Below are 69,068 nucleotides of genomic sequence, written 5' to 3' on the forward strand. Positions count from 1 at the left end.
TCTCCAGCAGCTCATGTGTTGCAATAAAAAACCTTCAGCAGCATCACAGGCTCAGACAATGGCAGAAAACTGAAATTCTACATCAAGTATACAAAGCAGTGAAGAAAGTGCACTAGAAAGAATGAGGGGGAGTGAACAAATGAGTTTCACATCATGAGCGGTTTAACAGAGGATAGTTTCCAGGAGAAGACCAGCCAGTATACAGTTTAATGGGGGGATGGGGAATGATGGAAGTGAAAGAAATTGATTCTGTGCTAAATTGTTGGCCAGACAGAAGTTGATTCAACAGGAACTCAGACAAGGGGCTCTGCTCAGGTAACCCGAGGAGTTGTGCAGGTGAGTAACCGGTAACTTCCTGATTGGGTGGGAGAGAAGGTTGGCTCTCACCGCACTCCCAGACAATATTCTTGTCTCAGTTAGAAATGCTCATTAAGGGATCTTCTTCTGAAGCCCATCACCCCTACTGGGGCAGAGGCCACCAACAGCAGTTTGCCAGAGTCTTCTGCCCTGGGACAGTCTTTGAAGTTGTTTCCAGGTGTAGTCCAACTTTGAAGATCCTTTCTCTCCCAGAATTAAGGTACTTGGAGCTTCTGCAGGTGTTTCTGTTGCACTGGGATTTTACAAGCTGGGGTTGCTAGCCCAATTTCCAACCCACCACCTTTTGCAGCTGTGTTGGGGACCGTCCATAGTGGGGTAAAGTGAGGTCTTGCTGTGTAAAAAATTGGATCAGGGGCTGACTGCAATTTGAGAGCACTTGGTCGACTGTTCTCGTGTTCCCATAGAAGCTACCCGACAAATGATGGCCAAATTGGTTAGTCCTGGGCTCAGAGGTCCACGACTGTGCAACAGTGCCCGAACGTCAATGTCCTGTGATCAGTGAGCCCTGAGTTGTATACCCAGAAGTCGGCGAAATCCGGAGTTGAAACCAGACCTCAAAGTCCAAGGATTGGTAAGTCTGGTTGTGGAGGTCCAAAGGTCGAAGGCCGAAACTGTGGGGTCTGGAGATTGAAGCTCGATATCTGCGATTCTGTGAGTCCGTACAAAGGACTGTAGTCCGAAGTGTGGAGGCAGCTTTAAGTTCTAGTCTTCCAGGGCATCGGCAAAAGGGCAAACTCATGGCGGCTCAGCTTGATGGACATGGTTAATTATTCCTGTTTCAGCCGCTATATCGGACAATCACAACTGCATCCAAGGTCTGTACAGTTAATAATGGATTTTTAATGCGACTGCACAATTTATCGCTGTGTAAAACAGACGAAAATAACGCTGGCTGCGGCCACAATATCCTCGCTGGGAGGACTCCTCATTGGAAGCATGGCTGTTGCTCGGGGCTACAAGTCCATTAAAATAAACGAGGCTTTCGAATGCTTTCGAATTCCAGTACCAACTGTATAGTTGACAAACGTACAGTTTCCGGTAAATAAAATTGACAATCTCAGAGCTAGGGTGCTGTATCAAAGGGACATTAGGACCATGTGCGTCCTCTGCTTCAAAGAGTCCTGGTTAGCACAGTCCGGTCCGTACTGGACACAGCAATTCAGATTAACGGGTTCACTGTACATAGTCAAGATAGAGCTGTCAAGTCTCGCTAAACAGAGGTGGAGGTGTATGCTTTATGATCAGCTCCTCATGGTGTACTATTGTGTGGGTAACGTCCCAATCCTGCTCAGCAGAGCTGGAATATCTTGCAATCAAGTGCCGGCCAGTTTACCTGCCGCGGCGGATCTCAGCGGTCATTTTGGTCACGTTGTACATTCCACCTCAGGACAATGTCAAACGGGGTCCAGATGTTCTGAACGATGTGATCAACATGCACGAAACAGCAGAACCTCAAGCCTTCCCCAATATCTTGGGGGAGTTTGAGCAGGCCAGATTGGAAAAGTCACTAAATAATTATCATCAACAAATTACTTGTAGTACCAGAGGGAACAACACTCTGGACCACTGCTACACGAAGATCAAGAGAGCTTACCGTGCTATTCCACACCCAACTTCGGGAAGTCTGATCACCTGGCTGTACCTCTACTCCCTGAGTGCAGGCTGAAACTGAAGACTACAGCACCAGTAGTGAGGACCAAGAATCAGACAAGGGAAGCACAGGAGCGCTGACACGACTGCTTTGAATCGGTGGACTGGACTGCATTCAGGGATTCATCTTCGAATCTGGATGAGTATGCCGCCAGTTAGAAACATAGAAAATATGTGCAGGAGTAGGCCATTCGTCCCTTCGAGCCTGCACCGCCATTCAGTATGTTCATGGCTGATCATCCAACTCAGAACCCTGTACCTGCCTTCTCAACAGACCCCCGATCACTTTAGCCACAAGGGCCATATCTAACTCCCTCTTAAATATAGTCAATGAACTGGCCTCAACTGTTTCCTATGGCAGAGAATTCCACAGATTCACCACTCTCTGTGTGAAGAGGTTTTTCCTAATCTTGGTCCTAAAAGGCTTCCCTTTTATCCTCAAACTGTGACCCCGCGTTCTGGACTTCCCCAACATCGGGAACAATCTTCCTGCAACTTGCCTGTCCAATCCCTTTAGGATTGTATACGTTTCAATAAGATCCTCCCTCAATCTTCTAAATTCCAATGAGTATAAGCCTAGTTCATCCAGTCTTTCATCATATGAAAGTCCTGCCATCCCAGGAATCAATCTGGTGAACCTTCTTTTTATTCCCTCTATGGCAAGAATGTCTTTCCTCAGATTAGGGGACCAAAACTGCACACAATACTCCAGGTGTGATCTCACCAAGACCTTGTACAACTGCAGTAGTACCTCCCTGCTCCTGTACTCGAATCCCCTTGCTATAAATGCCAGCATACCATTCATCTTTTTCACCGCCTGCTGTACCTGCATGCCCACTTTCAATGACTGGTGTATAATGACACCCAGGTCTCGTTGCACCTCCCCTTTTCCTAATCGGCAACCATTCAGATAATAATCTGTTCTCCTGTTTTTGCCATCAAAGTGGATAACCTCACATTTATCCACATTAAATTGCATCTGCCATGATTTTGCCCACTCACCCAACCTATCCAAGTCACCCTGCATCCTCTTAGCATCCTCCTCACAGCTAACATTGTCGCCCAGCTTCGTGTCATCCGCAAACTTGGAGATGCTGCATTTAATTCCCTCATCTAAATCATTAATATGTATTGTAAACAACTGGGGTCCCAGCTCTGAGCCTTGCGGTACCCCACTAGTCACTGCCTGCCATTCTGAAAAGGTCCCGTTTATTCCCACTCTTTGCTTCCTGTCTGCCAACCAATTCTCCACCCACACCAATACCTTACCCCCAATACCGTGTGCTTTAAGTTTGCACACTAATCTCCTGTGTGGGACCTTGTCAAAAGCCTTTTGAAAATCCAAATATACCACATCCACTGGTTCTTCCCTATCCACTCTACTAGTTACATCCTCAAAAAATTCTATGAGATTCGTCAGACAGGATTTTCCTTTCACAAATTCATGCTGACTTTGTCCGATGATTTCACTGCTTTCCAAATGTGGTGTTATCACATCTTTGATAACTGACTCTAGCATTTTCCCCACCACCGATGTTGGGCTAACCGGTCTATAATTCCTCGGTTTCTCTCTCCCTCCTTTTTGTTAAAAAGCGGGGTTACATTAGCTACCCTCTAATCCTCAGGAACTAGTCCAGAATCTAAAGAATTTTGAAAAATTCATCACTAATGCATCCACTATTTCTTGGGCTACTTGCTTAAGCACTCTGGGATGCAGACCACCTGGCCCTGGGGGTTTAACTGCCTTTAATCCCTTCAATTTACCTAACACCACTTCCCTACTAACATATATTTCCCTCAGTTCCTCCATCTCACTGGACCCTCTGTCCCCTACTATTTCCAGAAGATTATTTATGTCCTCCTTAGTGAAGACAGAACCAAAGTAGTTATTCAACTGGTCTGCCATGTCCATGTTCCCCATAATCAATTTAATGCTGACTTCATTAAAACCTGTGTGGATGAGTGTGCCTATTAAAATTTGCTGTACATTTCCAAACCAAAAGCAATGGATGAACCAGGAGGCATGTCGTCTGCTGAGGGCTACATCTGTGGTATCTGAGTCTTGCAACCCAGATCTGTACAAGAAATCCAGGTATGACTTGTGGAGATTTATTTCGCAAGCAAAGAAACAATTCCGAGCAAGGTTGTAGGCAATATCGGATGCACGTCAGCTCTGGCCGGGTTCGCAGGACATTACTTCTTACAAAGCGAAATCCAATAGTATGAATGGCACTGATGCTTCACTACCAGATGAGCTCAACGCCTTCTATGCCCGCGTTGAAAGGGAGAATATAACCACAGTTGTGAAGATCCATGATGCACCTGGTGACTCTGTGATCTCCGTCTTGGAGGCCGATGTCAGGCTGGCTCTCAGGAGCGAGAGCCCTCACAAGGCAGCGGGTCCCATTGCACTCCCTGTTCATGCTCTGAAAACCTGTGCCAACCAACTGGCAGGTACATTTTCAACCTCTCATTGCTGTGGTGCAAAGTTTCCACCTACTTCAAAAGGGCAATAATTATACCAGTGTCCAAGAAGAGTAGTGTGAGCTGCCTTAATGACTACCATCTCAAATGTCAGTCTGTCTCAAGCCTTGTGCTTATGCCGGTTTCTGTGGCTTGAAGCGATTGAGAGTACGGAGAGAGACTCCTCCTCTCCGCCCCCCACCGGATGAGATGCCAGTCTATCGTGAGGTTAACCCCCAGCATTTTCTGGTACCCATTTTTCAGCTGGGTGGACTGGAGTAGTGTGTGGTTAAGTGCCTTGCTCAAAGACACAACACGCTGCCTTGGCCGAGACTCGAACCCACGACCTTCAGATCTTGAGCACTCACATCTACAGTGATGAAATGCTTTGAGAGGTTGGTCATGGCTAGATTCAACTCCTGCCTCAGCAAGGACCTGGGCCCACTGCAATTTGCCTATCGCCAGAATAAGTCTACAGAAGACACAATCTCAATGGCTCCTCACATGGCCTTGGATCACCTGGACAATACAAATATCTATGTCAGGATGCTGTTCATTGACTGTAGCTCTGCGTTTAACACCATCATTCCTACAGCCCTGATCAATCAGCTGCGGAACCTGAGCCTCTGTATCTCCCCCTGCATTTGGATCATTGACTTCCAAACTGGAGGACCACAATATGTGCTGATTGGTAATAATATCTCCACCTCGCTGATGATCAAGGCTGGCACAGAACAGGGATGTGTGCTCAACCCACAACTCTACTTTCTCTGTGTGGCTGGGTATAGCTCAAATGCCATCTATAAATTTGCTGATGATAGAACCATTGCTGGCAGAATCTCAGGTGGTGACGAGAGGGCGAACAGGAACGAGATATTCCAGCTGGTTGAGTGGAGTCACAGCAACAACCTTGCACTCACCGTCAGTAATACCAAAGAACTGATTGTGGATTTCAGAACGGGTAGGACGAGGGAACATGAACCAATCCTTATAGAGGGATCAGAAGTGGAGAGAGTGAGCAATTTTACGTTCCTGGCTGTCAAGATCCCTGAAGATCTAATCTGGTCTAACCAGAAGAACAGCTATCTTTCATTAGGAGTTTGAGGAGATTTGGTTTGTCACCTAAAACAGTGGAAAACTTCTATAGATGTACCATGGAGAGCATTCTGACAAGCGGCATCACTGTCTGGTTTGGGGAAGGTGCGGGGGGTGCGACTGCACAGGTTCAAAAGAAGCTACATAAACTTGTAAGATTAGTCAGCTCCATCTTGGGTACTAGCCTCCATGGTATTCAAAACACCTTCAAGGAGCGGTGCCTCAGAAAGGACCCCCAACACTCAGGACATGCCCTCTTCTCCTTGTTACCATCAGGAAGGAGGTACAGAATCCTGAAGGCACACACTCAGCGATTCACGAACAATTTCTTCCCCTCTGCCATCCGGTTCCTAAATGGACATTGAACATTACCTCAGTTTTTAATCTTTGCATTTGCAATATTTTAATTTAACTGTTTAATACAGATATATACTCTCTGTTACAGATGTTTTTTTTTTCTATATTGTCATGTATTGCATTGTACTGCTGCCGCTAAGGTACAAATTTTATGACGTATGCCGGTGACCTGGACCTCTGTACCTCCCTCTGCAATTGGATCCTCGACTTCCCAGCTGGAAGATCACAGTCTGTGCGGATCGGTGACAATATCTCCTCCTCACTGAGGATCAACACTGATGCAACTCAGGGATGTGTGCTTAGCCCACTGCTCTACTGTTCTATACCAATGACAGTGTGACTAGGCATAGCTCAAACAGCAATTATAAATTTGCTGATGATACAACCATTGTTTGTAGAATCTCAGATGGAGTCGAGAAGGCGTACAGGAGCAAGATATACCACAACTAGTGGAGTGGTGTCGCAACAACCTTGCACTCAACGTCACTCAGTCAGGTGAAAAAGCTGATTGTGGACTTCAGGAGGGGTAAGACGAAGGAACACATACAAATCCTCATGGAGGCATCAGAAGTGGAGAGAGTGAGCAATTTCAAGTTCCTGGGTGTCAAGATCTCTGAGGACCTAGCCGGTGCCAACATATCGATGCCGCTATAAGGAAGGCAAGACAGCGGCTATACTTCATTAGGGGTTTGAAGAGATTTCGTATGTCAACAAATACACTCAAATACTTCTATAGATGTACCATGGAGAGCATTCTGACAGGCTGCATCACTCTCTGGTATGTGGGGTGGCTACTGCACAGGACCAAAAGAAGCTGCAGAGGGTCGTAAATATAGTCGGCTTCATCTTGGGTACTAGCCTACAGAATACCTAGGCCATCTTCAAGGAGCGTTGTCTCAGAAAGGCAGCGTCCATTATCGAGGACGGCCAGCACCCGGGACATGCCCTTTTCTCACTGTTACCATCAGGCAGGAGGCACAGACTCAGAGATTCAGAAACAGCTTCTTCCCCTCTGTTATCCGATTGCTAAATGGACATTGACCCCGTGAATACTACCTCACTTTTTTAATATAATTGCTTTGCACGATTTTTCATCGATTCAATATACATATACTGCAATTGTATTACTTATTCACTCACTTATTAGTTCTTGTTCTTCTATATTATGTATTGCATTGAACTGCTGCTGCTAAGCTAATACAAGCTGCTTTGATTCTGATTCCTTCCTCGGTTTAGCGATCTGTCGATGTACGAGTGGGCCACAAGTACCTCACTTCGACTTTCTTTTGGGCAGTCGGCGGGCAGTAAATGTTGGCCCTGCGACCGTTGCCCACATTCCAGCCGAGTTACAGCATTGTGTTTCTGCTCTTCCTGCAGTACCGGTTTCCAGCAGCAGGTGGCGGTCCTGCACCGTGAAACTTTAATGAGAAAATCTGCAGATGCTGGAAATAGTTAATCTCTCCCTCTCCCAGTGTAGAGTACAGTAGATTCGATTCAACTTTATTGTCATTGTGCCGAGCACAGATACAAAGCCAATGAAATGCATTTAACATCTGTCTAGAAATGCAAAGAATAGTGTTATTTACAAAATAACTGTGAATACAGAAGTGCTACAGTACACAGATATAAAAGTACCGAGACAGTACAATACAGATGCAATACTGTTTAGCGCCGTGATGAGAGGTTCAGCAGTGTCACAGCCTCAGGGAAGAAGCTCTTCCTGTGGCTGCTGGTGCGGAAGGGAGACTACCGTATGGCAGGAGAGTAAAAAGTCTATGGTCAGGGTGAGATGCATCCCTGATAATGCTTTTCACCCTGCCCAGGCAGAGTTTAGACCATAAGACCATAAGACAAAGGAGCAGAAGTCGGCCATTCGGCCCATCGACTGCTCCGCCATTTTATCATGAGCTGATCCATTTTATCCTATTTAGTCCCACTGTCCCGCCTTCTCACCGTAACCTTTGATGCCCTGGCTACTCAGATACCTATCAATCTCTGCCTTAAATACACCCAATGACTTGGCCTCCACTGCTGCCCGTGGCAACAAATTCCATAGATTCACTACCCTCTAACTAAAAAAAAAATTTCGCATTTCTGTTCTGAAAGGGCGCCCTTCAATCCTGAAGTCATGCCCTCTTGTACTAGACTCCCCCATCATGGGAAACAACTTTGCCACATCCACTCTGTCCATGTCTTTTAACATTCGAAATGTTTCTATGAGGTCTCCCCTCATTCTTCTAAACTCCAATGAATACAGTCCAAGAGCGGACAAACGTTCCTCATATGTTACCCCTCTCATTCCCGGAATCATTCTAGTGAATCTTCTCTGTACCCTCTCCAACGTCAGCACATCCCTTCTTAAATAAGGAGACCAAAACTTCCCACAGTATTCCAAGTGAGGTCTCACCAGCGCCTTATACAGCCTCAACATTAGAACCCTGCTCCTATACTCTATTCCTCTAGAAATGAATGCCAACATTGCATTCGCCTTCTTCACTACCGACTCAACCTGGTTAACTTTAAGGGAATCCTGTACGAGGACTCCCAAGTCCCGTTGCATCTCAGAACTTTGAATTCTTTCCCCATTTAACTAATAGTCATCCCGTTTATTTTTTCTGCCAAAGTGCATAACCATACACTTTCCAACATTGTACTTCATTTGCCACTTCTCTGCCCATTCTTCCAATCTATCCAAGTCTCTCTGCAGACTCTCCGTTTCCTCAGCACTAGCGGCCCCTCCACCTATCTTCGTATCGTCAGCAAACTTAGCCACAAAGCCATCTATTCCATAATCCAAATCGTTGATGTACAATGTAAAAAGAAGCGGCCCCAACACTGATCCCTGCGGAACACCACTGGTAACTGGCAGCCAACCAGAATAGGATCCCTTTATTCCCACTCTCTGTTTCCTGCCAATCAGACAACGCTCTATCCTGTAACTTTCCTGTAATTCCATGGGCTCTTATCTTGTTAACCAGCTTCATGTGTGGCACCTTGTCAAAGGCCTTCTGAAAATCAAAATACACAACATCCACTGCATCTCCCTTGTCTAGCCTACTGGTAATTTCCTCAAAAAATTGTAATAGATTTGTCAAGCAGGATTTTCCTTTAAGGAATCCATGCTGAGTTCTGCCTATCTTGTCATATGCCTCCGGGTACTCTGTAACCTCATCCTTGACAATCGACTCCAACAACTTCCCAACCACCGATGTCAAGCTAACAGGTCTATAATTTCCATTTTGCTTCCTTGCCCCCTTCTGAAATAGTGGAGTGACATTTGCAATCTTCCAGTCTTCCGGAACCATGCCAGAATCTATCGACTTTTGAAAGATCATCGCTAATGCCTCCGCAATCTGCACAGCTACTTCCTTCAGAACAAGAGGGTGCATTCCATCTGGTCCAGGTGATTTATCTACCTTTAGCCTATTCAGCTTCCTGAATACTTTTTCTGTCGTAATTGTGACTGCGCACACTTCTCTTCCCTGCCACCCTTGAGTGTCCGGTATCCTGCTGTCTTCCTCAGTGAAGACTGATGCAAAATACTTGTTCAGTTCCTCTGCCATCTCCTCATCTCCCATTACAATTTCTCCAGTATCATTTTCTATCGGTCTTCTATCTACTCTCACCTGTCTTTTACTCTTTATATACTTGAAAAAGCTTTTAGTATCCTCTTTGATATTATTTGCTAGTTTCTTTTCATAGTTAATCTTTTCTCTCTTAATGACCTTCTTGGTTTCCTTTTGTAAGATTTTAAAGACTTCCCAATCCTCTGTCTTCCCACTAATTTTTGCCTCCTTGTATGCCCTCTCCTTAGCTTTAATTTTGGCTTTGACTTCTCTTGTCAACCATGGTTGCATTCTTTTTCCACTCGAAAATTTCTTCTTTTTTGGAATATACCCGTCTTGCACATTCCTCATTTCTCGCATAAACTCCAGATACTGCTGCTCTGCCGTCTTTCCCGCCAGTGTCTCTTTCCAGTCAACTTTGGCCAGTTCCTCTCTCATGCCACTGTAGTTTCCTTTACTCCACAGAAACACCGACACATCAGATTTCGGCTTCTCTTTTTCTAATTTCACAGTGAACTCAATCATGTTATGATCACTGCCTCCTAAGGGTTCCTTCACCTCAATCTCTCCAATCACCTCCGGTTCATTACACAATATCCAATCCAGTACATCCGATCCCCTAGTAGGCTCAACAACAAGCTGTTCTAAAAAGCCATCTCGCAGACATTCTACAAATTCTCTCTCTTGAGATCCAGTGCTGACCTGATTTTTCCAATCTACTCGCATGTTAAAATCCCCCACAATTATCATAACACTGCCCTTCTGACAAGCCTTTCCTATTTCCAGTTGTAATTTGTAGTCCACATCCCTGCAGCTGTTTGGATGCCTATAAATAACTGCCATCAGGGTCCTTTTACCCCTGCTGTTCCTTAGCTCAACCATAAAGATTCTGCACCTTCCGATCCTATATCACCTCTTTCTAATGATTTAATATCATTTCTTACCAATAAAGCCACGCCTACCCCTCTGCCTACCTTCCTATCCTTCCGATACACCGTGTATCCTTGGACGTTCAGCTCCCAGAGACATGCATCCTTTAGCAAGGTCTCAGTGATGGCCACAATATTATACCTGCCAATCTGTAGCTGTACGACAAGATCATCCACCTTATTTCTTATGCTGCGTGCACTTAAGTACAACATCTTAAGACCAGTATTTGATACTTTTTGCTTTGACTTCACTGCAACTTTATTGCACTGCAAATCATCCCAATGGCTACACATTTGCCCCATCACCTGCCTGTCTTTCCTGACATCTTTATGGTAGATGTTCTCAATGGTGGGGAATTGGGTGCCGATAATCCGCTGAGCAGTTTTCACCACATGCTGGAGTGCTTTGCAGTCCGATACGGGACTATTGCCGTACCAACTGAGATACATTTGGTGAGCATGCTCTCGATAGTACAGCGGTAAAAGTCCTTCAGTATCCTGGGACAATGGTGAGCATTCTTCATCCTCTGCAGGAATTAAAGGCGCTGTTGTGCCTTTTTGATCAGGATGCAGGAGTTCAGGGACTAGGTAAGATCAGAAATGTGGACACCAAGGAATTTGAAGCTTGATACACGCTCCACTACAGTTCTGTTGATGTAGATGGGGACGTGAGTATGACCCCTGGCATGCCTGAAGTCCACAATGATCTCCTTGGCCTCCTGGGTGTTAAGGGCCAGACTGATGTTGGTACACCATGCAGCCAGGTGCTGGACCTCATCCCTGTAGGTCATCTCGTCATCCCCTCTGATCAGACCAACCACCGTGGTGTTGTCTGCGAACTTGATTATGGAGTTAGAACCATGTACAGGAGCGCAGTCATAGATGAAAAGGGAGTACAGAAGAGGGCTCAGCACACAGCCTTGAGGCACGCGGGTGTTCAGGGTGAGAGTGGAGGAGGAGAGCTTGTCTAACTGAACTGATTGGAGTCTGTTAGTCAGAAAATCCAAGGTCCAGTTGCAGAGGGATGAGCTGATACCAAGCTGGCGAAGTTTGGCGATCAGCTTGGAGGGGATCACAGTATTGAATGCCGAACTAAAGTCAATGAACAGCATTCTGACGTAAGAGTTGGGAATGTCCAGGTGGGTCAGGGCTGAGTGAAGTGCCATGGAGATGGCATCCTCTGTTGACCTGTTGGTGCAAAAGGCAAATTGATGGGCTCCAGGGTAGAGGGCAGACAGGATTTCAGATGTGATAGAACTGTACTGCACCTTCCTGCTTCAAATTATCCTCCATTGTCCCTGTACCAAACAAGACCAAGGTAACATGCCAGAACAACTGACATCCTGTTGCACTCACCTCAATAATAAGCAAATGCTTTGAGAGGCTGGTCAAGGATTACATCTGCAACATCCACATTGGACCCCCTACAATAGCCACTGCTCTACATACCATCCTTACATATCTGGAGAAGAGGGATGCTTATCTGAGAATGCTGTTCTTGGACTACAGCATTCAACACCATAATTCCCTCCAGGCTTGACAGGAAGCTCAGAGACCTCGGCCTTGACCCTGCCTTGTGCAGCTGGATCCTGGACTTCCTTTCAGATCGCCAGCAGGTGTTAAGAGTGGGCTCCCTCACCTCCACCCCTCTGACTCTCAATACACGAGCTCCTCAGGGCTGTGTTGCCACCCACAGCTCTAATCTGCTGATTAAATTTGCCGACGACACTATATTGATTGGCCTAATCTCAAACAATAATGAGGTGGCCTACAGGGAAGAAGTCATCACCCTGACACAGTGGTGTCAAGAAAACAACCTCTCCCTCAATGTCGCAAAAACAAAGGAGCTAGTTGTGGATTACAGGAGGAAAGGAGACGGGCTAGCCCATATTGACATCAATGGATCTGGGTTTGAGGGGGTGAACAGCTTCAAGTTCTTCGGCATCCATATCACCGAGGACCTCACGTGGTCTGTACACACCAGCTGTGTGGTGAAAAAGGCACGACAGCACCTCTTTCACCTCAGACGGTTGAGGAAGTTCGATATGGGTCCCCAGATCCTAAGAACTTTCTATAGGGGCACAATTGAGAGCATCCTGACTGGTATGGGAACTGTACCTCCCTTAATCGCAGGATTCTGCAGAAAGTGGTGTCGACAGCCCAGCATATCTGTACTTGGAAACTTCCCATGATTCAGGACATTTACAAAGACAGGTGTGTAAAAAGGGCCCGTAGGCTCATTGGGGACCCAAGACACCCCAACCACAATCTATTCCAGCTGCTACCATCCAGGAAATGGTACCGCAGCATTAAAGCCAGGACCAACAGGCTCCGGGACAGCTTCTTCCAGCAGGCCATCAGACTGATTAACTCACACTGATCTGGGTGTATTCCTATGATATACTGACTGTTCTATTTATTATAAATTACTATGATTGCACATTTAGATGGAGAGGTAATATAAAGATTTTTACTCCTCATGTATGTGAAGGATGTAAGAAATAAAGTCAATTCAATTCAATCCAAGCAACACACACAAAATGCTGGAGGAACTCAGCAGGGCAGGCAGCATCTACGAGAAAAAGTACAGTCGTTTTTCAGGCCAAAGCTCTTCAGCAGGACTGGAGAAAAAAAGATGAGGAATCACAGTTAAAAGGTGGGGGGGGGGGGGGTGGAGAACACGAGGTGATCGGTGAAACCGGAAGCTGGGAAGTTGATTGGGTGAAAGAGATCCAGGACTGGGGAAGGGTGAGTCCTACAGGAGAAAACAGAAGGTCATGGAAGAAAAGTGGGAGGAGCACCAGAGGGAGGCGATGGGCAGGCAAGGAGATAAAGTGAGAGAGGGAAAAGGGCATGGGGAATGGTGAAGGAGGGGCGGCCATTACTGGAAGTTCGATTAGTCGACGTTCATGCCATCAGGTAGGAGGCTACCCAGACGGAATATAAGATATTGCTCCTCCAACTGAGTGTGGCCTCATCGCGACAGTAGAGGAGGCCCTCGATGGACATATAGGAGTAGGCAGTGGAATTTAAATGGGTGGCTACTGGGAGAATCAGCTTTCTCTGGTGTTTGATGAAGCTGACTCCCAATCTACGTCAGATCTCACTGATATACAGAAGGCCACACCAGGAGCACCGAACACAGTATATGACCGCACCTGACACACAGGTGAAGTGTCGCCTCACCTGGAAGTGCCAGGAGGGAGTTCAGTAGGATGGAACGAATGGATAAGGAAGTCATGTAGGGAGTGATTCCTGCTGAAAGCAGAAAGTGGGGGAGAGGGAAAGATGTGCTTGGTGGTGGGATCCTGTTGGACATGGTGGAAATTACAGAAATTATTAAGAGTGAGGACAGATTCTGCGAGATGAAGGAGAGTGATTGTGGACGGGAACTGGTTGGGACGGGTGTCCAGAAAGAAACAGAGAGTTTGAGGCCTTCCTGCTGGTGGATGGAGGTGTACAGGGACTGGACATCCATACTGAAAATAAGATGATCGGGGCCAGGGAACTTGAAATCATTGAAAAGATCCGGAGCGAGTGAAGTCACTGAGGGTTCACTCCATCCTGAGACAGTGACCCCTGACACTCAACCCCTCAGACAGGAGAAACGTCCTCCCTGTATCCTGTCTGTTGAGCCCCGAAAGAGCTTTGTGTTTCCCTGAGATCTCCTCTCATTCTTCTAAACGGGGAACAGAGAACAGTACACTGCAGGAACAGGCACAGAAACTGAAATTGCTCATGTGTTGGATGGTGAAGTCTGTCTAAAGTTACAACAGGACCTCAATCAACTGGGAATCTGAGCAATGGAATGGCAGAAAGAATTTAACACAGAAATGTACAAAGTGACACATTTTGGGAAGTTAAAACCAGGACAGAATGTACACATTGAATGTCAAGGCCCTGGGGAGTGTTGTAGAATAGAAATACCCAGGGGAACAAGTACATAGTTCCTGAGAGTAGAGACACAGGTAGACAGTGTAGTGAAGAAGGTGTCTGGTACGCTGGACTTCATTAATCAGGGCATTAAGTACATGAGATGGTTTGTCATGTTACAGCTGTACAAGACATTGGTGAGACCACACTCAGAGAACTGGGTGCAGTTCTGGTCACCGAGCTGCAGAAAGGATGACATTCAGCTGGAATGTGTGCAGACAAGATTCACAGGAATGTTACCGGGGCTCAAGGGCTTCAGGAGAATCTGGATCAACCTTTGCATCCAAAACTCTATCCATGTCTCTCTTCAACATAGCTAATGTGTAAATGTGCAGAGCCCTGTTAGATTATGAGCTGGGCAAATACATTTATTCACCTCTGAATGGTCGTCCCCTCACTGTGTCTCCTCATCCTGACACCCCCGTTACCAGAAACATCATCCCTGCATCTACCTGGGGAGCCTGGAGCAAGTCTCAGACTCTCTCTCTGTCACCACTATACACAAATACACACAGGGGGCCACACCATTTACATTTCTCCATTGCGTCAATGACCAACACAGTCTGCCCGAGGATTGTGCTGGGATCAGCCTGCATGTGTTGCTACACCTCCGGCTCCAAAATATCATGTCCACATCTCTCTAACCTTCACCGTCCCTCTCCGGGTAGTTCCAACCTGAACATCGATTTCTCTAATGGTCCACTCCCCTCTCCGAGCACATTCCTTCTTCTTCATCCCCCTTCCGGAGGAAATTACACTGCACTCCCATTTTTCCTTGAATCAGATGCTGGAAGAACTAAAACAAAACAGAAATTATTTGAAACCCGCAACAGAGCAGGCAGTGTTTGAATCAATTCCGGGAGAGGTCACCGACGTGGAACGTGAAGCCTGTTCCTCTCTCCACAGATCCTGACCAACCTGCTGAATTTTTCCTGCATTTCCTGAGTGTGAACTGGGTCCCAAAATGAACATCTGATTTAACGTAGAGATCCCGGCTCTATTTGTCTCATAAATTATAGGAACAGCTGCCCATGTCCCGTCAGGTTGATCGTCAACCTGACAGCATCAACATTGAATTCTGAAACTTCTGGTCATCACTCCCTGTCAATTTTACTATGTAAATGTCTCTCTCCTCCTGATCCATCAGCCCCATCACCCGACCACCTTAACTCCTCCTGCCCACCCTCTCCATCTGCCCATCACCCACACACTCCTCCCCACCTCCCTCCCTTTACTCCAGTCTCCACTTTCCTCTCCTGTCAGATTCCAAAATCTTCAGCCCTTTGTCACTGACCCCTCTCACCTCCCATTTCTGACACATTTCCATCCCTCCCTCATCTATTACCCCTCACCTGGATCCACTCATCACCTGTCCATTTCCCTCCACAGATGTTACCTGACACTCTGGGAGATCCTGCCGCTTCGTGTGTTACCAACACTACATGTCCCGTGTTACCAAGATTCACCCTGACCTCCCTCTCCCAGTCAGCACCACCACCACTTGTCCCAGTTACCCGGTCAGTCCCGGTGGACTTTAGCACCCGGGGGAGCTGGGGAGCTCAGGACCCGCCGCCCGCGGCTGCTGCTGAATCCACGGTGTTTCTGTCCCGTTGACGGATGCGGTGAACAAGTTAAAATTAATGGATCGATAATTCTCACATCGTGTTTATTTCACTCTCTGCACATTTATATTTACACTGACTTTCTCCTGTCACCGGTCCCGGGACCCGACCCGTTTACAGACCCGGAGCGGAACCGGAGCAGATTCTCAGCCACTCGTTTTCATCCCAAGTCCCGAAGAAAGGATGAAGTTTCCCCATGAATTTATTCCCAGTGAAGGTGTGGAGATGGGACTTGGTCTCCGCGTTGTAAAATGAAACTGTCCCGGACTCGTAACGGAGATAAACTCCTACCCTCCCGGGGAAGGGACCAGCAGGGAGACGGGACTCAGGGGAGGTGAGAACCCACATCACATCATCAATCCGCGCGATGATCCAGAATCCGGTCTCCGGACTCGGTCGGACCCGTCTCTTCCTCTCCACAGACTCTGCGGCGACTCCCAGACTCCAGCGCCGATTCCCCGTCACCTCCACCTCCCAGTAATGTCTCCCCGATGTGAATCCCTCCAATCCCAGCACACAAACCCGGTCTGTGAACCTCTTCCCGGTGTCAGGGAGATCTCTCCGGGTCCCGGTCAGTCTCACACTCTTCCGATCCTCAGACACCTCGAGCCGCGGATGCGCCGTTTCGACATCCAGGGTGACAGAGACTGTGGGGAGAAGCAGAGAATTAGAGAGTCCCCGGGGATCGGGGGCAGACTCAGGCAGCACGGCCCCGGGACCGGGGGAGAGGCTGCTAGGCCTCAGGCACAGTCGGGTGGCCGACAGGACCCTCTCCCGGAGTTTTACCAAAGCACAGCGGATGGACAACCAGCATCTTCCCGCATTTAGGTACAACACCTTGAGGACCGTATTTACTATTCTTTCTGATTCTGCATCCCTGATGTTTTGATACTCAGCCTGTTGGCTGCAACTGAGGCCCATCACATGCCTTCCCTTCCTGACAGTCTGACTGCACGCTGTCTTTACATTTTTACAATCCGTCCTATCCTGAGTCCCTTCACTCCGGCCCCTTCCTCCCACTACCAAATTAGTTTAAACCCTCCCCTACAAACCTGCCCACGAGAATATTGGTCCCCCTCGGGTTCAGATGCAACCCATCACTTTTGAACAGGTCATACCTCCCCCAGGAGGATCCCAATGATCCAAGAACCTGAAGCCCTGTCCCTGCACCAGCTTCTCAGCCACACATTTATCTGCCAAATCATCCTGTTTCTACCCTCACTGGCGCGTGGCACAGGCAGCAATCCAGAAATTAGTACCCGGGAGATGCTAATTTCTGGATTAGAGAGAGGCAAGAGTGGATATCGGACTGCTGGAAAATAATGCTGGAGGGGTAGCAATGGGGGACAATGAAAGGGTGGATGAACTGAAGACGTATTTTGCATCAGTCTTCACTGTGGAAGAGACGAGCAGTATGGTGGGTGTCAGATGGCATGCCGTACGTGAAGTTCGCATTACTAGAGAACAGATTCGTGGGAAACTGAAAGATATTAAGGTAGCTGTCACCTGGACTAGACGGTGTACATACCAAGAGTTCTGAAAGAGGTGGCTGAGGAGATCATGGAGGCATTAGTAATGACCCTTCAAGAATCACTGGATTCTGGAGTGGTTCTGGAAGACTGGAAAGTTGCAAATGTCTCTCTACTGTTCAAGAAGAGAGAGGCAGAATAAAGGAAACTCTGGGCCAGTTAGGCTGGAAAGGTGTTGAAGGTGATTATTAAGGAGCAGTTGTCAGGGTACTTGGAGGAATGATAAAATAGGCCGTAGTCAGCATGGTTTCCTCTAGGAAAGATCTTGCCTGATAAATCTGTTGGAATTATTTGAAGAAATAACAAGCCAGATAAACAAAGGAGAATCAGTTGATGTTGTGTACTTGTATTTTCAAAAGGCCTTTGACAAGGTGCCACACAAGCTTCGAGCCCACGGTATTACAGGAAAGAAACTAGCCGAGACAAAGCAGTGGCTGATTGGCAAGACGCAAAGAGTGGGAATAAGGGGAGCCTTTTCTGGCTGGTTGCCGGTGGCTAGTGGTGTTCCACAGGGGTCTGTGTTGGGACTGATTCTTTTCACATTGTATGTCAATTATTTGGATGAGAAAATTAATGGCTTTGTTAAAAAGTTTGCAGACGATATGTAGATAGATGGAAGGGCAGGTCCTTTTGAGGAAGTAGAGAAGTGGCAGAAGGACTTAGTTTTGGAGAATGGGCAAAGAAATGGCAGATGGAATACAGTGTCGGGAAGTGTATGGTCATGCACTTTGGCAGAAGAAATGTAAGGCTTGACTATTTTCTAAATGGAGAGAAAATATTAAAAACCTGAGGTACAAAGGGACTTGGGAGTCCTTGTGCAGGACTGTCTAAATGTTGATTTGCAGATTGAGTCTGTGGTGACAAGGGTAAATGTGATTTTAGGATTCATTTCAAGAAGACTAGAACATTAAAGCAAGGATGTAATGTTGAAACTTTATAAAGCACTGGTGAGGCCTCACTTGGGGTATTGTGAGCAGGTTTGGGCCCTTTATCTTGGAGAGGATGAGCTAAAACTGGAGTGTGTTCAAACGAGGTTCATGAAAATGATTCCAGGTTGAATGGCCTGTCATATGAGCGGCGTTTGATGGCTCTGGGCCTGTATTCACTGGAATTCAGAAGAATGAGGGGTGAAACCTTTCAAATGGTGAAAGGCTTTGATAGAGTGGATATAGAGAGGATGTTTCCTATGGTGAGAGAGTCTAAGACCAGAGGACACTGTCTCAAAATGGGGAAGCATTCTTTTAGGACGGAGATGTGGAGGAATTTCTGTAGCCAGAGAGTGGTGAATCTGTGGAATTCTTTGCCACAAACTGCTGTGGTGACGAAGTCTTTATGTATATTTAAGGCAGAGGTTGATAGATTCTTGATTGGTCAGGGCATGAAGGGATATGGGGAGATGGCAGGAGATTGGGGTCGAGAGGAAAATTGGATCAGCTATGCTGAAATGGCGGAGCAGATTCGATGGGCCAAATGGCCTAATTCTGCTCCTATATCTTAGTCTTATGGTCTATGGTATAATTAAAATATTTTAAAATAAATTTAGGCAGGTACACGGATAGGAAATGGTTAGAGGGATATGGGACAAACACACGGAAATGGGGCTTACTCAAGAAGACATCTTAGCCCGGATGGATGAGTTGGGCCATGGGTTCAACATCTACCAAACCCCTTCCCAGATCATCCTCCTGAGGAATCTCACCCTGGAGTCTGACTGTGAACTGTTGGTGTGACGTCAGTTCAGAGGGCAGTTCAGTGCCACAAAAACAGGCAGATTGGATAAAGGTGGCAGATTTCATTCTGAAATGTAAATTTGTGTCTGCGTCTCTGACGATGTGTCGCAGTCTGCTGGTGTGACTGGGTACTTATCACTGTTGTGTGTGTGTGTGTGTGTGTGTGTGTGTGTATGTGTGAGTGTGTGTGTGTGTGTGTGTGTGTGTGTGTGTGTGTGTGTAATGCTGTGCAATGCTGAGGATCCAACTACAATCTATCAATCGTGCTTGTGCATGTGTGTGAGGGAGATTTGCCAGGCTGGTTACATGAGGGAGATTTGCCAGGCTGGTTACATGATCTTCTCCCATCATTCACCGAGGTCAATGCTGATCGGTGTGTCCGGGCTCAGTCTGACGATGCGTCAATGTGGTGGTTTGATAACAACAGTGAGACTCGCGAGTCCAGCAGGGGGCAGAGCTGAGTCAATCAGACTGCGGTCACGGACAGGTCAGACAGGGTGAGTGGCACGAAGGACTGGTGTATTTTTCTGACAATCCCTGTCACCACAGTGATACCAGATTTTATCCCCTTTAATGTCATTCATTGAGTGTTAACTCCAGAGCTACTGTGTTGGGATTCAAACTCATGCATTGGCGTATTTGTCCAGTGTGAATGGGATCAGGATGCAGTAGTTCACATAACAGTGCCGTGTATTGGTTGTATGTTGCCCCTGTGTCAGTCTGTTCAGGGATTTGCTATCTCCAGTGACCATGTGACAGTGATGCTTCCCAACAAGTGTGGTTGGTGCCAGAATTAACTTCAATTCCGACAACACAATCAGAGGCATGAGCAGGCCACAGTGACGAGGATTCCAGCAGGTTTGCGATGCTTGTTTAAAAGTACAGAAGGGACAAGTGGAGCAGCCATTGTCGGGGTGATCATCGTTGGGATTAGGTCAGTGGTGAGAGTAGGAGGATCAGGCTTTGGCTCAAAGGAGGCTTCATTGTTAAAAGAGGCATTACTCTGGATAAGCTTCTGTTAAAGTTCCCTTTTTTCTCTTACTGTACCTCATGTAGTAAATGCCTGTTGTATGTTCTTCATGCTGGATGTTGGAGTCCTGGGAGACCTGAGTCTCCCAGTGAACACCATCTGTGTGAAGTGCATCTGGCTCCAGCTCCCTGAAGACTGTATTAGGGATCTGGAGCAGCAGCTGGATGACCTACAGATTGTAGAGGAGAGTGAGGAGATCAGAATTACTGGAAATTAGCCACCCCAAAATTGCAGGAGGTGAGTAGCTGGGAATCTGTCATGAGAAATGGAAATGTAAATAGGCAGTTAGCACAGTGAAAAGAGGTCCTGAACAGAGAACTTAGAGAACTAGGTAGAAAATTGAGAAGCAGGACCTTCCAGGAAGTAATTTCTCGATTGCTGCCTGTACCACGCGTCATTGTGGGTAGAAACAGGATGATTTGGCAAATTAATGCATGGCTGAGAAGCTGGTGGAGGGGGCAGGGCTTCAGGTTCTCGAATCATTGCTGCTTTGGCAAGTAAGGTGAAAATAAATCCAAAGGGTTTCTACAGTTATGTTAGTGGCAAAAGGATAGTGAGGGATCCCTTGGAGAATCAGAGTGGATGGCTATGTGCGGAGCCAAAAGAGATGGGGGAGATTTTGAACAATTTCTTTTCTTCTGTATTCACTAAGGAGAAGGATATTGAATTGTGTAAGGTAAAGGAAACAAGTGGGGTAGTTATGGAAAGTATGACAATTAAAGAAGAGGAAGTACTGGCGCTTTTAAGGAATATAAAAGTGGATAAGTCTCCGGGTCCGGACAAGATATTCCCCAGGACTTTGAGGGAAGTTAGTGTGGAAATAGCAGGGGCTCTGACAGAAATATTTCAAATGTCATTAGAAACGGGAATGGTGCCGGAGGTTTGTCGTACTGGTCATGTGGTTCCATTGTTTAAAGGGTTCTAAGAGTAAACCTGGCAATTATCAGCCTGTGAGTTTGACGTCAGTGGTGGGTAAATTGATGGAAAGTATTCTTAGAGACGGAATATATAATTTTCTGGATAGACAGGGTCTGATTAAGAACAGTCATCATGGATTTGTGTGTGGAAGGTCATGTTTGACAAATCTTCTTGAATTTTTTGATGAGGTTGTTAAGAAAGTTGACGAGGGTAAAAAGCTGGATGTTGTCTATATGGACTTCAGTAAGGCCGCTGACAAGGTTCCACACAGAAGGTTAGTTAGGAAGGTTCAATCGTTAGGCATTAATATGGAAGTAGTAAAGTGGATTCAGCAGTGGCTAGATGGGAGATGCCAGAGAGTAGTGGTGGATAACTGTGTGTCAGATTGGAGGCCGGTGACTAGTGGTGTGCCTCAGGGATCTGTACTGGGTCCAATGTTGTTTGTAATATATATTAATGATCTGGATGATGGGGTGGTAAATTGGATTAGTATGTATGCAGATGATACTAAGATAGGTGGTGTTGTGGATTATGAGGTAGGTTTTCAAAACTTGCAGAGAAATTTAGGCCAGTTAGAAGGGTGGGCTGAAAGATGGCAGATGGAGTTTAATGCTGAAAAATGTGAGGTGCTACATTTTGGTAGAACTGATCAAAATAGGACATACATAGTAAATGGTAGGGCATTAAAGAATGCTTCAGAACACAGGGATCTCGGAATAATGGTGCATAGTTCCCTGAAGATGGAATCTCATGTGGATAGGGTGGTGAAGAAAGCTTTTGGTTTGCTGGCCTTTATTAATCAGAGCATTGAGTATAGGAGTTGGGATGTAATATTGAATTTGTATAAGGCATTGGTAAAGCCAAATCTGGAGTATTGTGTACAGTTCTGGTCACCGAATTATACGAAAGATGTCAATAAAACTGAGAGAGTACAGAGGAGGTTTACTAAAATGTTGCCTGGGTTTCATCTCCTAAGTTACAGAGAAAGGTTGAACAAGTTAGGTCTTTATTCTTTGGAGCATGGAAGGTTGAGGGGGGACTTGATAGAGGTGTTTAAAATTATGAGGGGGATTGATAGAGTTGACGTGGTTAGACTTTTTCCATTCAAAGTGGGGAAGATTCAAACAAGAGGACATGGGTTGAGAATTAGAGGACAAAAGTTTAGGGGTAACATGAGGGGGAACTTCTTTTCTCGGAGAGTGGTAGCTGTGTGGATTGAGCTTCCAGCAGAAGTGGTTGAGTCAGGTTTGATGTTGTCGTTTAAAGTTAATTTGGATAGATATATGGACAGGAAAGGAATGGAGGGTTATGGGCTGAGTGCAGGTCGGTGGGACTAGTATAGGGTAAGAGTTCGGCATGGACTAGAAGGGCCGAGATGGCCCATTTCCGTGCTGTAATTGTTATATGGTTATATCATTGAGATCTCTTCTGGGGGAGGTATGACCTGTTCAAAAGTGACAAGCTGCACTTGGACTTGAGGGGAATGAAAATTTTCGTGGGCAAGTTTGTTAGAGCTGTTGGGGAGGGTTTTAACTAATTTGGCAGGGGGTGGGAACTGGAGTGAAGGGACTCAGGTTAGGATGGATGGTAAAAAAGCAAAGATAACCTGCAGTTAGACTGTCAGGAAGGGCAGCCAGATGACAGGTCATAATTGCAGCCAGCAGGGTGAGTATCAGTGCATTAGGGATGCAGAATCAAAAAGGGTAGCAAATGCAGTACTCAAAGTGTTATATTTCACTGCATGGAGGATAAGAAATAAGGTGGATGATCTTGTTACACTATTACAAATTGCCAGGTATGATGTTGTGACCATCACTAAATCGGGGCTGAAGGATGTTTGTAGTTGGGAGCTGAATGTCCAAGGTTACACATTACATCAGACTGACAGGAAGGTAGGCAGAGGGGGTGGCATGTCTCTGCTGGCAAAGAATGGCATCAAATCGGTAGAAAGATCTGACATAGGAATGGAAGATGTTGAATCCTTGTGGGCTGAGTTAAGAAAATGCAAGGGTATATACAGGCCTCCCAATAGTAGCTGGGATGTGGACCACAGATTACAAGAGAATAGGAGAGAATTCAAAATGCAGATATGCAAAGGGACTCGGGAGTCCTTGTGCAAGATACCCTGAAGGTTAACCTCCAGGTTGAGTCGGTTGTGAAGAAGGCGAATGCAATATTGGCATTCATTTCTAGAGGTATAGACTATAAGAGCAGGGATGTGATGTTGAGGCTCTATAAAGCATTTGTGAGACCACACTTGGAATATAGTGTGCAATTTTGCGCTCCTTATTTTAGAAAGGATATATTTAGAAAGGGTTTCTGAGAAGATTCATGAGAATGATTCCAGGAATGAAAGGGTTACCGTATGAGAAACATCCGGCATCTTTTGGGCTGTATTCCGTGGAGTTCAGGAGAGTGAGGTGGGATCTCATAGAAACATTCTGAATGTTAAAAGGCCTGAACAGATTAGGTATAGCAAAGTTATTTCCCATGGTAGGGGTTTCTAGGACAAGAGGGCACGACTTCAGGATTGAAGGACGTCCTTTTATAACTGAGATGCGGGGCTGGCTGGTGGTACAATGACATCGGTGCTGGACCCGGGAGCGGAGGTTCCCGGGTTCGAAACCAGTCGGGTCCGCTCCCAAGTACGCTTTCCATCCGTGCCATGTTGAGTGTCGAGATCGCAACTCGACCTCGTAAAATAAAGGGAAAAATATTGCGAATATGTCTGCATGAGGAGTGGCACGCCACACAGTCTCTCTCTCGCTCCGCGCCTTGTAAAAAGCCATGAAAAAGACATCATCACGGATGCACGCACGCACACAGACGCGCACAGACTCACACGCACGCAGGCACACGCCAAAAATAAAGAACTGAGATGCGGAGAAATTACTTTCATGAGAAGGCGGTAAATCTGTGGAATTTCTTGCTACGAGTGGCTATGGAGGCCAAGTCATTGGGTGTGTTTAGGGCAGAGATAGATAGGTTCTTGATTAGCCAGGGCATCAAAGGGTATGGGGTGAAGGCAGGGGAGTGGGGATGACTGGAAGAATTGGATCAGCCCATGATTGAATGGCGGAGAAGGCACGATGGCCCAAATGGCCTACTTCTGCTCCTATATCTTATAGTCTAATATGGAAAAGGCATGTCAGAAGGGCAATGATATGATCATCATGGGAGATTTTAATATGCAGGTCCATTGGGAAAATCAGGTTGGAAATGGATCTCAAGAGAGGGAGTTTGTTCAACGCCTAAGAGGTGGCTTTTTAGAGCAGTTTGTCGCTGAGCCTACCAGGGGATCAGCTCTACTGGATTTGGTGTTACGTAATGAACCGGAAGCGATTACTGAGCAGGCAGTGATCACAAAATGATTGAGTTCAAGTTGTAATTTGATAGGGAGAAAGTAAAGTCCGACATAGAAGTATTACAGTGGAGTAAAGGAAATTACAGTGGTATGAGAAGTGTGTTGACCAAAGTAATTTGGAAGGATTTGGTGGCAGGGATGACAGCAGAGCAGCAATGGAGTGAGTTTCTGGGAAAAATGAAAAGTGCAGGATGGATGTATTCCAAAAACAAAGAAATATTCAAATGGTAAAATAGAACAAGGGAATCAAAACTAATGTAAAACCAAAAGAGAGGGCAGACAACAAAGCAAAAAGAGTGGGAAGAGATGACTGAGAAGCTTTTAAAACCCTACAGAGAGCAACTGAAAGAATCATTAGGAGGGAAAAGATGAAATATGAAAGCAAGCCAGCGAACAATATAAAAGTGGATAGTAAAAGCTTTTTCAAGTATGCAAAAATAAAAGAGAGATGAGAGAGGATGTAGGATTGCTAGAAAATGATCCCGGAGAAGTAATAACGGGGGACAAGGAGGTGGCAGAAGAACTAAGTGAGTTCAGTTAATTTTACAAGGTAGAAGGTGCTCAGAAAGCTGAAAGACCTAAGGGTACATAAATGACCCAGACCAGATGAACTGCACACTTGGGGTCTGCAAGAGGTAGTGGTACAGATTGTGGAGCCATTAGTAATGATCTTTCAAAAATCATTTGACTCTGGTATGGTGCCAGACGACTGGAATATTGCAAATGTCACTCCACTCTTTAAGAAAGGAGGAAGGCAGCAGAAAGGGAATTATGACCAGTTAGCCTGACCTTAGTGGTTGGGAAGACATTGGAGTCAATTGTTAAGGATGAGGTGATGGAGTACTTGGTGACACAGGACAAGATGGGACAAATTCAGCATGGTTCCTTAAGGAAAAATCTCGAAGGACAAACCTGTTGGAATTTGTTGAGAAGATTCCGCGTAGGATAGATAAAGGGGATGTTGTATATATGGATTTTCAGAAGGCCTTTGACAAGTTGCCACACGAGGCTACTTACAGGAAAGTTACTGGCATGTTTAGAGCATTGGCTGATTGGTAGGAGGCAGCGAGTGGGAATAAAATTATCACATCCTGGTTGGTTGCCCAGTGGTGTTCACAGGGCTCCGTGTTGGGACCACTTCCACTTATGCCGTATATAAATGACTTACGAGGGGTGCTTGATAAGTTCATGGCCTAACATAGAGGGAGATGAGTTATACTGCTGTCGTTACATGCACATGCAGTTCAACTCTTTGAGTGATTATGCAGAAAGTTTGAAGTTAATAACTTTTGTGGTATTTCTCTTTCAGATAATTGAAAATTGCAAGTAAGCACTGTCTGAGAAAATGGACCTTAGGCCACGAAATTATCAATCACCCTCGTAGATGATGGGATGGATGGCTTTGTTGCTATGTTTGCAGCTGATGGTGGAAGGGCAGGTAGTGTTGAGGAAACAGACAGGCTGCAGAAGGACTTAGGCAGATTCGGAGTATGGGCAAGAAAGTGGCAAATGAAACACCATGTTGGAAAATGATGCTCATGCACTTTGGTAGTAGAAATAAATCTGGAGACTGTATTCTAAGTGGTGAGAAAATCCAAAAATCTGAGATGCAAAGGGACTTGGGTGTCCTTGTGCAGAACACCCTAAATGGTTATCATATGAGGAACGTTTGACATTTCTGTGTCTGTACTTGCTGGAATTCAGAAGGATGAGGGGGGATCTCATTGAAACCTTTCGAATGCTGAAATGCCTAGACAGAGTAGATGTAGAAAAGATGTTCCCCATGGTGGGGAATCTAGGACAAGAGGGCACAGCCTCAGGATAGAGGGACATCCATTTAAACAGAGATGCGGAGAAATTTCTTTAGCCAGAGGGTGGTGAATTTAATGAATTTATTACCACAGGCAGCAGTGCAGGCCAGGTCATTGGGTGTACTTAAGACAGAGCACGACAGGTTCTTGATTGAACGTCGACATGGACATTGGACATGGCATCAAAGGTTACAGGGAGAAGGCCGGGGAGAGGGGCTGAGGAGGGGAAGAAAGGATCAGCCATGATTAAATGGCAGAGTAAATTCAATGGGCCAAAGAGACTAATTCTGCTCCTATGTCTTATTGTCTATAGTTTCCTTTCAGCCTATAATTACAGCCATATTTTGTGTCTAATTATAACTTAGTCGTGTCTCACAAACAAGGACAAATGAATCTTATGTTTTACCTTGTTTAATGCTGATAATCGCTTCTTCCGACGCTATGTCGAGCAAATAGGGATGATTGAATTTTTCAACCAGTAGGGCACCATCTGCAACTGACAATATCTGCCTATCGTCACTTATCCTGTAAATATTATACAGATGGTTATAAACTGAGCATCAGTGATATTTGAACTATATTATAAATTCATAGTGTTTCAGTAAAGACCATGTCCTACCTCCTCTTCCGACGAGCTTCCTCCTGAAATAAATAATACACAGATCTCAATTGATTGAGACGGACCATCGGCATCCCGACAGCAGGAATCTGAGCCAAGTTACTACAAGCTGCTGAAAATTCCCACTAAACTCATTCCCACTGACACGAATGGAAAAAGAGGGTCATTGAACCATGGGGGAAAGTACAAGGAATGTTTATGAGAATTATACCATAACTGAGAGAAGGAACTTACATGGTTGTGTATTTTTATCTGGATATGATGTCAGGGAGGATCAAAGGGAGGAATTTAAGATTCTGAATGGATTTGATAGAAAATATTTCTGCTTGGGCAGAGACAAAAAGTCAAAGATAAAACATCAGTTAGTCGTTAATAAATTCCACAAGAAACGTGGTGAAGAGAACGTGGAACTCACTGCCACAGGAGTGGTTGGAGTGGAACAGCAGAGTTTAAATATAATAAGGAAGCTGCATAGACACATGACGGACCATGGAGTTGGGGTCACTGTTACTGGGTGTGGTGAGTAGGTGGGAGGAGGCTTGTGAAGCAGGGAAACTGATAGGAGAGAATGGACTGAAAGACCTGTCTATGATGGACAATGGGATATAATCCGATGAAGAATATTTCTGAAAAACAAAAGACAGTGCAAAATTCTCCAAAACACCAAATCTGATACAAACCAGATATAGATGGTAAATCTCACAACATGCTGGGGGAACTCAGCAGGTCGGGCAGCATCCGTGAAAACGATCAGTCAACATTTCAGGCCAGAACCCTTCGTCAGGACTGAAGAGGGAAGGGGCAGAGGCCCTATAAAGAAGGTGGGGGAAGGGTGGGAAGGAGAAAGTTGGTGGTTGGCAGGTGAAAACCTAGTAAGGGGAAAGATAAAGGGGTGGGGAGGGGAAGCAGGGAGGGGATAAGCAGGAAAGGTGAAGAAAGAATAGGGGAAAAGACAATGGGTAGTAGAAGGAGGCAGAACCACAAGGGAGGTGATAGGCGGCTGGGGGAGGGAGCAGAGTGAAACTGGGATGGGGGGGCGGGAGGAGGAGGGAATTACCAGAAGTTGGAGAATTCAATGTTCATACCGGGGGTTCCGGGTGGTGGGGAGACTACCCCTTCCCTCTTCAGTCCTGACAAAGGGTTCTGGCCCGAAACGTCAACCGATCTTTTCCACGGATGCTGCCTGACCTGCTGAGTTCCTCCAGCGTGTTGTGAGTGTTGTTTTGGCCCCAGCATCTGCAGAGTATTTTGTGTTTAGATGGTAAATCTGATGTGAGGGTCACATTCTGGAATTCAACCTCAGTTCCCACTGATCAACAGTGGTTAACGGTGGTAAATAACAGTGGTTATCTCTTCAGCGGTTTGAACGGGGCATGACTGCGCAAGCGCATGGAGGTCGGCCAGTGAGAACAGCCGTAAGAGTTTAAAAGGAAGACAGATTTACAGAGCGGGCGACAGAGTAGTGGGAGACAGAGTCAGAAGGCTTTGGCTCAAAGGGGCTTTGGTGATAAAGGGTCGTAGTTATCTGTTTAAAATAAGGACAGAAAATATGTGTGTGATGCGGTTTTCTATGCTCGGTGTCAGATGTGGGAGGTCCTGGAGACTTCAGGCGTCCCGGACGGCCACATCTGCATCAGGTGGGTTGAGCGGCAGCTCCTTAGGGACCGCGTCAGGGAACTGGAGCTGCAGCTCGATGACCTCCGCCTGGTGAGGCAGAGTGAGGAGGTGATAGGGAGGAGCTATAGGCAGGTAGTCACCCCGGGACCACAGGAGACAGAGAAGTGGGTCACAACACGCTGGAGGAACTCAGCAGGTCGGGCAGCATCCGTGGAAAAGATCGGTCGACGTTTCGGGCCGGAACCCTTCATTAGGACTCCGGCCCAAAACGTCAGCCGATCTTTTCCACGGATGCTGCCCGACCTGCTGAGCTCCTCCAGCGTGTTGTTGAGTGTTGCTTTGACCCCAGCATTTGCTGATTATTTTGTGCTTACAGAGAAGTGGGTAACAGTCAGGAGATGGAAGGGCAAGAAGCAGGTACTAGAGAGTACTCCAGTGGCTGTCCCCCTCAACAATAAGTACTCCTGCTTGAGTACTGTTGTGGGAGACAGCCTACCTGGGGGAAGCAACAGTGGTCATGTCACTGGCACAGAGTCTGGCCCTGTGGCTCAGAAGGGTAGGGAAAGGAAGAGGATGGCAGCAGTGATAGGGGACTCTGTAGTTGGGGGGTCAGACTGGCGATTCTGTGGATGCAGGAAAGAAATGCGGATGGTAGTTTGCCTCTCAGGTGCCAGGGTCCAGGATGCTTCTGATCGCGTCCATGATATCTTGAAGTGGGAAGGAGAACAGCCAGAGGCTGTGGTACAGATTGGTACCAACGACATAGGTAGGAACAGGGAGGAGGTCCTGAAAAAAGAATACAGGAAGTAAGGAAAGAAGTTGAGAAGCAGGACCTCAAAGGTAGTAATCTCGGGATTACTGCCTGTGCCACGTGACAGTGAGTATAGGAATAGAATGAGGTGGAGGATAAATGTGTGGCTGAGGGATTGGAGCAGGGGGCAGGTTTTAAGATTTCTGGATCACTGGGACCTCTTCTGGGGCAGGTGTGACCTGTACAAAAAGGACACGTTGCACTTGAATCACGGGGGAACCAAAATCCTGGCGGAAGGTTTGCTAAGGCTACTGCGGAGAGTTTAAACTAGGATTGCTGGGGGGTTGGAACCGAACTGAAGTGACGGAGAAAAGGGAGGTTGGCTCAGAAACAGAGAAAGCTTGGAGACAGTGCGAAAGCGAGGAGAGGCAGGTGATAGAGAAGGGATGCACTCAGTCCGATGGTTTGAGATGTGTCTATTTTAATGCGAGGAGTAGCATGGATAAAGCGGATGAACTTAGAACGTGGATCAGCACTTGGAGCAATGATGTTGTGTCCTTTACAGAGACTTGGATTGTGCAAGGGCAGGAATGGCTACTTCAAGTGCCAGGCTTTAGATGTTTCAGAAAGGATAGGGAGGGAGGCAAAAGAGGTGGGAGCATGGCACTGTTGATCAGCGATATTGTCACGGCTGCAGAAAAGGAGGAAGTCATGGAGGGGTTGTCTACGGAGTCCCTGTTGGTAGAAGTTAGGAAAAGGAAGGGATCAATAACTCTACTGGGTGCTTTTATAGACCACCCATTAGTAACAGAGACATTGAGGAGCAGATAGGGAGACAGATTCTGGAAAGGAGTAATAATAACAGGGTTGCAATGGTGGGAGATATTAATTTCCCAAATATTCATTGGCATCTCCCTAGAGTGAGGGTTTAGATGGGGTAGAATTTGTTAGGTGTGTTCAGGAATGTTTCTTGACACAATATGTAGATAAGCCTACAAGAGGAGAGGCTGTACTTGATCTGGTATTGGGAAATGAACCTGGTTTGGTGTCAGGTCTCTCGGTGGGAGAGCACTTTGGAGAGAGATATCACAATTCTATCTCCTTTACCAGAGCATTGGAGAGGGATAGGAACAGAGAAGTTAGGGAAACGTTTAATTGGAGTAAATTGGAGTAAGGTGAAATATGAGGCTATCAAGCAGGAACTTGGGAGCATAAATCAGAAACAAATGTTCTCAGGGAAACATCTGGAAGAAATGTGGCAAATATTCAGGGGATATTTGCGTAGGGTTCTGTGTAGGTATGTTCTGATGAGACATGGAAAGAATGGTGGGGTACAAGATCCATGGTGTACAAATGCTGTTGTAAATGTAGTCAAGGAGAAAAGAAGAGCTTATGAAAGGTTCAAAAAACTAGGTAATGATCGGAATCTAGAAGATTATAAGGCTAGCAGGAAGGAGCTTAAGAATGAAATTAGGAGAGCCAGAAGAGGCCATGAGAAGGCATTGCCAGACAGGATTAAGGAAAACCCCAAAATATTCTACAAGTATGTGAAGAGCAACAGAATAAGGTGTGAGAGAATAGGACCAATCAAGTGTGAGAGTGGAAAAGTGTGTATGGAACCGGAGGAGATAGCAGAGGTACTTAATGAATACTTTGCTTCAGTGTTCACTGTGGAAAAGGATCTTGGCGATTGTAGGGATGGCTTGCAGTGGACTAAAAAGCTTGAGAATGTAGATATTAAGGAAGAGGATGTGCTGAAGTTTTGGAAAGCAACAAGTTGGATAAGTCACCAGGACTGGATGGGATGTATCCCAGGCTGTTGCGGGAAGTGCGGGAGGAGATTGCTGAGCCTCTGGCAATGATCTTTGTATCATAAATAAGGACGGGAGAGGTTCCGGAGGATTGGAGGGTTGCGGATGCTGTTCCTTTATTCAAGAATGGGAGTAGGGATAGCCCAGGAAATTATAGGCCAGTGAGTCTCACTTCAGTGGTTGGTAAGTTGATGGAGAAGATCCTAAGAGGCAGGATTTATGAACATCTGGAGATGCCTGACATGATTAGGAATAGCCAGCATGGCTTTGTCAAAGGCAGGTCGTGCCTTACGAGCCTGATTGAATAGTTTGAGGATGTGACTAAACATATTTATGAAGGAAGAGCCGTAGATGTAGTGTTTCTGGATTTTAGCAAAGCATTTGATAAAGTACCCCATGCAAGGCTTATTGAGAAAGTAAGGAGGAATGGGATCCAAGGGGACATTGCTTTGTGGATCCAGAACTGGCTTGCCCACAGAAGGCAAAGAGTGGTTGTAGATGGGTCATATTCTGCATGGAGGCTGGTGACAAGTGGTGTGCCTCAGGCATCTGTTCTGGGACCCCTACTCTTTGTGATTTTTATAAATGACCTGGTTGAGGAACTGGAGGGATGGGTTAGTAAATTTGCTGATGACACAAAGGTTGGGGGTGTTGTGGATAGTGTGGAGGGGTGTTGTGGATAGTGTGTTGGGCTGTCAGAGATTACAACGGGACATTGATAGGATGCAAAACTGGGCTGAGAAGTGGTAGATGGAGTTCAACCCAGATAAGTGTGAGGTGGTTCATTTTGGTAGGTCAAATATGATGGCAGAATATAGCATTAATGGTAAGACTCTTGGCAGTGGGGAGGATCAGAGGGATCTTGGGGTCCAAATCCATAGGACACTCAAAGCTGCTACACAGGTTGACTCTGTGGTTAAGAAGGCATACGGAGCATTGGCCTTCATGAAAATTAAGTTTAAGAGCCAAGAGGTAATGTTGCAGCTATATCAGACCTGGTCAGACCCCACTTGGTCACCTGACTACAGGAAAGACATGGAAAGCATAGAGAGGGTGCAGAGGAGATTTACAAGGATGTTGCCTGGATTGGGGAGCATGCCTTATGAGTATAGGTTGAGTGAACTCGGCCTTTTCTCCCTGGAGTGACAGAGGATGAGAGGTGACCTGATAGAGGTGTACAAGATAATGAGAGGCAATGATCGTGTGGACAGTCAGAGTCTTTTCCACAGGGCTGAAATGGTTAGCATGAGAGGGCATAGTTTTAAGGTAATTGGAAGTAGGTACAGAGGAGATGTCAGGGGTAAGTTTAAGGTGCTTGGAAGTAGGTACAGAGGAGATGTCACAGGTAAGTTTTTTTATGCAGAGTGGTGAGTGCATGGAATGGGCTGCCGGCAGCGGTGGTGGAGGCGGAAACGATAGGGTCTTTTAAGAGACTGCTGGATGGCTACATGGAGCTCAGAAAAATAGAGGGCTATGGGTAAAGCCTAGGTAGTTCTAAGGTAGGGACATGTTCAGCACAGTTTTGGGGGCTGAAGGGCCTGTATTGTGGTGTATGTTTTTCTATGTTTCTAACAGAGAGACCCTCACACCAGACACACTCACAGTCTGTGACTGTCATAGGATGTTACTCTGTGTCTCGGGATATTATACGTGGGGAATCACAGAACCGATCACTGGCTCAGGGCTGCGATCAGAGTGAACTCTCCCGAGAAGGTTGCAGCCCGTCCTGTGATGTACAGATGTTGTGGGAGGCCGGTTTGGGAACAACAACAATTCAGAACAGTCAACACATCTGTCTGGTTTAAATCAGTTTACTACTACAGTATTTGTAAATCCCACACTGAGTTAAAATACATCATATTGTGAATGTGCACTTTTACAGAAACAAACTGAAATCTCTCACCATGAGGAATATGATATTGTCTTGTTGATCCATCTGTTCCTGTAACTTTGAGATTTCCTCCTGGATGGAATTTAAATTCTCTTGAATTACTTGAAGATTTTTCTCCATTAGATTTAGAATCCTCTCCTCTTCTTCCCTGAGATCTCGGAGTGTGCTCTGCTCTTTCTCGGTGATAATCCGGCGCAGTTCAGCAAACTGGGATGTGATGTGGGACTGAAAGCTTTGTGACTGTTCCTGTCAAATGAAAGGAGAGGCTAGTTTATTGTTTGGCCCTGATGTATTTCCTTATGATATGGAAGGTCTATCCAGCCCATTATCTTCCAAGAGGACCACATCCTTGCCGTTGGGTTTGGAGGCTTGTCTGCCTCACTGACCCAAAGAACTATATTGGCTGGAATATGGGCTTTATGCTTTGACTCTTGGTGGGGTCACCCATGCCAAACAGGTCAAAGGGCAGAGGCCAGAGTAAGAGTGGTCTACTGGTCCTCCAGGTTCATGGGTTCAGCTCAGGGCTAACAATACTGACTGGTAAAACAAAATTGTTACGGAAACAGTGAAAAGTCTTTCTACATCTGAGTGTCATGTTATTCCTGAGTCTCCACTCAGGACCTGCATGACTGACAGTAGTGAAAACCGAGAAGTAGCTGCTGACATGTTCAATGAAGACATGAACACTGCCAGAGATGGCGGACTGTCATTGCTGTCCTATACGCCAGGGGCATTACAGGCAGTAAATAAGTGGCTCTCAGATCTTCGATCACATTTCCCTGAAACCCAGTCTTCCTCACTGACCCATTAACTCCCACCTAATTCACACACAACCCCCCTTCAACGGGGTTAATTACTGTAGAAAATTAATCACTCATCCATGATTTCTTGGCAGTGTTGGCCCCTTGTGATCACCCAGAGAACGTGCAAACTCCACGCAAACAGCACCAGAGGTTAGGATCGAACCCCGGGCACTGGAGCTGCGATACTCTGCTATTCTGCATTAAAGGGAAAAAAACTACACAATGATATTGAAAATTCTGCTTAGGAAGCCTCACCCGAACTCCAGCAATCTTCTCTTTCTGTTCCTGCTTCATTTCCTGTAAGTCTGATTTCTTTTTTGTGAGAGAGTCCAAGGAAGAATTAACCCAATCCTGGGAATTAAAGAGTGAATGGATTAAACAAAAAAAAAAGACAACATAAACAGACTATCGAAAGCGAGTTATTTTTACCTTGTAAATTTTAACGGCTTTTTTAATCGGCATGAAGTTGTGGGACTTGTGTTCCAGTGCATCTCTACAGATCAGACAGATCAGTTTCTTGTCCGTCTCACAGAACAGCTTCAGTTCTTCCTCATGTTCCTCGCAGTGAAGTTTACTTTCCTTCTCTTTCGGATTCAGATTTAGTTTTCGAGCTTTTCCAGACAGATTTGCTAAAACCCGATTGACCCTGAGTGTGCGGTCTGCAATCTCCTCTCTACATTCCGGGCAGGAGTTTCGCACCTCCCTTTCCAAACACCGTGTGATACAGGAGCGGCAGAAGTAGTGACCACACTCCAGTGACACCGGCTCGGTGAAGAAATCCAGGCAGATGGGACAAATTACCTCCTCGGTTAAACTCTCGACCTGTTCTTTCGAAGCCATGTTAACTCTCGGGACTTCCGGGTTCCGGATCCTTTAACTTTCCGGAGCTGCTGAATCCCTGCAGCACCGTGATTGTCCACTAGATGCGCTGCAGTCCCGGGAATGAACATAACGTTGCTACAAGTGTTCTCGGGGAAGGAATCGCGGCAATTTCCACGTCAGGGTGGGAACAGAAACACATTAAAGAGTTCTGAATATAAATGAACCCGGAGCCCGGAAGCAGAAATGAAAGGGACAATTCCTGACAAGCGAGATAGACATTTGGCCTATGTCCCTGCCTGCTCCAGCCCCACTGAACTCGTGTCCTCATACATTGACTCCATTCTAACCCCTTCAATTCAATCCCTTCCAACCTACATCCGCGACACTTCTCATACCCTCAATCTCCAAAGCAATTTTCAATTCCCTGGCACTGACCACCTCATCTTCACCATGGATGTCGAGTTATAACTTCTATCCCCCATCAAGAAGGCCTTAGAGCTCCACGTTTCTTTCTCAATAAAAGAACAAACCAGTTCCCCTCCATCTGGAAGGATTGGTCCTCATACTCAACAATTTTCCTTCTGCTCCTCCCACATTCTCCAGACTTGAGGGCTATCAACGGGTATCTGCATGAGCCCCAGCAATGCCTGTCTCTTTGTTGGCTACATAGAACAGTCCATGTTCTAGGCCTTCCCCTGTAACGTTCCCCAAATCTTCCTCAGAAACGTTAATGATTGCATTGGTGCTGCTTCATGCACCCATGCTGAGTTTGTCAATTTCATCAACTTTGCCACTAACTTCCACCCTGCACTTGAATTCACTCGGTCCATTTCAAACACCTCCCTCTCCTTTGCCTATCTCTCTGCCTCCATCTCTAGAAACAAACTGTCACTGACATACTCTATAAACCTACTGATTCCCACAAGTATCTTGACTATACCTCTTCCCACCCTGTCTCCTGTAACTTTTCAAAATTCCTTCATTCCCAAGATATCTGTTCCCAGAATGCAGTTTCCCCTTCCAGAACATCAGGTACATCCTCCTCTGCAAACGACAGGGTTTCCTTTCCTCCGCTGTTGATGGTGCCCTTACCTGCATCTCCTCCACTTCACGAACATCAGTGCTCACCCCATCTTCCCTCTGCCTCAACACTGATAGAGTTCCTCCTGTCCTAACCTACCGGTGCATAGGTGTCTGTATCCAACACATCATCCTCCAAAACCTCCAGCACAGCAGAAGCAGAATCAGGTTTATTATCACCAGTGTGTGTTGTGAAATTTGTTAACTTAGCAGCAGTTCAATGCAATACATAATATATAATAAATAAGTAAATCAATTACAGTATATGTATATTGAATAGATTAAGAATTGTGCAAAAACAGAAATAATATATATTTATGAAAAACTTGAGGTAGTGTTCATAGGTTCAATATACCCATTTAAGAATTGGATGGCAGAGGGGAAGAAGCCGTTCCTGAATCGCTGAGTGTGTGCCTTCAGGCTTCTGTCCCTCCTGCCTGATGGTAAGAGTGAGGAAAGGGCATGCCCTGGGTGCTGGGGGTCCTTAATAAAGGACACTGCCTTTCAGATGTCTTGGATACTTTGTAGTTGGCTCCCAAGATGGAGCCAACTAAATTTAGGAACCTCTGCAGCTTCTTTCAGTCCTGTGCAGTAGCCCTTCCAAACCTGACAGTGATGCAGCCTGTCAGAGTGCTCTCTATGTTACATCTATAGACGTTTTTGAGTGTATTTGTTGACATACCAAATCTCTTCAAGCTCCAAATGAAGTATAATCGCTGTCTTGCCTTCTTTATATAACTACATTGATATGTTGGGACCAGGTTAAATCCTCAGAGATCTTAACACCCAGGAACTTGAAACCGCTCACTCTCTCCACTTCTGATGGCTATATGAGGATTGGTTCGTGTTCCTTCGTCTTATCCTTCCTGAAGTCCACAATCAGCTCTTTCGTCTTCCTGACATTGAGTGCAAGGTTGTTACTGTGACACTACTCGACTAGTTGGTATATCTCACTCCTGTACGCCCTCTCATCTCCATCTGAGTTTCTGCCAACAATAGTTGTATCATCAGCAAATTTATAGATGGTATTTGAGCTATGCCCAGCCACACAGTCATGGTAACCTACTATTAAACATATCTTTACCTCCTCCCTTCTCTACTTTCTGCAGGGATCACTCCCTCCATGACTCCCTTGTCCATTCACCCTCTCCAGTAATCTCACTCCTGACACTTACCCCTGTGATCAGCCAAAGTATCTATTCACCTCCTCTTTCCCCTCCATTCAAGGACCCATAAAGTCCTTCCAGGTGAGGCAACACTTCATCTGCTGGGGTCATTTATTTGATCAGCTGCTCTCAATGCAGCCTCCTCTACATTGGTGAGACCTGTTGTAAATTGGGGTTCTGCTTCATCAAGCACCTCTACTCCATTTGCCAAAGATGGAACTTCCTGGTGGCCAAACATTTTAATTCCAATTCTCATTCTCAATCGGACCCGTCAGTCCATGACCTTCTCTTGTGCCACGATGAAGCCACCCCCAGCGCGAAGGAAAAACACCGTATAGTATGTCTGGATAGCTTTCAAACAGATGGCATGAATATTGATTTCTCCTTCCAGAAAAAAAATCCCTCCCTCTCCCCTCTTCTTCTATCCCCCACTCTGGCCTCTTACCTTCAGCTACCTGACTATCATCTCCCCCTGCGTCCCCTCCTTCCCTTTCTCCTATGGGCCATTCTGCTCTCGTACCAGATTCCTTCTTCTCCAACCCTTTATCTTTCCAACCTACCTGGCTTCACCTATCACTTTCCAGCTATCCTCCTTTCCATTCCCCCCACCCCCGACCTTTCTATTCTGGGAATTTCCCACCTCCTTTCCAGTTCTGAAGAAGGACCTCGGCACGAAATGTCATTTCCACAGATGCTGTCTGACCTGTTCCTCGAGCATAGAACATAGAAACACAACATAGAAAATCCACAGCACATTACAGGCCCTTCAGCCCACAATGTCATGCCAACCTGTATCCAGCTCCAGAAGCTGCCTAGAATTTCCCAACCACACAGCCTCCTATATTTCTAAGCTCCATGTACATATCTAAGAGTCTCTCAAAAGACTTTATTGTATCCAGCTCTACCACCTTCACTTCACATTCAATGCACCCACCACTCTTTGTGTGAAAAATTTACCTCTGACATCCCCTTGTACCTCCTTCCAAGCAACTTAAATCTATGGCCCCTTCTGTTAGCCATTTCAGGCCTGGGAAAAAGCCTCTGGCATCCACACGAGCAATGCCTCTCATCATCTTATACACCTCTATCAGGTCACCTCTCATCCTCCTTCACTTTAAGGCCAAGTTTACTCAACTTGTCTCATAAGGTACGCCCTCCAATCCAGGCATCTTTACATCTTTGTAAATCTCCCTATAGTATCCACAATATTCCTGTAATGAGGTGACCAGGACTGAACACAGTACTCCAGATGGGGTGCAACAAAGGTGTTATATAGCTGCAAACACGAGGAAATCTGCAGATGCTGAAATTTCAAGCAACACACATAAACGTTGCTGGTGAATGCAGCAGGCCAGGCAACATCTGTAGGAAGAGGTACAGTCGACGTTTCGGGCCAAGACCCTTCGTCAGGACTAACAGAAAGAAGAGCTAGTAAGAGATTTGGAAGTGGGAGGGGGAAGGGGAGATCCGAAATGATAGGAGAAGACAGGAGGGGGAGGGATGGAGCCAAGAGCTGGACAGTTGATTGGCAAAAGGGATATGAGAGGATCATGGGACAGGAGGCCCAGGGAGAAAGAAAAGGAGGAGGGGGAAAGCCCAGAAGATGGGCAAGGGGTATAGTGAGGAGGACAGAGGGAGAAAACAGAGAGAGGAAAAGAATGTGTGTATATAAATAAATAACGGATGGGGTACGAGGGGTGGTGGGGCATTAGCGGAAGTTAGAGAAGTCAATGTTCATGCCATCAGGTTGGAGGCTACCCAGACGGAATATAAGGTGTTGTTCCTCCAACCTGAGTGTGGCTTCATCTTTACAGTAGAGAAGGCCATGGAAAGACATATCAGAATTGGAATGGGATGTGGAATTAAAATCAATCGGACGCCTCAGCCAGCTCACGGATTGACTTCCTCTTTCTCTTATTGTCCCTCATGGTCAAATCCACTGACGTCAAGCCAGTGTTCTTCTCTGACCACTGTCTTCTACAAGGATGACTTACGGGAGAACCGGAATGCAGGTAGGGGGACGTGGAAGCTGAACGTTAAGCTGCTGACCAGACAGCAGATGCGGCGGAGTCAGGGGAATTGCGAGAAGGGGATGGCATTTTTGCAAGCAACAGGGTGAGAAGAGGAATAGTCCCTCCCCACCGTTCTCCCTCCTGGCACTTATCCTTGTAAGCGGAACAAGTGCTACACATGCCCTTACACTTCCTCCCTCACAACCATTCATACAGTCCTTCCAGGTGAGGCAGACACTTCAACTGTGAATCGGCTGGGGTGACATACTACACCCGGTGCTCCCGATGCGGCCTTCTATATATTGGCGAGACCCAACGCAGACTGGGAGATCGTTTCACTGAACACCTACGCTCTGTCCACCAGAGAAAGCAGGATCTCCCAGTGGCCACACATTTTAATTCCACATCCCATTCCCATTCTGACATGTCTATCCACGGCCTCCTCTACTGTAAAGATGAAGCCACACTCAGGTTGGAGGAACAACACCTTATATTCCATCTGGGTAGCTTCCAACCTGATGGCATGGACATTGACTTCTCAAACTTCCGCTCGAACCCTATCCGTTATTTATTTATATACACATAGTCTTTTTCTCTCTCTCTGGTTTCTCCCTCTGTCCCTCTCACTATACCACTTGCCCATCCTCTGGGCTTCCCCCCCCTCCCCCTTTTCTTTCTCCCTGGGCCTCCTGTCCCATGATCCTCTCATATCCCTTTTGTCAATCAACTGTCCAGCTCTTGGCTCCATCCCTCACCCTCCTGACTTCTCCTATCATTTCGGATCTCCCCCTCCCTCTCCCACTTTCAAATCTCTTACTAGCTCTTCTTTCAGTTATTCCTGACGAAGGGTCTTGGCCCGAAACGCCAACTGTACCTATTGCTAGAGATGCTGCCTGGCCTGCTGCATTCACCAGCAACTGTTATGTGTGTTATATAGCTGTAACATTACCTCACATCTCTTGAACTCGATCTCACAGTTGAAGGCCAACACACCATACGCCTTCTTAACCATACTGTCCACCTGCGCAGCAGCTTTGAGTGTCCTCTGGACAAGAACTCGCTGACCCTCAACACTGTCAAGATTCTTAGCATTAATATTATATTCTGTCTTGAAATTTGACCTACCAAAATGAGCCACCTCACACTTGAAGTCTATCTGCCACTTCTCAGCCCAGTTCTGCATCCTATCGATGTCCCACTGTAACCTCTGACAACCCTCCAGACTATCCACAATATCCCCAACCCTTGTGTCATCAGCAAAGTTATTAACCCACCTTTCTACTTCTTCATCGAGGTCATTTATAAAAATCACAAAGAGGAGGGGCCCCGGAACAGATTCCTGTGGAACACCACTGTTCACTGACCTCCATACAGAATATGAACCATCTACAACTACCCTATGTCTTCTGTGGGTAAGCCAGTCCTGGTTCCACAAAGCAAGGTCTCCTTCGATCCCCTGCCTCCTTACTTTCTGAAGGAGCCTGGCATAGGGAACCTTATCTAATGCCTTACTGAAATCCATACACACTACATCCACTGCTCTACCTTCATCAATGTGCTTTGCTACTTCCTCAAATATTTCAATCAGGCTCGTAAGGCATGACCTGCCCTTGACAAGGCCATGCTGACTACCCCTAATCAGATTACATCTCTCCAAATGCTTATAAACCCTGCCTCTCAGGATCTTCAACAACTTTCCCAGCTCACTGGTCAATAATTTCTTGGGTTATAGACTCCTTTTCTTGAACAAGAGAACAAAATTTGCAACTCGGCAATCCTTCGGTTCTTCTCCATCCCAATTGATGACACAAAAATCATTACAAGGTGCTCAGCAATCTCCTGTCCCGATTCCCACAGTAGCCTGGGGTATATCACATCCGGTCCCGGTGACTTAATGTTTTTCAAAACATCCAGCACATCCTCTTTCTCAATGTCTATATGCTTAAGCATTTCAGTCCACTGTAAGTAATCCCCACAATTGTCAATGTCTTTTTCCCTGGTGAATACTGAAGCACCAAGTACACATTAATACCTCTGCAACCTTCTCCGACCCCATGCACACGTTTCCCTATCACACCTGATTGGTCCTATTCTCACATAGCTCATTCTCTTGCTCTTCACATACTTCTGGAATGCTTTGAGGATTTCCTTAATCGTGCTCACCAAGGCCTTCTCGTGGCCCCTTCTGGCTCTCCTCATTCCATTCTTAAGCTCCATCCTAGCAAACTTGTAATTTCCTAGAGCTCTAGTAGTACCTAGTTTCTTGAACTTTTCACAAGCTTTTCTTTTCTCCTTAACTAGATCTTCTGATTCCTTTGTACACCATGGTTCTTTAACCCTACCATCCTTTCCTTGCCTTAATGGAAAATAGCTATGCAGATCTCCATGCAAATGTTACTGACAGGAGCTTCCTGTGACGCTGTGAACAAACTCGGCCCTTCCATGGGACTGAAATCTGCAGCTGACGGAGGCGGTCCGTCAATCGGCAGGACCGGCTCTCATCGGCCGAGGAGTGAGCCCGCCCAGTGGGCCGTCCATTGCCACCGGGAGCGAATGGGTCCGATCCGGGCACAGGCCGCAAATCGGCAGCTGCACCTTGGGAACCGCTGCAATACCGACCAGGGCTGCGAATCTTTTCCGTGGTGGAGGTGAGGAGATTCCGTGAGCTGTTCCAGCTATACGGAGGGTGCCGGGCCTTTCCCCGCCGGGGATCGGGGCCTGTCGTCTGCAGCTGCCTCCGAAACCCGCCTCTTGCTGCTGGGAGATCGGAGCCGCGCCGCAGCGGCTGCTGATGGGTCGCTGGTGTTCTCCCCTCTCTCCTGTGCAATCCGACAGACTGAAGGGCGAGGGAGGACAAGCACCGATGATCCCTTCTCCGGTCTTCAACCCTCCTCCTCTCCCTGGTCACCCCGCTCGGGTCTTCTGCCTGCTCTGGATCTTTACATTGCCAACTGCCGACGGGACATTAACCGTCTCCACTCCTCTCTCCAATTCCAACCTCACTCCTTCCGAACGCTCTGCTCTCCACTCCCTCAGCACCAATCCTCACCTCACCCTCAAACCCGCAGATAAGTGGGGTGCTGTAATAGTCCGGCGTACTGACCTCTACCGTTCAGACCCAGCGACAATTCTCAGACATCTCCTACTCACTTACTCCTCGAACAGGACCCCGCTAAGGAGCACCAGGCCACTGTCTCCCACACCATCACCAACTTTGTAAGCTCTGGGGTTCTCCCAGCCACTGCCTGCAACCTCTTAGTTCCCGCACCTCCCCGTTCTACCTTTTACCCAAGATCCACAAACCTACCTGTCCAGGTAGACCCATTGTATCATCTTGTTCCTGCCCCACTGAACTCATATCAGCATACTTCAACTCTGTTTTATCCCTCCTCGTCCAGTCCCTTCCTCCCGACAACAGTGGCACTTCACACACTCTGAATCTTTTCAATGATTTCAGGATCCCTGGCCCCAATCACCTGATCTTCACTCTGGTTGTCCTGTACCTATACACCTACATACAGCACCAGGAAGGCCTCAAAGTTCTCCATTTCTTTCTGAACACTAAAACCAGGCAGTTTTCCTCCAGCACCACCACTCTCCTCTATCTGGCAGAACTTGTCCTCACTCTCAGTAATGTCTCCTTTCACTCCTCCCGCTTCCTTCAAACAAAAGGGGTAGCCATGGGCACTCGCAAGGGTCCCAGTTATGTCTGCCTTTTTGTCAGCTACATGGAACAGTTTATGTTACTGGTGTCTGTCCCCCACTTTTCCTACGCTACATTGATGACTGCAGAGGTGTTGCTTCCTGCACCAATTCTGAGCTCTTCGACTTCATCAACTTTGCCTCCAACATCCACCCTGCCCTTAACTTTACCTGGCCCATTTCCAACTCCTCCCTTCCCTTTCTCGTCCTCACTGTCTCTGTCTCTGGAGACAGCTTATTTACTGATGCCTGTTATAAACCCACGGACTCTCACAGCTACCTGGACTGTTCCTCTTCCCACCCAGTTACTTGTAAAAATGCCATCCCCTCTCTCAGTTCTTTTCTGTCCACCACATCTACTCTCAGGATGAGGCTTTTCATTCCAGAATTAAGGAGATGTCCTCCTTCAATGAAAGGGGCATCTCTTCCTCCACCATCAAAGCTGCCCTCAACTGCATCACTTCCATTTTGCACATGTCTGCCCACACCCCATCCTCCTGCCATCCCACCAGAGACAAGGTTCCTCTTGTTGTCACCTCCCACCTCACCAGCTCCTGCATCCAGCACATAATTCTCCATAACTTCCACCATCTCCAACAGGATCCCACTGCCAAGCACACCTTTCCCTCCCCCTCACTTTCTGCTTTCCACAGGGTTCTCCCCCTACATGACTCCTTTACCTATTCACTCCTCCCCACTGATCTCCCTCCTGACAAATGGAACATGTGCTACACCTCCTCCCTCACTACCATTCAGGGCCCCAAACAGCCCTTCCAGGTGAGGCGACACTTCACCTGTGACTCCTGGTGTGTCTTGTACATCGGTGAGACCCGGCGTAGATTGGGAGACCGCTTCGCTGAGCACCTATGCTCCATTTGCCAGAAAAAGCAGGATCTCCCAGTGGCCACCCACTTTAATTGCACTTCCCATTCCCATTCCAACATGTCAATCTATGGCCTTCTCTACTGTCACGATGAGGACACAATCAGGTTGGAGGAGCAACACCTTATATTCTACTTGGGTATCCTCCAACCTGATGGCATGAACATCGATTTCTCACCCCCTTCTTCATCATTCCCCATTCCCTTTTCCCTCTCTTACTTTATCTCTTTGTCTGCCCATCACCTCCCTCAGATGCTCCTCCCCCTTTCCTTTTTTTCCATGGTCTTCTGTCCTCTCCTATTGGATTTCCCCTTCTCCAGCCCTGTATCTTTCACCGATCAAATTCCCAGCTCTTCACTTCACCCCTCCCCGCTTCCCGGTGTCACCTATCACCCTGTGTTTCTCCCTCCCCTCCCCCAACTTTTAACCCTGACTCCTCATCTGTTTCTCTCTGGTCTTGATGAAGGGTCTCGGCCCGAAACATTGACTGTACTCTTTTCCTTAGATGCTGCCTGGCCTGCTGAATTCCTCCAGCATTTTGTGTGTGCTGCAAAGGTAAATTATGTTTTATGAAATTAAGCTTTATTTATAATAAAATATCTACAAAAGTTTAAAACAGTTCAAATGATATTTGACATTCTTAATGTCATATGGTCAATACATTCAGCAGTCTTGACACTGTCTAAACAATTGCCATTCCGAATGCCTCAGGGATGTTGCAAATTTCAGTGTTCACCTCCTGACCCAGGCCCTCCATGTGTGGTAGCAGAAGGAGTCTCGACTGTGGTCCCGTCCCAGAGACTGGCTGTGCCAATATCCACTGTGTCCCTCAGCACGTCCTCCTGCAGCCTGGACTGTGCCTGTTGACAGCGTTCCCTTCAGGACATCTGACTGTGCTGGGAGACCAACAGGTTTCGGGCAGAACAAAGAGCGTCTCTCACTGAGTTGATGATCTTCCAGCAGCAGTTCCCGGGCTGAATGACTCAATGGAGAACGTGGTGGAGGGATTGTTTGCTGAGTCAGTGTGAGTGGAAGTGAGAAACAGGAAGGGAGCAAGTCCTTTGTTGGGAGCGAGAGGATTGGGAAGCTTTTAAAAACTAACAGATGGAAACTAAAAAAAACAGGTTAGTAAAGATGAAATATGAAGCTTAGCTAGTCAATAATATAAAGGAGGATATCAAAAGTTTTATCAGATAAGTAAGAGTAAAAGAGAGGTGAGAGTGAATATCAGACCACGAGAAAGTTACATTGGAAATGGTGGACAAAGTCATTAAGTACATTGTATCAGTCTTCATTGTGGAAGACACCAGCAGTCTGCCAGAATTTTGAGAGTGTCAGGGCACTGAAGTGAGTGTTGTCACTATCACTATAGAGAAGGACTGTGGAAAGCACAAAGATCTGAAAGTAGACAAGTCACCTGGACCCGATGGGTGAGACCCAGTGGTTCTTAAAGAAGTAGCTGAAGTGATTGTGGAGATATTAGTGCTAATCTTTCAGTTTTCACTAGATTCTGGAGTGTTTTTGGGGGACTGGAAAATTGCAAATGCCACTTGAGTGGCATCTTTTTAAAAAGGGAGGGAGGCAAAAGACAGGAAATCATAAATGATCTCTTCAGACTTCACTGGTTGGCTAGAGTCTGTTATTAAGGATGAGGTTTCAGAGTAATTGGTAGGTTGATATGGTAGCATGATAGGTTGAAATCAGCATTGTTTCCCTCAGGAGAAATCTTGCCTGACAAATCCGTTGCATTCTTTGAGGAAATAACAGGTAGGATAGACAAAGGAGAGTTAGTAGACGTTGTTTTCTCAGATGTTCAGAAGGCATTTGACAAGGAGCCGCACATGAGGCTGCTAAACAAGATGAGAGTCCATGGAATTACAGGAAAGATACCAGCACGGATAGGAGATTGACTGACTCTCAGGAGATAAAGAGAGGGAATAAAGGGGTCCTTTACTGGTCGGGTGTCGGTGACGAGTGGGTTCCGCAGGGGTCGGTGTTGGGACCGCTTCTTTTCATTTTGTTTGTCAGTGATATGGATGGCAGAATTGCTGGTTTTGTGGATAATACAAAGACAGCTGGAGGGGTAGGTAGTATTGAGGAAACAGTGAGTCTGCACTCGGCCTTAGATTGCAGAATGGCGAAGAACTGGTAGCTGGAATATAGTGCAGGGAAGTACATGGTCGTGCACATTGGTAGAGGGAATAAAGGTATTGACTACTAAACGTGCAGCAAATTCAGAAATCGAGGTTGACAGAGACTTGGGAATCCTAGAGCAGTATTACCTAAAGGTTAACATTCAGGCTGAGTCAGTAGTCGGGAAGGCAAATACAATGTTCGCATTAATTTTGAGGGGACAAGAATGTAAAAGAAAAGATGTAATGCTGAGCCTTGATAAGGCATTGGTCAGACTCCATTTGGAGTATTGTGAGCAGTTTTGGCTCCTCATATCAGAAAGGATGTGGTGACATTGGAGAGGGTCCAGAGGTAGTTCAGAAAAATGATCCTGGTAAGGAACGGATTAGGTAGAAGAAGCATTTGATGGTTCTGTGCCTCCATTTGCTGGAGTTCAGAAAAATAAGGAGTTATCTCATTGTGACCAATCAAATACTGGATGGCCTACAGAGAGTGGAGTTGGAGAGGATGACTCCAATAGTGGGAGAGTCGAGGACCAAGGCGCACAGACCCATAATACAAATACATCCCTTTTGTACAGTGGTGAAGGGGAATTTCTTTAGCCAGAAGACTGTGAAACTGGAATTCATTGTCACAGAGTGATGTGGGGGCCAAGTCATTGAGTATATTTAAAGTTGAGGTTGATGGATTCTTGATTAGTGAGGGCATCAAATTGTCGGGAGAAGGTGGGAGAATAGGACTGAGAGGGTAAATAAGTCAGCCATGATGGATTGTTGGTGAAATTCTATCCTGTGTTCTGTGGTCTTATGGTCAAACTCAGTTTGATCCTGTCTCTCAGAAATTTTCCCATCACAGATGTGAGACTCAGAGACCTGGAGTTCCCTGGATTGTCCTTCCAGCCCTTCTCAAGTTGTGTCCTTGAGCCACCCGCCAGTCATCCGGCCCCTCACCTGTGGCTAAGTGTGAAGTAAATTTCTCTGCCAAGACCCCGGCAATTTTGACCAGGTCGGGTGATGTTTTCAGATAAACTTGATCCACTTTAATTGGCTTTAAGATCATCAGCACCTACTCTTCTGTAATGTGAGATTTTCCAAGATGTTGATGTTCATTTTCCTTCATTCCGTGGATTCCATGATGTTTTCCCTAGGAGCTAGAGATGGGAAATATTGATTTCAGACCACTCCCCTCCCGAGCTCTTCCACCGGTTGATAACCACATCAGTGCTTAAGGAAATCTGTTCTCTCACTAATTACTCTTTAAATCTCAATGTGCCTGTAGCACCTCATGAATGTCATTCAAATTATCTGACAGAGCTATCACGTGTTCTCCTCCTATCCTCTTGATTTCTCTCTTCACTGTACTCCTCCCTCTGTCTGATACTCCTCGGGTCAGAGAGCTGTGAACGGGGGTTTCTCACAGAGAGTTGAATCCACCCTTGTTTACTCTTTGTAGTCAGAGCCTTCACAATGTATTTTCCCAGTTCCCTCAGTAACCTGGTCCCACTGTGTCTGTGCTGAATGTGTACACTCTATATCCCGCACACCCCGCCTCCCTTTTCCTGAGTCCTCACAGGCAGCCACAAAATAAAGAAACCCAACAGAACCCAAAAGAAAGAAGACCGTCAAACATACAATGCACAGAAAAATACTCGGTACTCCAAAGACAAAAAGAAGCCGATAGAGGAACTCAGCAGGTCGGGTAGCATCTCTGCAGGAAAAGTGATAGTCGACGTTTCAGGCTGAGGTTCTGCATCAAAGCCCTGTCTCTGCTGCCTCTTGTGTCTCCACAACACCCCAAACATGACCTCACCAAAGCTTCAAGCAAGAGAAGATCAGATCTTCGTCAGGACTGGAGAAAAAAAGATGAGAAGTCAGAGTAAGAAGGTGAGGGGAGGGAAAGAAGAAATACAAGGTTGTAGGTGATCGGTGAAACCGGGAGAGGGGGAGTGGTGAATAAAGAGCTGGGAAAGAGACTGGTGAAATTGATAAAGGGCTGGAGAAGGGGGAATCTGATAGAGGACAGAAGGCCATGGAAGAAAGGGGAGATGGACGAGCACCAGAGGGAGGTGATGGGCATGAAAGGAAATAAGGTGAGAGAGCGAAATGGGAATGGGGAATGGTGAGGGTGTGGCCGTTACCGGAAGTTCAAGAAATTGATGTTCATGCCATCAGGTTGGAGGCTACCCAGACGGAATAATGTTTTGACAAGATATAAGTGGATAGTTTGACTAGAGAAGCGATTACAGATGTCCGCCTCCCAGTAAGTGAGGCTGGAACCAAGTGGTTAATGTGTCAGTGCGGAAGACTTTTCCCCAGGGAGCATCTTTCTATTAGTTTTGAAACAGATGGAAAAATTGGACCAGTGCTGAGCCTGCATCTACCTGGAAAGCAGAGAAGATGTCTCAGGCTTTCTCTCTCTTTCTCTGCCACACGCACACGCACAGACACGTGAGCTCAGACATTTACCTTTATCCACGGCCTTGTCCTCACTTGCACTTACACACAGTTTCATCTGAACCTCCCTCAACTTTGATCCCGGTTGTCCTCTCCCTCGGGATTCCCCCCGCCCCTTACCTTCTGTGCACCCTTCCTCAGACCGCATGTCTCCAACACTTGCCCACCCCTCCCTCTGCTGCACCCTGTTTGCTACGTGGTACCTTCCCGTGACCCCTGCATTGGGCTCTCCTTCCCACCCGAGTGGGTGACACAATTCTTGCTCGAGTGACACAACTGTCCCAAATGATCATGTGAGCGAGGCTGAGTGATGGATGGGGCGAAATGGGCACAGGAACACTGAGTGACGGAGGGGCAGAAAGAAATCCACACTGAGAACCGCGTGTGACCTTTGATACCGGCAAGGGGGTCTTTTGTCACCAGTGAGTTTGACAGGGCTGGAGAGTGAGTGAGGGGAATGGACTGAGGTTGAGGATCACATGGGAGGATGGGTAAGAGATGAAAGGGGTACGCCACCATGTGACCCTCAACCTCAGACATCGTTGATAATGCTCTGAACTCGGGATTCCGCCAATCTGGCTGATAAATGTTTGGACGTTCAGTTCATGGCGGTACCGCTTTCAACCAGGAGATGGGGATAGCGAGCTGTGCAAAGATCAGTTTCACGGCGAGGATCCCCACCTGCTGCTGGGAACCGGTACTGCAGGAAGAGCCGGAAAAAAACACATCAGAGTCTCTTCAGCCCTTCACCTTGTCCACCTGTCACCTCCCAGCTTTTTCCTTCATGCTCCCTCCCCCAATCCCCCACCCGACTCACCTGGTGTATCTTTCACATGTCATTTGTACTCCTTACCCTCCCCCGCCTTATTCCGACTTTATCCCCCCTCCTGCCCAGTCCCGATGAAGGTTCTCGGCGGGAAACATCGTCTGTTTATTCCTTCCATAAATGCAGCCGGACCCGCTGAGTTCCTCCAGCATTTTGTGCTGCTCGGGATTTCCAGCGTCTGCAGACTCTCGTGTGTCAGATCCATCTGTTGTTGTTTGCTTGTTCGTTTATTTGAATCAGATGCTGGAAAAACTAAAAATAAACAGAAAATATTTGAGCAACACACATCAAAGTTGCTGGTGAACGCAGCAGACCAGGCAGCAACTTTGATGTGTGTTGCTTGAATTTCCAGCATCTGCAGAATTCCTGTTGTTTGCGTTTTTACAAAATATTTGAACTCCGCAGAGGCCAGGCAGCGTTTGAATGAAGATGTCATGGACGTGGAACGCAAACTCTGTGTCTCTCTTCGTGGATCCTGACTGACCTGTTATTGTTGTTCCTGCATTTCCTGGGGATAAAACGGGTCGAAAACAGAATAACTGATTCCACGTGGGCACCCGTTGTGATCTTGTCTCATAAATTAGAAGAACCGCTCCTCATGTTCCACTGGGGCAGCCTGAAACCTGCCGGCATGAACATTGAATTCTCTGTCTTTCGGTAGTTGCTCCTCCTCTGTCACTTTTCCTTTTAATTTTCTCTCTTCATGATCCATCAGCCTCCATCACTCTCTCTCTTTCCCCTCCTCCCCACCCTCTCCATCTGCCCATCCCCCACACGCTGTTCCCCCTCCCTCCCTTTATTCCAGACTCCACCTTCCTCTCCTACCAGATTCCATCATCTTTGTCACTGCCACCTCTCACCTCCCGGCTTCTGACACATTCCCACACTCCACCCCTCCCTCATCTGCCAGCTCTTCCTCCACCTTTCTGTACCGACCATCTCCCCTCTTTCAGCCGAGATGAAGGGTCTCGACCCGAAATGGTAACTGTTCATTTCCCATTCCCATACTGCCTGCCTCGCTGAGAATCTCCGGCGCTTTGTGTGTTTCCAGCGTTGCCTGGCCATTCCCTAACATTCACCTTGACCTTCCCAGTCAGCACCACCACCGCTTGTCCAACTTAACCCGTCGCATTGAAGGTGGACTTTAGGACCCGGGCAGCTCACAACCTGTAGCCCGCGGCTGCTACTGAATACGCAGTATTTCTGTTCCGTTGGTGGATGCAGTGAACACATTAAAATTAATGGATCTGTATTTCGTGTTTATTTCATTCTCTACACACTTATATTGACACCGAGTTACTCCTGACGCCGGTCCCGGGACCAGACCCGGAGCGGAACCGGAGCAGATTCCCAGCCACAGGTTTTTATGCCAAGACCAGAAAAAAGGATAAAGTTTCTCCGTGAATTTATTTCCAGTGAAGATGTGGAGATGGGACTTGGTCTCCGCGTTGTAAAATGAAACCGTCCCGGACTCGTAACTGAGATAACCATCCGACCGTTCTCTCCGCAACTTTCCCTGATACTGTTGTTGTGGGAAATTCGGCTCCCAATGGCAGCAGCGAGGAGAAAACATGACCTTAATTAAGGATGTTGCTTTCTTGTGGCAGCGCTCCCTGTCAGATGCGCTCAATGGTGAGGAAGGCTTTTCCTGCGACAGTCTGGGCTGTGTTCACTCTGGGCATTTGTGTTTCCACAGCAGGCCGTGATGCAAGCAGTCAGGACAATCCCCACTGCGTATCTGTAGAAGTTTGTCAAAGTTTTAGATGGCATGGCGAATCTGCGCAAATTCTGTACTATCACAGTAGAGGCAATGCCGTGTCTTCTTGGTAATGGCGCTTAATGTGCTGGACCCAGAACAAATCCACTGAAATCAGAACCAAAAGGAATTTAAAGACATTCACCCCTCCCACCTCCGGTTCCCTGATGAGGTCTACCTCATGGACCTCCGGTTATTCCCTCCTCCAGACGACAGTCGGCCTGGTTCTGCTGACATTGAGTGAGAGGTTATTGTTGTGGCACCAAACAGCCTGATTTTCAATCCCCCGACTATATGCCGACTCGTCACCACCTTGGATTCCGCCAACAATAGTCAGCAAATTTAAATATAACGTTATAGTCATACTTTATTGATCACGGGGGAAATTGGTTTTCATTACAGTTGTACCATAAATAATAAGTAGTAATAAAACCATAAATAGTTAAATAGTAATATGTAAATTATGCCAGTAAATTATGAAATAAGTCCAGGACCAGCCTATTGGCTCAGGGTGTCTGACCCTCCAAGGGAGGAGTTGTAAAGTTTGATGGCCACAGGCGGGAATGACTTCCTATGACGCTCTGTGCTGCATGTCGGTGGAATGAGACTCTGGCTGAATGTACTCCTGTGCCCACCCAGTACATTATGTAATGGATGGGAGACATTGTCCAAGATGGCATGCAACTTAGACAGCATCCTCTTTTCAGACACCACCGAGAGAGAGTCCAGTTCCATCCCCACAATATCACTGGATTTACGAATGAGTTTGTTGATTCTGTTGGTGTCTGCTACCCTCAGCCTGCTGCCTCAGCACACAACCCCAAACATGATAGCACTGGCCACCACAGACCCGTAGAACATCCTCAGCATCGTCCAGCAGATGTTAAAGGACCTCAGTCTCCTCAGGAAATAGAGACGGCTCTGACCCTTCTTGTAGACAGCCTCAGTGTTCTTTGACCAGTCCAGTTTATTGTCAATTCGTATCCCCAGGTATTTGTAATCCTCCACCATGTCCACACTGACCCCCTGGATGGAAACAGGGGTCACCGGTACCTTAGCTCTCCTCAGGTCTACCACCAGCTCCTTAGTCTTTTTCACATTAAGCTGCAGATAATTCTGCTCCCACCATGTGACAAAGCTGTGTTTACCCTCAGAGTCCTAAAGCGAGTGAGCTCGGGACAAAGCCTTGAGTCGCTGTGCTGGCGGAGGAGATGTTGTTGCCAATCCCAACTGACTGATGTCTGAGAGTGAGGGAATGGAGGATCCAGTTGTACAAGGACGTATCGACGCCTCGGTCTTGGAGCTTATTGATTAGTTTTGAGGGGATGACAATGTTGAGTGGAGAGCATCCTGATGTCTGCATCTTCACTGTCCGGATGTTCCATGGCTGAGTGAAGAGTCAATGAAATGGCATCTGCTGTGGATTTGTTACGACAGTGGGCAAACTGGACAGTAGCCGCTGCTCGGGCAGGAGTTGAGGTAGTTCAACCTCTCAAAGCATTTCATCACAGCGGATGTACGTGCAACTGGACAATAGCAGGTCAGGCAGCACCAGTGGAGGGGAATAACGAGTCGATGTTTCGGGGCGACACTCCATCGACTGGAAAGGAGGAAGAAGCCAGAATAAGGCGGTGGGGTGGGGTGGGGGGAGTACAAACTGCAGATGATAGGTGAGACAAGGTGAGAGGAAAGGTGTGTGTGTGTGCGGGAGAGGGGAGGGAGTGAATTATGAAGTTGGGGGTGATAGTTGGAGGAGTTAAAGGACTGAAGAAGGAGTATGACAGAAGTGGACAGAGGACTATAGCAGAAAGGGAAGGAGGAGATGGGGAACCAGAGGGAGGAGACTGGCAGTTCAAAGTTCAAAGCAATCTTAGTATCAGAGTACGTATACCTCACCACTTACAACCCTGGTGTTCATTTTCTTGCGGGCATACTCAGTAAATCAACAGAATAATAACAAACATAACAGAATCAATGAAAGACCGCACGAACCTGGCCGTTTAACCAGTGTGCAAACGACAACAAACTGCAAATACAAAACGCCAGAATAAATAATAAATAAATATTCAATAAATACCAAGAACATGAGATGAAGATGATTTCAAAGTGAGTACTTAGGTAATGGGAGCGATTCAGTGATGGGGCACTGTGGTTATCCCCTTTTGTTCAAGAGCCTGATGGCTGAGGGGTAATAACTGCTCTTGAACCTGGTGGTGCTCACCCTGAGGTTCATGTACCTGCGTCCTCATGGCAGCTGTGAGAAAAGTGCATGCCCGTGGTGTTGGGGGTCCCTGATGATGAAAGCTGATTTCCTGCGACAGTGTTTCATGTCGATGTGCTCAATGCAGTGGAGGACTTCACTCACGATGGAATGGGCTGGATCCACTGGATCTCACCCAGCGATGTAGCCAGTCAATATACTCTCCACTACACATTTACAGAACTTTGTTAAAGTTTTAGATATCCTGCTGGATCTCTGCAAATTAAGAATGTGGAGGCCCTGCTGTGCTTTCTTCGTAGATGTATTTACGTGCTAGGCCTGGAACAGGACATGCAAACTATTAACCCTGAGAAATTTAGAGTTGTCAGCATTTCTAATTCTCTACTGTAATTGTCCTGTGTATTGTACATCTGCCGTTGTCAGTGTCCCTTTATCTCACTTTAGGAAACGCATCTCAGTACATTCTTACTGAGAGTCTTGACTTACCGAAAGCGCTTGTCTGTTGCTGACTTCCTGCAGTGACCACCCCCCCCCCACCCTTCCCACCCCAACATCCCCAGACACAGTCAGACTCGGAGGGGGTTTCTCAACAGTGACTCCTCTTGGTCGCACAGTTGTCGAGCCGAACCCCACGTGACAACAATGGGCAGACGATCTCTCATCGCTCCCTTGTGGTGACGGACAGTAATTCGGAGCGTCAGATAATCCAGATTTCTGTCTCTGGAGATGGTGAACAAAGCAGGAAGCTTGAGAAAACAACAGTAACTGGTTAGATCAGTGGAAGCTATTTGTGGTACAAGGAAAACGGACAGTGCCTCTTCCTCCACAGATGTCCAACGAAATTTGGCACAGAACATAGAAATCCATAGCACATTACAGGCCCTTTGGCCCACACCGTTTTGCCAGCCATGTAACCTCTAGAAACTGCCTAGAATTTCCCTAGCGCATAGCCCTCTATTTTTCTAAGCTCCATGCACATATCTGAGAGGCTCTTAAAAGACCGTATTGTATCCGCTTCGACCACCGCCACCGGCAGTGCATTCCACGCACCCACCACTCTCTGTGTGGAAAAACGTACCCCTGACATCCCCTCGCCACTTATTTCCAAGCACCTTGAAACTCTGCCCCCCCCCCCCACCCCCGTGTTAGCTATTTCAGCCTTGGGATAAAAACCTCTGACTGCCACACGATCAATGTCCCTCTTTATCGTATACACCTCTATCATGTCACCTATCATCCCACATCACTCCAGGGAGAAAAGGCCAAGTTCACTCATTCTATTCACATTAGGTACGCCCTCCAATCCAGACAACATCCTTGCAAATCTCCTCTGCACTCTCTCTGTAGTATCCACATCCTTCCTGTACACAAATGAACACAGTACTGCAGTGGGGTCTTACAAAGGTCTCATATAGCTGTAACATTACCTCACGGCTCTTGAACTCAATCCCACGGTTGGTGAATGCCAACACACTATACGCCTTCTTAACAGCACTGTCACCCTGCTCAGCAGCTCTGAGTGTCCTATGGACATGGACCCGAAGATCTCTCAGATCCACACTGCCAAGAGTCTTACTATTAATATTATATTCTGTCTTCAAATTTGACGTACCAAAATGAACCACTTCACTCTTATCTGGGTTGAAGTCATCTGCCACTTCTCAGCCCAGTTCTGCATCCTATCGATGTCCCGCTGTAACCTCTGGCAACCCTCTAGACTATCCACAACACCCCCAACCTTTGTGTCATCAGAAAACTTATTAGCCCACCCTTCTAATTCGTCATCCAGGTCATTATAAAAATCACAAAGAGGAGGGGCCCCGGAACAGATTCTTGTGGAACACCACTGGTCACTGACCTCCGTACAGAATATGAACCATCTACAACTACCCTATGTCTTCAGTGGGCAAGCCAGTCCTGGATCCACAAAGCAAGGTCTCCTTCGATCCCCTGCCTCCTTACTTTCTGAAGGAGCCTGCCATGGGGAACCTTCTCAAATGCCTTACTGAAATCCATATACACTACATCCACTGCTCTACCTTCATCAATGTGTTTTGTTACTTCCTCAAATATTTCAATCAGGCTCGTAGGGCATGACCTGCCCTTGACAAGGCCATGCTGACTATCCCTAATCAGATTATGTCACTCCAAATGCTAATAAACCCTGCCTCTCAAAATCTTCAACAACTTTCCCAACACTGAAGTCAGGCTCACTGGTCAATAATTTCTTGGGTTATAGACTCCCTTTCTTGAACAAGGAAACAACATTTGCAATTCGCCAATCCTCCGGTTCTTCTCCCGTCCCAATTGATGACACAAAAATCATTACAAGGTGCTCAGCAATCTCCTGTCCCGCTTCCCACAGTAGCCTGGGGTATATCTCATCCGGTCCCGGTGACTTAATGTTTTTCAAAAGCTCCAGCACATCCTCTTTCTCAATGTCTATATGCTCAAGCATTTCAGTCCACTGTAAGTAATCCCCACAATTGTCGAGGTCTTTTTCCCTGGTGAAGACTGAAGCAAAGTACACATTAATACCTCTGCAACCTTCTCCGACCCCATGCACACGTTTCCCTATCACACCTGATTGGTCCTATTCTCACATAGCTCATTCTCTTGCTCTTCACATCCTTGTAGAATGCCTTAGGGGTTTCCTTAATCCTGCTCACCAAGGCCTTCTCGTGGCCCCTTCTGGCTCTCCTAATTCTATTCTTAAACTCCTTCCTAGCAAACTTGTAATTTCCTAGATCTCTAACAGTACCTAGTTTCTGGAACTTTTCACAAGCTTTTCTTTTCTTCTTAACTTGATCTTCTGCATCCTTTGTACACCATGGGTCTTTAACCCTACCATCCTTTCCCTGCCTTAATGGAACATACCTATGCAGATCTCCAAGCAAATGTTCCCTGAACATTTGCCTAATAGCAAATATTATTTGCTAATAGCCAGGGCCAGCATTTCGTTCATTAATGCCAACGGCGGCCTGTCTCCCGAACCATCCAGATGCAGTAAGCGGGCAGCTCGCTTGCGCCGTGCGAGTCCAAAAGTCCTTATGAGCAGGGCTTTGAATGCTGTGTATTTGCCGTCCTCCGGGAGCGACAGTATAATCTCCTCATCTTGTGCAGCTGTCCCCTGGTCGAGGGAGCTCAGCACGTAGTAGTAACGAGTGGAATCCGAGGTTATCTGCCGAATGTGGAATTGGGCTTCTGCTTGTTCGAACCATAGGCGAGCTCGCAGCGTCCAGAAGCTTGGCAGTTTTAACGAAACTGCATGAACAGATGCGGCGTCGGTCATCTCTGGTCCAAATATCGTTTGGGCCTTCGGGGTCACCAAATGCAGCGGTGTGCTACACACAGCGCTAGAATAACCACACGTAGTCGGTGAGTTGTAGTTGCGAAAAAAGAGATTTATTCAAACTTCGCGGCCTGCTTTAAAGCCTTTCCCGTTCCCGCCCTCCCCGGGCGGGACTGCTGTGGGGAATGCATAATCGCAGACCCTTTCCGCGCGGGATTTTCCCCCTGCTGGTGAAGATGGCCTGGCGGCCTTTCTGGGGCCGGCCTCTCTGCCTGCGCGTGGCGTTTTGTGAGCCGGTTCGAGTGCGCTGGAAAGTGGGTCGCCACACCCTCTCAATTTCAATCTCCATAGTCGGGGGAATCTCCAGCGCTTCCCGTAGCAGCTTTTCTACAAAGTCTATCATCGACAATCCCTCCGCTCCTGCGGGTACATTATAAATCCTGATGTTTTGCCGGCGCGAGCTTCCCTCTTGGTCAAGCAATTTACTTTCTTGTTGATTTAATATCTTTATCGTCTTACCTAGTATCCGTTCCACGTTTTGCACGCGATCTTCCGCCTTCTCAATTCGAGTCTCTGCCACCGCTATTTTCTGATTGACGTTGGCGAGCTCTGTCTTTATATCATTGAGTAGCTGTTTTATATCATTTTGGATTTCCCTTATCTCTTCCAAAATCCTTATCATATTTGCCGCTTCGCCCGCACGAGGCCCCGTGTCAGCCGCGCCACCACGTTTCACCTCTCCCTTCCATAGTCTCCGCAGTGATGCTTTTTTATCTCCATTCTTTTCCCCAGTCTTGCCCCCCAATCAATTCAGATATTTTCGAAAGATCTTCTATTTGATGGATTAATGGGGCAAAATATGCGTTTTTCCGGAGGAGCTATTGATTTAAGCTGCCATTCTGAGCGATGACGTCACCGGAACCGCCGATTTAGTGGGTATTTGACCATATTCTTTATTTCCTGTCGGAATTTGCTCTGAGTCACGGCATAAGTACAACTGTTGGTGCAGGAACTGAGAATCTGCAGCATTACCGATGTGTGTTCTGTGATGTAACGGGGATCAAAAACATAGAACAGTACAGCACAGTACAGGCCCTTCAGCCCACAATGTTGTGCCGACCCTCAAACCCTGCCTCCCATATAACCCCCCCCCCCCCCACTACCTTAAATTCCTCCATATACCTGTCTAGTAGCCTCTTAAATTTCACTTGTGTATCTGCCTCCACCGCTGACTCGGGCAGTGCATTCCACGCACAACCACTCTCTGAGTAAAAAACCTTCCTCTAATATCCTCTTTGAACTTCCCACCCCTTACCCACCCTTTTGTCCCCGCAGCCCCCTGTGGGTTCGACTGGCCGTTAGAATCCTTCTGACCGTCAGAATATTGAACAGCAAAATCAGAATGAATGGGAGACAAGGATAGAATATGCGGTGAAACATCTCAAATGCCGCCCATGAGGGAGAGCTTGTGTAGCTCACTACAAAAAACACAATCCCAGGGAACACCATCAACTATTTCTCTCGTCCCGTTTGCGAAGTACCCGGACACAGTCTCCAAACAGGCCAGCATACTCACTGTCCCGATAACCACAGCCGCCGTTTTCTCGGTTTTGTTTTCAGCTTCTCGCAGCAAATAGGTACAAATCGATCGACGGCGAAAGCGACAGTCAGCCAGACTGAGGTCGTAGTGCTCGCAAATGTCAATCGGAAAACGAGCCTGCACGCATGGGTGATGAACACGAATGATCGAGGAAAACAAATCTCAACAGGGGATTCGAGATAACGACCAGGAGATCGGCCGCTGCCATTCCCACCACGTAGCGAGTGACACATTTAGAGAGACCGCACTTTCTCCGAGACAGGATCACAATCACCACCCAAGTTCGCTGGAAGAGAGAACGGGAACAGCAGGTTGAGAAAATACTGAGCAGAAGCCGATGCTTTGAGGGGATCCTGCAATATTTCCACTTTATTGTTGCATTTAGCGTTGGAAGGTTCGTGAGAGGGCGCAGAGCTGGCGGAGTCAGAGAAGGAAATTACACAGTTTAATAAAGTCTGTATGTTCTGAACACGGATTCCATACTGATGTGAAGTGGCAGCGGACAGCTAAAACTGCGTAACGACCTCCTCAGAGACAATACTGGATAGAATAGTTTGTACCGGCACCTTCCGGGTCTCGTGTGGATGAAATGAATGAATCCGGACGCTGATGGCGGGATTCTTCCCTTAGACTATAATCAATTTCCATGGCAATCGCTGTCAGCGACAGAACAACCGAACGAGGGAACAAAAACAGGATTCCGGAAACACTCATCCGGGCAAAGCACAATATGTGGAAAAACGGTTAAAGTATCTCGCCTCAGAACTGTTCTCCGAGAGACCCCTGATACGAGTGTTATCTGGTTTATCTTTCCATACAAGCTGTTTGGGGCTTAGTGATTCCAGGATTCCCCGAGTTTGTTTCCTATTCCAGCATTTGCCACATCACTGAATTTACAGCAGAAGATTGACTGATTCCAACAGATACAGCGCAGTCAGACACAACCTCACAGACAGACATGACGCCTCCCACTGAATCCATCACAGGGAAGCAGGGAGAGGAATTCATCGTTCTGCTGCAAACTCGCTGCCGTTATCAGATGTCTGTAACAGTGTCAGTTGTAAATATAATAGAATAAGTTTCACAGTATTGATAACTATGAAGCACCGAGTCAGTTGTGTTAACTTACTCATCAACGAATTCATTGTGTTGCCCATCAACTGCTCTACATTCTGTCATAGGACAGTCATTTATTAAAAATCTACAACAGTTTCGTGTTTTAACACGGAACTCCTCACATTTGCTGAAGTCTTGCTACCAGTCGATAGTCTGATTGTTGCACGTAGCTCAGACAATCGCTCACATGCAAAGGCAGACAATCAATTGGTACAAACTTAGCGGGCTGCAGAAGCACAATATTTGCAAATGCAGTGCAGCTGCTACATGATCAAAAGCACAGCGACCCGAACATCCCATTATTGACCACAAACCGCTGGAAGAAACCTGCCTGACCCGCTTAGTTCCATAGCAGTTGGCGGATTCGGTGAATTCCTGCAGCGGCTGGTCTTCAGATCCAAACCCCTGCATCTATATTGCCGGTGCTTGCATTCAATTCTTGAAATATGGAATACTGGCACTGGACAGGTGATAGTGGAAACCAGCGACAGAAAAAAAATCACATCGTTGAAATCAAACTTCAACTCCCAAAAACGGCATCTGAAACTTTGACTTACCGGGAATTCCAAAGGCTGAAATAAAAGGATAGTAACTGGACTACACCATATGACTGGATACATCATTTCAGTGATTTCTGTTCTTCCTGAATTCACAGCTCCGTTAGACACTTTGAGCTGATGCATTGAAATCGGCCCTGATTTATGCAGAGGATCAGTCTCCAGTCTACATTCACTGAAACAAACACTTTAATTCAAAGCACCATAGCTTCTGATGTAAGTATTGAGCTGATTGAAAGCAATTACTTCAGAATTCTCTGGAATTACCTCAGGCGTGTCTCTGGTGGAAATAAGGCCAGCAGATTTAATTACAAATACTGAGCTTTGTCACGAAGCAGGACAGATCGTATCTTTCTGATGACTAATTACTCATATCTGAACGGAGGCCAGCGACTCTGACAGAGCACGACTTTCGGTCCCTACAGTTTCCAATCTTGAACTGTCTTTCAGTCCGTTCGTTTCTTCCTTACCGCGCGCGCGCAAACACACACACTCTCTCTCTCTCACACACACACACACACACACAAACACACACACACACACACACACACACACACACACACACAAGCACAGATTTGTATCTCCAAAGCTACAATGGAGAGACCGATGTCAGGATGGAAACGGTCACAAATGAACACGTGAAAATCTACAGATGCTGGACAGCCGAGGCAACACAAGGAACTCTGCTGAGTTGCTCCATTTTGTGTGTGATGTTGTTGATCTAATAGTCTTCCATGAGCATCTCAAATCAGCCAACGGTCAAAAGAAATTGAGAAGAAATATTTCAACCTGCAACCTGTAATTTGATTATTAACCTCTTGTGGGGTACCCTGATAAAAAAAAACTTCTGATCATCCAAGTAAATTATATCAACTTCTCTATTGTTATCATAAATTATAGTTACCTCCCCATAGAACTGCAACATATTAGTAAAATTTGATTTAACTTTTCTGAACCCATGCTGGCTTTCTGCTAACATGCCTGGTCTTACACGTTAGCCTTACTGGTCCATAGTCACCAGGGTCAGTGCAGTCACCCTTCTTATATACCGGGGCAACGTTAACACTTTTCAAGTCCTTAAGAATTTCACCAAACTTTACAGAATTTGAAAAACGTACTTGTTAGGGGTTTGTATAGTTAATCGCAGACTTCCTTAATTTGTTAACTGATTTATTAACTTAACTCACAAAATTACAGGATATTAGGCCCCCTCCAGTTCAGGAGCAATCCATCTCTTGTGTACAGGTCTCCCTACCACAGAAGAAATTGCAGTGATCCAAGAACCTGAATCTTTCCCCCTGCATCAGTCGCTCATTCATCTGAATCATCATTCCATTTCTAACCTCACCAATATGAGGCACAGACTGCAAACTAGAGATTGCTGTTTTTTAGTTGTGCTTTCTAAGTTCTTTCCTAATTCCCTCTGTTCACAGCGTACAAGCACAACCCTCATTTTACCAAGTTATATGCACCTCGAGCCCTTGAGAATTTTCGGCAGCCACTCGGACAAGTTCCTGACTCTGGTACTCAAGAGGCAACAGACCATCCTGCTATCTCTTTTACAGCCACAGAATCTTGAGTCTTCTCTCAAACACTGTCCAGTCTGACCTCGTCCTCCCCGACTGGGCATCTGAGACACTGTCAGTGCCAGCAGCCTGGCTGTTGCTGGTGTGCCCTGAGAGGTCATTCCCCCATCAGTATTCAAAACGTGTACGTGTTGTGAGGGCAGCAGCCACTGGGGGACCCTGCACTGTCTCACTCTTTCCCTTATCTCTCCTGGTGGTTACTACACTTATCAGCATCCGGTGTCATTGTTCTAGATGAGCCCAGGTCTGTCGATCTCCAGTTCCATTTATTTCCCACGGTCAGTCGGGAAATACAGCTGGTGAATGTCCCTCATGTTTATTTATAGGGGTCACTAACCGACTCCCTGATCTCCCACATCCTGAGGCAGAGCGTGTCAGTGGCATAACTGCCATTCTTGCTACTCCAACAGGGAGAGAGATTCGGGAAAAAAATTCACGTCCTAGGGTACAACACATCATATGCCATTCCTCTGCACACATTTCCAGATGGTCTATAGACAATAGACAGTAGACAATAGACAATAGGTGCAGGAGTAGGCCATTCGGTCCTTCGAGCCAGCACCGCCATTCACTGTGATCATGGCTGATCATCCACGATCAGTATCCAGCTCCTGCCTTATCCCCATAACCTTTGATTCCGCTATCTTTAAGAGCTCTATCCATCTCTTTCTTGAAAGCATTCAGCGACTTGGCCTCCACAGCCTTCTGGGGCAGAGCATTCCATATATCCACCACTCTCTGGGTGAAAATGTTTTTCCTCAACTCTGTTCTAAATGGCCTACCCCTTATTCTTAAACTGTGGCCTCTGGTTCTGGACTCACTCATCAGCGGGGACATGTTTCCTGCCTCCAGCGTGTCCAATCCCCTAATAATCTTATATGTTTCAATAAGATCCCCTCTCAGCCTTCTAAATTCCAGAGTATACAAGCCCAGTCGCTCCAATCTTTCAACATATGACAGTCCCGCCATCTGTTGAATCCTTTCAGACAGTCCAGAGGGAGGTAAATGAGGTTGGGGAGCTGCATTGCCGATCAGGCAAAATGTTGCAAATTTGAGTCTCATCCAGTAAGCCAATGTGGGTGGAACTCAGTAATAAAAAGGGTGCAATCACTGTGATGAGATTATACTGTAGGACTCCCAATAGCCAGTAAGAGGAAGGAACAGACATGTTAGCAGATTATCAGCTGATGTAAATACAACAGAGTAGCTGTAGTTGGTAAATCGTCTCCCCGGAATGATTGAGACTTCCTTACTGCCTGATAATTGGATGGGGCATTATTTGTTCGTTGTGTTCAGGAACGTTTCCAGAAAGTGTACGTAGATGGTCCACCAGGGAGGGGAACATACTTGACATAGTATTGGTAAATGAGCCTAACGAGATGTTTGGAATTTCACTGGGAAAGATTTAAGGGTTATAATTCTGAATGGTTTTAGCTCGTTATTGATTAAGGATGAGGCTGAACCTGAAGGTGGATGAATGTGAGTTTGTGGAAGAATTGAGCAGGTGTCATAGAGAGCAGTCTGGGAGCTGATGTTACTGGTTGTTACTGGATGGAGCTGATGTCTTACATGTGAGAGTCACGTACAGCTCAGTCAGTCAGAATTTAGTCCCTGTGAGGAGGGTAGAGAAGGACAGGGATGGTCAGGACCTTGGTGTGATGAGAAATATTATATTTGTTTAAAAATGTAAGAGGAGTCATATGCAAGGACGAGGAAGATGAAATTGGACAGAGTTGTGGAGGAACATACAGGAAGCAAGGAACAAGTCACACTGTGAATCCAGAGAGTGAAGAGTTCCTCGCATGATAACTATGGCTCCGGGCATAAACTCCCACCTTTGTCCAAAGGATTCTGTTGAATCCTTTGCAATCTTCCTCAATAACCACAACGGTATCAAATTTTTGTGTCAATTATGCAGTTTCCTGGTTGGTCTTGTTAAACGGCGAACATTATTAGGTCATCTGCAGGTGTCTGCAGCAACATGAGTAATTAAAAATAGATTTCAAATATCTCTGTGAAAGCCCATGCCATCTGCAATCTTGCCTCATTCACTCAATAACCTGGAATTAATTCTATCCAGTCCTGGTGAGTTATCCACCTTCGTGTTCTTCGAAAGTCCCAATGTTCCCAGCAATTTGTTCGCAATGTGCGTGAAATATCAACGTATCCTTCCTGATGCTTATTTCCCCATCACTTTCTGTTTGGTGAGTACTGACGTGAAATATTCATTTGGTGATTTGGTCACTTATTCTGTCTCCAGACGTACTTTTACTCCTCCACTACTGAGTTGGCGATATTCCTGCTTTCTCTGCAGTGTCCCATTTGTTTTTAATGTACGTAAAAGATGTTCTCTCCAGGCTTGCTCAGCAAAATAATTCCCTGTCCCTTACCATCTTTCAGCACTGCAGATTATCTTTTTAAATGCATATTGCTGCATATCCATCAAGGGCATTGTCTAATTTCCACTTTTTAAACATTTCTTATCATTGCTTTTCCCTTTTGACTGCATTTACAACATCTCTGATCGTGCAATGTTCTTAGATCTGGACTCTTGTCTTTCCCCTCATATAAACCATTTGAATTTCGAACCACTCATCATTAAATAACTTTCACAGATCAGGTGTGAGTTACAGCTGCTCCCGGTCTCTGCTCTCCCCAGTTCCTACCTAACATATTTCTTATCAGCTTGCAACACACACAAAATGCTGAAGGAACTCAGCATCTATGGAAAATAGTAAACTGTCAACAATTCGGGCAGAGGCCCTTTAACAAGACTGGAAAAAAGAAACGAGAGGTGAGGATAAGAAGGTCGAAGGTGAGCATGAAGTACAGGGTGGAAGGTCATCATTAGCTTGCCCTTAGTTTAGCAAATTCCTCCAAGATTGTGTCTGTCACGGTCCCGGACGTCCCTCCCGTTTCATTCACGATTCTCCTTTGTCAACTCTCTGTTACATTCTGAGGGATTGAGGGGATAGATAGTCTCCATGATTTGTAGTCCGTTATCACGGTTGTACAGTTCTCTGTCCTTGAAGTGTTGTGGTTGTTCTCGTATTTAACGGTGCTGTACAGGACCGTGTGCTCTCTGCACAATGCTGTGAGTTTTATTGTTCCGTGTCCTGGTAGTGAAGGTCTACATATGGTCAAGTTCACTGTCCCTGTAGTCAAATGTTGACTATTCCAGAGTAGTCACATATGCAGGCCATGTTTATACAAGAGATAGACCATTCCCTTCTCTTGCAGTACGGGTCAGATGTTGTTAAGATCTCTGTTCTTACAGTACAGTGCTGGCAGTTTAAACATCATATTTAACTGCATGTGGTCTGTGTCCCCCGAGGACTAAATTCCCCAGAGGACTTACCCCTCTAAATGGTTTGAGAGAAACAACAGCACCTCCTCTTTAGTATCAACACGCCAGAGAATATCTCTATACCGCCTTTCTCATCACGCTTTCCTCCTTGTCCTTCTGCTTAGTTAACACCAGTATTCATTTTCTACCTCGTATGCTAACTCTGACTCCGGGCATAAACTCCCACCTTTGTCCTTGAGTGGTCCTGTCCTCTCCCCTCTCCACTGCTGTTTTCTGTGTATGCATAAGATGCCTTGCGATTGTCATTGATCCTCCTGAATGAGGATATTTCCTGGTAACTCTTCACTGTCTTGATTCACGGTGTGACTTGTTTCTTGCTTCCTGTATCTTCCTCCAAGATTCTGTCCAATTTCATCTTCCTCGTCCTTGCATATGACTCCTCTTACATTTTTAAACAAGTACAATATTTCTCATCACACTAAGTTCCTGTCCATCCCTGCCCTTCTCTACCCTCCTCACAGGGACTAAATTCTGACCGACTGGGCTGTACGTGACTCTCACATGTAAGACATCAGCTCCATCCAGTAACAACCAGTAACATCAGCTCCCAGACTGCTCTCTATGACACCTGCTCAACTCTTCCACAAATTCACATTCATCTACCTTCAGGTTCAGCCTCAACCTTAATCAATAACGAGCTAAAACCATTCAGAATTATAACCCTTAAATCTTTCCCAATGAAATTTCAAACATTTCGTTCCGCTCATTTACTAATACTATGTCAAGTATGTTCCCCTCCCTTGTGGACCACCTACATACTGTGACTAAAGAGGGTTACAAAAAGTACACATAGATTAAGATGTTAGCTGTCCTGTGCTGGCACCAGTGGGATCAGCAGTTGATCTGCCACCTGTCTTCAGGAGAAAGAGAGATAAGGAAGACAATGGAGCAGCATTTCGAAATGTTAATGAAGAGACGAGAGAGTTTAACGGAGGGAGACACCGGTCTGAGAACTGTCAAGATCGGCTCCTTTTTGAACCCCGAACTGTTTGAAGTGTGATGGACAGGCGATACCCCAGCAGGGGGTTAAAAAGGGACAGGTTCGCTAAGGCGGGACACACAAGACACCACGAGGTAACGAGACCTTGGAAGCGGTGCGCCTCCCACAAGTCGGTGGGAGTTTTTGGAGGGCTGATCGCGAGACCAAGCCATAGACGCACAGGGTGGAAAGGTACGATCGGCGGGAACCTGGTGTGTGTCCGCCCTTGCCTGGGTGCCAGGTTCACTGCAGAGGAACGATCGTATCTGAAACGGAGGGGTCACAGTCGGTGATCTCAGAAGCCATTACAATGGGCTCGCCCGAAAGCTGACTGTGAGGAATACCGAAGGTCTGTTTGGAATCCGATTTTGAATATTCACTCTCTCTCTCTCTCTCTCTCTCTCTCTCTCTCTCTCTCTCTCTCTCTCTCTCTCTCTCTCTCTCTCTCTCTCTCTCTCTCTCTCTCTCTCTCTCTCTCCCACGGCACGGCAGTGATTACTGTGAACTGAACTCAATTGAACTGAACTTTACGTCACTTCGAAACTGGTCATTTACCCCTAGACGACGATAGAGCTTGATTGATCCTGTTATCCTAATTCTGTGGACATGTGTGTTTATCATTGCTGAGCTGTTGCATTTATTATTCTTTCGATCAGAGTACTGTGTTGCTTATTTCTTTAATAAAAATTTCTTAGTTCCAGTAATCCAGACTCCAACTGAGTGATCCATTTCTGCTGGTTTGGCAACCCAGTTACGGGCTAGATACACTTTCTGGAAACGGTCCTGAACACAACGAAAAAATAATGCCCCATCCAATTATCAGGCAGTAAGGAAGTCTCAGTCATTCTGGGGAGACGATTTACCAACTACAGCTACCCTGCAGTTTTTACATCAGCTGATAATCTGCTAACATGTCTGTTCCTCCCTCTTACAGGCTATTGGGAGGCCTGCAGTATAATCTCATCACAGTGATTGCACCCTTTATATTTCTGAGTTCCACCCACATTGTCTTAGTGGATGAGCCTCAACCTTGTGACATTGTGCCTGATCGGCAATGCAGCTCCCCAACCTCATTTACCTCCCTCTGGACTGTCTGAATCATATGAATCCTGGAATGTTTCCATACCAGTCTTGCTTTTCTCTTAACCAGATCTCTGTAGTGGTTGCATCACCGTGCCATGTACTGATCCAGACTCTAAGTACGTCTGCTTTCACTGTTCTACACCCTGCTCTGAAATAAACTCACTTCCGCCCTTCGGTGCAACTGTACTCATTAACGTGGCCCCATCTTGACTTCCTTTTGCGGTTCCTCGACCTCATCTCCTCCTTCCACTCAATGCTACCTACTGACCTGTAGCTCTGGATCCCAACATCCTCTCCACATGCAACATGATTAAAATGATCACGGTGGCTCCAGCAAGCTTCCCTGTGAGAATATTATTTCCCATTCAGTGCAACATCATTCTCACTCATCCTGGAAGAGAGCCCAATGTTCTGTATTCCTGATGCCCTCCTTCCTGCACCAGATTGTTAGTCACACATCTGTGTACCAAGCGTGCGTAACCGGGATTAATCCTGAAATCACCACCCCGGAGTTCTTACTTCTTAACTTTCTTCCCAACTCCCTGAATTCTCTTTGAAGGACCTTGCCTCTCTGTTGTTAGTTCTAACAAGGATCACAATCTCTGGTTGCTCACCCGACCCTTTCAAAATGGCCCGTACCTTCTCAGAGACATTTGATTCAGCTCAGGCTATTTACTTATGCATTCGCAAACAAAGGAGACTGCACACGTGTTGAAACCACGCAATTTTTTTAGAAATCGAGGATTTTAATATAGAACAAAAAGTACAAATGTCTACAGTAGTAGCTGTACATAATTCAAAATAATACTTATCATCAACTAAGCATGCCGATCTCAGTGATAGAGTGGAACCACAAATCCGGCAATGTCACAATGTCACACAGCTCTCTCTCCCTCTCTCTCTCCCTCTCTCTCTCTCTCTCTCTCTCTCTCTCTCTCTCTCTCTCTGTCTCTCTCTCTCTCTCTCTCTCTCTCTCTCTCTCTCTCTCTCTCTCTCTCTGTCTCTCTGTCTCTCTCTCATTCTTCCCTCTCTCCCCTCTCCCCCCCTCCCTCTCTCCCTCTCTCCCTTTGTCTTCCCTATCTCCCCTCTCCCCCTCCCTCCTTCTTCCTCCCTCCTCTCTCTCTCTCGCTCTCTCCCTCTCTCCCTCACCATATCTGAGACGCTTCACTCTACCGCTCTGACTCTCATTTTTTTCTGTCTCTTCCACGTGCTCATCCCTCACGCTCAGTCTCGCGACATCTTCCCCGTGTCCTCCACCTCGTGCTCTCTCCCTCACGCCAGCTCCCTCGTGTCCTCCCCCTCGCGCCCTCTCCCTCACGCCAGCTCCCTCGTGTCCTCCCCCTCGCGCCAACTCCCTTGTGTCCTCCCCCTCGCGCCCTTTCCCTCACGCCAGCTCCCCCGTGCTCTCTCCCCCTCGCGACGTCTCCTTCTGTCGCTCTCCCTCGCGCTGACCATCGCCCGCACCCTCTCCCTCTCTCCTTACAGCCTACCCAGGGTAACTAAACCCCGTAGGTTCAGGGAAAATGAGGTGGCATTGATTTTCATCGGTGAGGTCATCAATCTCTCCCCGTCCAGCCTCCCTGACTGAATTAGCCTCTGGGGCTTGATGGCGGGGTGTTCAGCTGTGTCTGAGGCTGGGAGAGCTGATGGTGACGGTGGATCAGAAGGTGTGAGTAGGCGAGGAGCTGGTTGGCCTCTGAGTGCTAGAATGGAGCATCCACCGGTTTCCAAGGGCCAAAGCAAGTTGAGTGTGATTGAGTGCAGGATGGGGTAACAGGTATCGAGGGGGGCAGAGGACTCTCAGTACCATCAGCTGCTCAGCTGTAATTGGAATACAAAATAAGCTAGCTGATAATATTAAAGAGAATACCAAAAGTTCCTTCAGATACATAAAGTGTAAAGGAGAGGAGAAAGTGGATATCCGACCGCTGTAAAACAATGCTGGAGCGGGAGTAATGGGAGAGCAAGGAAATGGCGGATGAAATGAATAAGTATTTTGCATTAGTCTTCACTGTGGAAGACTCTAGCAGCATGCTGGAAGTTCAGGACTGTCAGGGGTCAGAATTGTGTGAAGTTGCCATTACCAGAAGGTTGATGAGAAACTGAAAGGCCTGAAGGTAGATCAGTCAACTGAACCGGATTGTGTAGAACCCAGTGTCCTGAAAGAGGGGGCTGAAGAGATAGTGGAGGCATTAGGAATGATCTTTCAAGGATCATAGATTCTGGAATGATTTCCAAAAGACAGGAACATTGCAAATACCAATCCACTCTTCAGAAAGGGAGAGAGGCAGAAGAAAGGAAATTATTGGCCAGTTAATCTGACCTCAGTGGTTGGAAAGATGTTGGAGTCGATTATTAAGGATGAGTTCTCAGTTTACTGGGAGGCACATGATAAAACAGGCCGCAGTCGGAATGGTTTCCTCAAGGGAAAATCTTGACTGACAAATATGTTGGAAATATTTGAAGAAAGGATGTTTCCTACAGTGGACGTATCCAGAACTGGAGGGCACAGACTCAAAATTGAGGGGCGACCCTTTAGAACAGAAGTAAGGAGGAATTTATTTTTTA

The 69,068-nt window shown here is 46.6% G+C and overlaps 1 protein-coding gene and 1 long non-coding RNA gene across 4 annotated transcripts; one reads left to right on the top strand and one right to left on the bottom strand.

Annotated features, from left to right (window-relative positions):
- Positions 1 to 16,030: 16,030 nt before the first annotated feature.
- On the bottom strand, positions 16,031 to 34,812 carry LOC134346085 (zinc-binding protein A33-like). Of its 3 annotated transcripts, none has more exons than XM_063047387.1 (6): positions 34,297 to 34,812; positions 34,123 to 34,179; positions 33,077 to 33,310; positions 26,995 to 27,017; positions 26,782 to 26,900; positions 16,031 to 16,640 (listed from the first exon to the last, which is right to left on the bottom strand). In XM_063047387.1, the coding sequence occupies exons 1-6, from the start codon at positions 34,705 to 34,707 to the stop codon at positions 16,108 to 16,110; spliced, it is 1,377 nt and encodes a 458-aa protein (XP_062903457.1). In that variant the 5' UTR covers positions 34,708 to 34,812; the 3' UTR covers positions 16,031 to 16,107. The 3 variants fall into 3 exon arrangements, with proteins under 3 accessions (XP_062903457.1, XP_062903456.1, XP_062903458.1); XM_063047386.1 differs by having other exon boundaries at positions 34,123 to 34,218; positions 34,297 to 34,807; XM_063047388.1 differs by lacking the exon at positions 34,123 to 34,179.
- A 5,539-nt stretch (positions 34,813 to 40,351) lies between these two features.
- On the top strand, positions 40,352 to 50,180 carry LOC134346086 (uncharacterized). Its single transcript, XR_010017824.1, has 3 exons — positions 40,352 to 41,595; positions 44,037 to 44,086; positions 49,349 to 50,180. It is a non-coding gene; the product is annotated as an uncharacterized LOC134346086 (long non-coding RNA).
- Positions 50,181 to 69,068: the final 18,888 nt, after the last annotated feature.

The sequence above is a fragment of the Mobula hypostoma genome, chromosome 5, assembly GCF_963921235.1.
Source record: "Mobula hypostoma chromosome 5, sMobHyp1.1, whole genome shotgun sequence".
In the NCBI taxonomy this organism is placed as follows: Eukaryota; Metazoa; Chordata; class Chondrichthyes; order Myliobatiformes; family Myliobatidae; genus Mobula; species Mobula hypostoma.

Bases quoted from the DNA above. Each gene is read 5' to 3' on its own strand.
- LOC134346085 (XM_063047386.1), bottom strand. From the start codon at position 34,707: ATGGCTTCGAAAGAACAGGTCGAGAGTTTAACCGAGGAGGTAATTTGT. The intron at 34,219-34,296 runs GTAAAAATAACT...TTTAATTCCCAG, and splicing joins AAGCCGTTAAAATTTACAAG to GATTGGGTTAATTCTTCCTT. The intron at 33,311-34,122 runs GTGAGGCTTCCT...TTCATTTGACAG, and splicing joins AGAAGATTGCTGGAGTTCGG to GAACAGTCACAAAGCTTTCA.